Source organism: Garra rufa, chromosome 3, assembly GCF_049309525.1.
Source record: "Garra rufa chromosome 3, GarRuf1.0, whole genome shotgun sequence".
Taxonomy (NCBI): Eukaryota; Metazoa; Chordata; class Actinopteri; order Cypriniformes; family Cyprinidae; genus Garra; species Garra rufa.
Window position 1 is genome coordinate 49,564,545 of NC_133363.1, and position 72,089 is coordinate 49,636,633.

General features: G+C 38.2%; 2 protein-coding genes across 3 annotated transcripts; both read right to left on the reverse strand.

Moving 5' to 3' along the window:
* Positions 1-21,924: 21,924 nt before the first annotated feature.
* On the reverse strand, positions 21,925-35,298 carry tmem102 (transmembrane protein 102). Of its 2 annotated transcripts, none has more exons than XM_073837249.1 (3): positions 35,166-35,298; positions 34,392-34,566; positions 21,925-25,719 (listed from the first exon to the last, which is right to left on the reverse strand). In XM_073837249.1, the coding sequence occupies exons 2-3, from the start codon at positions 34,561-34,563 to the stop codon at positions 24,359-24,361; spliced, it is 1,533 nt and encodes a 510-aa protein (XP_073693350.1). In that variant the 5' UTR covers positions 34,564-34,566; positions 35,166-35,298; the 3' UTR covers positions 21,925-24,358. The 2 variants fall into 2 exon arrangements, with proteins under 2 accessions (XP_073693350.1, XP_073693349.1); XM_073837248.1 differs by having other exon boundaries at positions 34,355-34,566.
* Positions 35,299-38,556: 3,258 nt separating this feature from the next.
* tmem256 (transmembrane protein 256) lies at positions 38,557-42,700 on the reverse strand. The gene is made up of 4 exons (XM_073837546.1): positions 42,581-42,700; positions 42,345-42,382; positions 41,788-41,868; positions 38,557-39,106 (listed from the first exon to the last, which is right to left on the reverse strand). Exons 1-4 carry the CDS (start codon positions 42,660-42,662, stop codon positions 38,963-38,965), a joined length of 345 nt encoding a protein of 114 aa, XP_073693647.1. The 5' UTR covers positions 42,663-42,700; the 3' UTR covers positions 38,557-38,962.
* Positions 42,701-72,089: the final 29,389 nt, after the last annotated feature.

A 72,089-nucleotide genomic window follows, 5' to 3' on the forward strand; every position in this document is an offset into this window, starting at 1 on the left:
GTCAAACGTACAAAGGCAAAATTATATAAATAATACTAGGGATGCACCGATACGAATAGGCCGATAATGCTTGCGCGTTTTGTCAGTAAAGCCGGTTCTGTAATCAGCGGTAAATGCCATCAGGTGCGTGATTTCACATTGAGCCGTATATATACTACACACAGCCGTTGTTTACCGACGAGCTGCGCAAATCAATGTTCATTATCAGTGTGAAAGTGCGCAGCTCGTCAGTGAACAACGGCTGTGTGTAGTATATACGGCTCAACGTGAAATCACGCGCCTGATGGCATTTACCGCTGATTACAGAACCGGCTTTACTGACAAAACGCGCAAGTGATCGGCCGATATGGATTGGTGCATCCCTAAATAATACTGTTTGTCACAGAATGTAGTTTTAAGAGTTTTTAGGTGAGAATGTACTTGTTTAGACTTTAAATATGAGGGTGGTTAATAAAGATAATTGAAAGTCTGTTTAAAAATTTGCTTTAATGTTTTCTGACGTGAGCTCCAGGGCGTCAGCAGCTGTTCAGTGCTCATGAACCCACCAAGAGAAGCCTTACCTCGGTCAGTTCTTCTGGAATTTGCCGCTGACTCTGATGTCTTTATAATGGTTAAACATGAAATATAATTCATTTTGGGTAAATCTAACGGGCAGTCTTTGGTTTAATTAATCAATTATTTGTTCCAGAGCAAACAGTTTTGGCTGAAGGCAAAATCCCATCACGTTTTATAGTAATGTAATGCTGTATGTCAGAGCCCTGCCTTTGTACTTTTGATTGAATTGCTTAGCAACTTGACTGATGGCTGTTGTTGAAAAGTAGTATTTATTTATAACATTTAGTATTGGGAAGCAGTGTGAGTGTTCGTGATGGTGATTAGTTACATTGTTCCGCCATTATATGGCTACAAGAGACTGTTTATATGAGTGAGTTAAAGTATTTTATATTGAAATAGACTAAAACAGGGGGTTGTAAACAAGGAATTTATTTTTTACTTTCAACAACATCTTGTAAGACACAACCAACAAATGCTCTGACCAGTGCTGTAATCAAAAATGACCCTTAACATATGAAAGGATAGTATGACAAGATATCACTTTCCTTAGCGGACATTTCAAGTAATATTTAATTGTGAATATGAGATTGAGCTGAAGAATGAACGCTGTATCAGATGCAAGTAATCACACTTGCTCAGTCCATCTATCTCTCATAAAACTTAACTCATAAACAGCAATAAAGTGAGCTTTTAATACACGAATACAATAAGCTTTCAAAGACACAACTCAATGTTCCTTCATTAGTAGTTCTAAAGTGAAGTCTTTGAATTAGTAACAGAGGCCTGGGCTCAGCTGTTAAACAGTCATATTGATAAAAGAATTAGCTAAATGCAGTTTCTGTGTATTTTGTGTCTATTTGTCTTGGTTCTTTTTTCTAGAGTGTCTTTAAATTCCAGTAGGTGCTGCTCTACCACATCACTGCTCCAGCCAATTTCTCTGTCCATTCCTCCTTCCTTCCTTCTTTCTATCCCTCTCTTCTTGTCCTCTCTCCCCTGTTCAATGTCAGTGACGGCAGGGCCACCGGTGATGGCTCCGTCTTCCGTAACATGGCTCAGGGTTTGGCCGCCCCATTACAGAATCCATTTTCTACAGACAAGAATCTCATTTCAATTTCAGTGTGCACGTTTGTTTTCGTGTGCATGTGAGTGCGTATGGTGGTTTTTGTGCGCCCTAATGAACCACAGTGTGTGTGTTTTTGTGCACGACTGTGCGGCAAAAAAGAATGCATATCCATTTTGTGTGCATGTGTATGTATGCACATAAATTTAGTGCTATTTCATTTCTTCTCAATGACTTTCCCTCGGCAGAATCAATTCTTCTGGTGGGAGTGAGGTGGAAGGGAAAGCAATGCGATTGGTGGGCGGAGCTTGCTCATTCGCTCAGACAAGAGGGATTGGAAATAGGAAGGAGGGTTGAACAAAAATAAGTAATATCCCTCTCTCACTCTCTTTCTCTGGCTCTGAAACACAGCCCTATTATCCTAAGTGCAATAATAAATACAGCAATGATCCAGAATTAGTCATGTTCCTATCCAACCACACAGAGAGAGAACAAAGAGAGTGCAGAAAAAATTGAAGGACAGAATAAAAGAGGATGAGTGAAAGCACAAACAATGCCAGAGGAGTCCAAAAATAAAGAAAACTGCATGTTACATCAATAAAAAAGCATAGAAGTTGTTCTGAGAAAGTACCTTGCTCCTCTTTAACCAGTCTTTAAAAAAAAATATTTAAAACTTACTTCTCAATTATGCTTATTTCACATGTCATAAGAACATCAGTATAGTCAAGGATGGTGCTCTGGATTCAAAAGATGAAAATGACAAACCAAAGGCAAATTCATCAGTCTATATGGTGCAAATTGTCTGTTTGAGATGTCAAATTCTGTGTTATGATGCTATGTGTGATGATTTGAATATGCCTTGTAACAGACACAGAAGCAGCAACTAAATTGTAAAAAAGCTGGATTGGTGGGTTATTGATAACATTGTGGCTAGACATGAAGAGTACTAGACCTTCTAGCACAGAACTGCATCACCAGAGCGAAAGAAACAGAAAATTATTATTTTTTTTTAACAATGTTTTTTTTTCTTCACCATCATACATAGTACAGTTCAAACAGTTGCACATTCCAAAATAAAAACCTCCAATGTAACTTTAAGGCTTTTTGGGATTATGAATGCCTGTCAATCAAAATCTTAAATTGAGGCAATTTAAAGAAATTACTGTAAGTAATAAAAATACCTTTAAAGAGCAGGTCATGTGGTATTTTAAAGTGTCCTAATATTTAGTTAAAGTCCTCTACAACAGGTTTAAATGCATCTAAGGTCAGAAAACATTGTAATTTTCAGAGAATATACATTTAATATTACAACTAATTTGGCAATGATTTTGAATGATTCGTTCAAAGCAGTTCTGATCTTAAGGTCAGTAAACCCCTCATTCTATAAGCCTACTCTGCTCTGATTGGTCAGCTGGCCAAGTCTGTTGTGATTGGGCTTTCCATATACAATGCAAGCGAATCGTGCCCACAGCTAAAGTTTAGCTGCTCAACTGTAAATACTTCACAAAACAATAAAGGTGAATGTGTTAGCCGAGTGCTAACGTGACTAACTGAAACAATAAAGTTTGTAAACCAAAATATGTCTACATTTTGTATTATTAAACAAAGTAATTAGAACAACAACAGTCTACATTAATCAACACATTCTTAGGAAATAGTGGTTTCACAGCGAAACAGTAATATCGTGGATTACCTAGAAACCTAAAGCTGCACTAGGCATACATAACATATTACCACAAAAAAACTAGATATTTTGAGAACTCAATTGAAAATGTACACATAACGTATAAATCATACTTACAGGTTGTGGTTAGGAGACACTTGTTGGTCCAAACAAAGAAGGTATGGACTTATCTTTCATGGACAAGCATTTAGTGAATCCTACGTTGAACTTGCCAAGATTAGAGAAGCAGACCTCTGTAAAATGACGAGCACACAACAAAAGGTTTGAATCGAATTGCTGTTTTTTATTTTTATTTTAAACCACTGATTCTTCACATGATCATCTTTCCGCAATCAAAAAAAAAAAAAAAAAAAAAAAATTATTCAGAACGCAGCGTCTTCTTGACATGATGTTAACACACTAAGTAGCGGAAGTGTTTGTGGGCAGGTCAGAGTGTTTGTATTTCATGGGCAGGCGGTGGTTATGCTAATGTGTTGCCTAGAGACGTGTATCGGTTACTGGGAAAGGAGGTTCAAAAATATGATGACTCGTTAGGGCGATTCAGAGTCGACTCTTTCTTTTGAGAGACAATATATTTATTTATCATGCACTTTTTTATTAACAACTTATCAGACTGTTTACACTGAAGGATAGCTATATTACAAACTGCAAAAAATATATTTCTCGATACTTCAGATACTTAGCGTAAACATCACAAGAGGAACCCACTCAAGCCAATCAATGCCATAAGTACAAATACAGCTGACTCACCTCTATTCACCCGACGGTTCATCAGTATCCCTCCACCACCCCGACTCCGCACTCCGAGTTCTCGCTACTCCCATGGGGGGTTCTCTGGGCTTGGGACGCTCCCGAGCTCTGAGCCTTTTCTCCGGACAGCATGCCAATCACGCAATACCATACTCCGGCTAATTATATGTAAGACTCGTGAAATGACTTTGTCTTTAATAGCTGTATATAATAGCCAGCATCGGATGTTATAAATGTTCATCAACAAACTGGTTGATCCAACTGACTGGTAGGCCAAACAGCTGCTTCATGTATAATTGGGTATTCAAGTATTTTGAAAACCTCACTAACCCATTTCACATTTGAAAGATCTGAAGCTTGTAAAACTGCCTGTTAGCCTGCAGGCTAATCACTGCAATCAATAATGACAGCCATAATAATTACTCTGCACCAATAACTGTCAATAAACAGTTCCAGTTCCCCAGTTCCAGACCAGTTCACCAACAGATATCATGGGATATATAGTCATAAATTGATATACCATTATGTTATGAAAAGTGTTGAACTGTCTTCTATAAACAAACAACTGGTGCTTATCTGGTCTGATTAGAGTGTAGTGAAATTCACTAAAACATTGAGTCAAATGAATCAAAGTTTTAGCAACTGAAACTTTGAATTTAAATGAATATTAAGTGTAATTCATTTAGTTAGCCGTGTTTGTTTCTCTGCACAGTCAACCAACACGGTCTGAGGTCTCTAACAATCCGAGATTGAATGTTGGGAAAATGCAGCGCTGTGGTTTACCAGCTAATGCAGCATGAAGCTCTTATTTGTAAACACAGCAAGTGTATTTGATGCCCGTAGGGAGCTAGTGTGGTTAGCATTAACGTAAGCGTATTGATTGTAACATTATCACATTTAGTCCATTAGCCACTGCTGGTGCGGCTGGACTTGCCTGGTCTCACAGGGCATTAACCAGTGTGCACGAGTGCTCAAAAAGATTGGGCTGTAGAGGTAAATTCATCAGCACATGAGCATTTATACAGCATGCACAAACTCACATGGCCATAGCTAATGAAATGAATGGTGGGAACCATTCTATAGAAGCGCACAACAATTCCAGGCTTAATGGAGGATCCAATATAATTAATAGTAAGTATTCTATATCACAATAAAAAAAATTACCATAAATACCATGATTTATGTAATGCAAGTGGGCTATTAATTCTCCAAAAAAGAAAAAAAAAAAAAAAAAAGAGTTTGATCCTCTGCTCTGCTGCGCATTCTGAAACTGAACCGACAAGAGTTCACACGGAGAGCAAGTCATGTTGACAGGAAAGAAATGAAAATCTGCTCACCCTACAAAAAATGAAAGGAATGAGAAAGAGGCCAGAAACCGTGTAAGGGTTTATCAAACAAGTCATTTTAACAGTAACAGACAAGTTTTGTTCCCCCACAGGTCAGGAAAGACGGCGGGGTTTACTACTCTGCCAAATGCTTGTTCATTTCTCATGCCTTCATCTAAAAAAATGATGGAAAAAGACTTATGATTGACACTGGTAACACTTTACAATAGGCCGATTTGGAGTAGATGTCACAGTTACATCACTTGAAGCTGCGCGTGCATTGTGGTGGCAGAAAAACATTGGCAACAAGTAGAAGGAAAAGGGGAAAATCCATGGAATAAAATAAAAAATGTACCGTTGTGCCTTTGGATGTCAGAATCGGAATGCAAATAATTTTTATAGAATACTATTGTCAAAGACAGTATTTAAAGCCAAACACAGACGTTTAAACATATAGACTATAGATAAAACTACTATGATTGCTTTACTTTTATAAGCATAAATTTGATTTAAACAATCGGTCTACTTAATATTTACATATGCAATTCATAGGAGACATACTATTAAAAACCTATAACATTTTACATAACATTTACCTATTTCACAATTCTGACTATTTTTCTTGCAAATGCAAGTTTACATCTCCTAGTTCGGACTTTATAACTTGATTTAACTCAACAACACTCTTAAAAATAAAGGTTTCAAAAGGGTGTTTTTGCAGTGATGCCATAGAAGAACCATTTTTGGTTCCCCAAATAACCTTTCAGTGAACAGTTCTTAAAAGAACCATTTTGTCTGCATTTGAAAGGTTCCACAGATGTTCAAGGTTCTTCATGGAAGCATCAATGCCAATAAAGAACCTTTATTTTTAAGACTAAATAGCAAGTTTGTCAATTCTGTGAATAAAAAGTGTAGGATATAAACTAGTGATTCTGAGCTGAGGGGGAAAAGAGAATGACAAGTTCGTATTTCTTATCTGAATTATGAGATATAATCTAAGAATTGCGAAAACAAAAGTCAGAATTTTGAAATCTAAACTTTAACCTTTAATTCTTTAATTTTAATGGATTTTATAGACTGCTACTTGAAAACTGTAATTTTCTGCCCAAAAACGTCATTACTGTTTGCAAATATGAAATTTGTCTATAAGATTTCAATTTGTTAACATTAGTAAACCCATTTAGTATCATGAACTACAATGACCAGTATTTTTACAGCAGTTATTAATCTAGGTTAATTTTAATTTCTACATACAGATTTTTTTCAGTTCATGTTACAATTCAAAGTTTTTTTTTTTAAGGGGTCTTTATTTTATTTTGGGGGTGCACTAGAACATGCTCTCATGCTTGGTGTTTCGAAAAACATTATTGCAATAGCTTTCTCCCCAGGCTGGCACAAATGGCTCAATTAGTTCCGGGTTTGATGAAGGCCCACCTTCTGAAAAACTAAATGTGTTGTGATTGGTTAGCAGTCCCACTGCATTGTGATTGGCGAACAGCTTAGATGGCGTTTCAGTAATGCCACGCCCCTTCCCAAAGCAGCAAGTTCCGTGTACAACTGCACAAGATAGATTAAAGTGATTCTTACTTTTTAAATATGAATATTTTTCTTACAAAAACAAATCGGTTCGCTACAGTTACACGTAGGATGCATGGAGGGTGAGTAAATAATATGCTATATTGATATCATAATGGACCACGTTGTGACATCATTGCATGCGGAAAACAAACGCTGTAGTCCAAAGGAGCCGTTCGTTGTAGTTCTTGAAAAGGGATTTTTTAAAAACTAAATATCTCCCTTTGGAGTGGACTTTGAGATTTGTAACTTTGTAGATGTTTTTTATGCCCAAACATACACACCACACACTGGCTAAAGTTCAAAAAGTGAAAAAGCATAATAGGACCCCTTTAATGTTTTTTCCGCAGGGATGCATTAGCAATGTAAATAATTGTATACATTTTTAACTTCAGTTTCAGAATATGTCAACAGTGAAACATCATGATGGACGGTGAGGAAATTAGGATGGTGCCCGAAGCGTAAATCCATATTCGGATTGACACAGAAAACGAATAATGCATTCTGCGGAGCCACTAAATGGACATAGCCAGCTTCACTTTAATTTTCTGTTTTTAAAGTTGATAATAAGAAGTGTTTCTTGAGCAAGTTTTCTTGACACTGAAGATGGGAGAACATTTAAAATTGTATTAATTCACCCTATTACTGTATTTTTGTTACTGTATTATTTATTAAATAAATGCAGCCTCTAATGCTGATGATACACTGGGCAACTTTTTGAGCGATTTTATCGGACAACTTTTTTGGATTAATGTTGCTTGGGCAATTTCCCATTGAGAATGGGTAAAACATTTCTATCTGGATAATTTAGACCAGTTGTGGGCCCTGTATCACACCTGGCTGCCCGTTGACGGCAACTTTTGCCAAAGTTGCCAGGCAACATTGCTCAAAAAGTTGCCCAGTGTATCATCAGCATTAGAGCATAAGTGACTTGTTGTGGGGAAAAAAAACTTTATCATTGTTAGTACATGATACCTAATGCATTAACTACTTTGAACAGATTTACCAACATTTTAAATAGTTACTTTTAAATAGAACTTTCAACTCATCTACAAATTGGATGAACCTGAACATTTGATTAACCACAGCTATATGAACAAATCAGTGTATGTAATTATAAAAATAGATGTGAAACGATAAGCCAGTGAGAAATGAGATCTATTGTAAAAGAATATAAATGAAAGATTAAAGTAACACTGAAAAACAGAAATGATCAAGGTTATCAATGAACACACATACTGTCACCCGCATGAATGCCGCAGCTCAATCAGGCCAGAGCTCATAGACTACACAAGCAATTTTGCATTAGATCTTGTAGTCTCAGAATTAGTAATTAAAACTTCAACTTAATTAACACCAATAGAGACAAGTCGAGACCGTAATCACTGAAGTGTCTGTCAGATTATTCACTGGAGTTTCTCAGAACTTAATAAAAAGAAGAGGTGTGAATGTGTGTATGTGTTTAAGGTGGGGGAGAATAGTATTCCCTTGCCTTCATCTCGACAGCAGAAGGCAAATGGTGCGTGCGCGTGGTGCGTGAGTATTCTCTGCGGTATGTCTGCTGTGACTCAGGCGATGGGAGCAACAGAAGGCAGAGGCTGACGCTTCATGTCTCAGCACCCTCTCCTCGGGAGGATAATGAAGTTTTAAACTCACACTCAAGCAAGCAGGAACTAATGAGCAGTACAGACACACAGCCCTCCTCAGCCTCAAACTTTACATTCATACCGCACTACCCAAATCTCGCCTGAGCATCTGTAAATAAATGAGAAGATCCTCTGATGTCAAGCGGCCTTGGTTAAACTCGTTTTGTGCACAAAAATATCTTAATATAACCCTGCAATTCATTATAAGAGCATAATTTGTGTTATGATGAATAAAAACAGCTATGTTTCATTACATTATTCATTTATTTATTTTTTACATTTTCTGAATAAAATGTTACACATGCTTGCCCATCTCACTACGCTAGTTTGTTCTGCCTACAAAAATCAGTAAAAACAGCAATATTGTGGAAATATTATTACAGTTTAAAATAAATGTTTTCTATTTTAGAATATTTTTGATGTAATTTACTCCTGTGAGGCAAAGCTGAATTTTTGGCATAATTACTTCACTCTTCAGTGTCACATGATTCTTCACAAATCATTCTAATATGCTAAATTAAAGTTCAAGAAAAAAACTTTCTTTTTCAGAATTATTTGAGAAAGGGAAAGGTCAAATGAACAGGTCAAATTTAAAAAAAAAAAAAGTATATTTTTTTCTTTACAGTCACTTTTTACATCTTCGCTTAATAAAAGCACTAATTTTACTTAAAAAAAACTTGCTGAGTTCAAAATTGGAATGGAATTTGGAAATGTACAGTAATTACATTTTTTATTTTTGCCATCACCCTGATCTTTAGCTCCCACCACAGATTCTCAATTGGATTTAAGTCAGAACGTTAATGTTTTTGTCTGCTAACCATTTCTTCATCACTTTTGCTGTGTGTTTTGGGTGGTTGTTGTGCTGAAATGTCCACTGGTGCCCAAGGCCAAGTTTCTCTGCAGACTGCCTGATGTTGTTGTTAAGAATTTTGATGTATTGCTCCTTTTTTATGGTGCCATTTACTGTGATTAGGTTCCCTGGTCCACCGGCTGAAAACTCACCCAAAATATTAGGGTCCCACCACCATGTTTGACAGTGGGGATAGTGTTCTTGGGGTTGAAGGCTTCTCCTTTTTTACGCCAAATGAAGGCTACAGCACTGCGGCCAAACAATTCAATTTTTGTTTCATCTGACCATAAAACAGAAGATCAGAAGTCTTCTTCTTTGTCCAGATGAACATTTGCAAAGGCCAAGCAGGCTTTTGTGTGCCTTATCTGGAGAAGTGGTGTCCTCCTTGGTCTGCGTCTGTGGAACCCAGCGGTGACAGTGTCCGTTGGACTGTCTGCCTTGAGATGTTGCCACCAGCAGAGCCCAGATTCATCAGGATGGCCTTGGTGGTGATCCTTGGATTCTTTTTTACCTCTCTCACTATCCTCCTGGCCAGCACAGGTGTCACTTTTGGCTTCTGACCACGTCCTCTGAGATTTTTCACAGTGCGGAACATCTTGTATTATTTAATAATACTTTGCACTGTAGCCACTGGAACTTCAAAACATTTAGATATGGTCTTATAGCCCTTTCCTGACTTGTGAGCAGCCATAATGCGCAGCCGCAGGTCCTCAGTGAGCTCCTTTGTCTTAGCCATGACTGTCCACAAACCAACAGCAGAGAGGTTCTGTTTTTCACCTGTTGAGTTGATTAAAACAGCTGTTCCCAATGAATCAGGGTAATTAGGATGCTTTAGAACAGCTTGGACTATTTGGAATGGTATAGAACTTTGGATTTTCCCATAGACTGTAACAGTTTACAAAGGGTATGAATAATTTTGGACATGCCACTTTTTGTTCAAATGTAAATAAAAGCTAAGAAATATTTTTTTCCACAATGATGCCTCTTGTACATCGTCTTATTATCTTTTGGGAGAAGCCTGTGTCATTTCCGGTCCAATATGTGTGTGTATTTATAAATACATACTAAATATACACACTATACACACACATATAGCCTATTATGTAGACATAAATTTTAATTTTGGATGTGATTAATCACGATTAATCGTTTGACAGCACTAATAAGAATATATTTAAATCATGTAGAATTACGTGAGATTAAAACTGCAGTAATAGAGTAAATAAAAACTCAACATAAAGTACGTCACTTCATGGGGGATGAAAAATTGACCACGTGACCAGTGAAATACTACTCTACTACTTCATCTTGGTTACCCCCAAATCATCTGACACTTTCACTCCTTCAGTAAATTAATTATGGCTCACCATGAAAAATTGTGAATGATCCATTCGCACTGAATATTCTACAATGTTGCATCCGCACCACTTTGTTGGCAGTGTAAATCCAAGCCTAAAAACATAAACAAAAATGACTGAGTGCACATTTAATTGTTATATGGGTAGCCTAAATAAATGAAGCACTAAAGCTATATCAATGGTGACTCGCACATTGACTATAATGGAAAATCCTGGAGGAAATGCTGGGGAGTTGCATTAGTCAGTGCTGGCGAGATACAGATAAGACAAGGTATGAGTTTATCCAGCAACTGAGTAAATGAACTTAGTAACTACAGATGGGCTGACAGTGATAATGATCGAAATGGCCAGGCAGTAGAAAAACAGACGAAATGTAACTCAAATAAGTCCCATTTTGTCCCCTAGGAAAACAATGGGAAGAGATGAGACTGCCAAAAGCAAGCAATCACAGTGAGAGAAAGAGAGAGAGTGTGTGCGTGAGAGTAACCTACAGCAGCACATCCCAGGACAGCGAGAGACGGGCAACATCTCGATCAATAAACTTTAATTGCATTCAGGGGAAGAAATGATCCACGTCACTATGCTCATCACTAATGCCTTCCATCCTTTTCTTATCTTATCTCCATCACATGACCCCTGACCACCAATCAGGGCCCACGGCAGCTGGGTAAATGTAACTGGATAATACAAGATAGACAAGTGTTTTTCAGATTGTAAACAAACACAATTTTTAAGAATACATTTTCATAAATTACAATTTAATAACTGACTGACGTGAAACACTCAACATAGGATGCTACTCCATGCAACCTCACAAAAAACAATTACACTATTATAAGCATAAGTATACATAATATAGATTAATACTGAAGATGATCTGAGTCAATTTTGGTAAAAAATTGGAGAAACTCTCTAGGGCGAGCACAAAAAAAATAGATATTTCGGAAAATTCTACATTTCAAAAAATCGTGCTCATAGTAATTAAAATGTTCATATGCATTCAACCAAAGACTATAGAATACCCAAGACATGTCACTCGTATAGTTTTGAATGGGGGGAAATGCAACTCTCATTATGGCCGCGAAGCCCCGCCTTCTTAATGAAAGAGCCAATCGTTGATTAGTAAAGTCAGCACGTCACTGCAGCTGCTGTTAGAAGTCCCGGTTGCTATAGAAACAATCGGCGCTCTGAAGGTGCGTTCACACCGGACGCGACTTGCGCGGAAAAAACTCGCTATTTGCGCGTAGTTGAACGCTTGAACATTTGAGTTTACTCGCGTCATTCGCGCGTGACATTTTCTTCACAACAGACGCGAATTCGCGTCATGGGAGGGGCTTCTGCCACTCGTCAGCGGGAAAGTAGTTGTAAAATAGGTGAATGAGCTCAATTTGCCAGCTTTAGTTTGCTTGTAGTCTCAATATGTATGTATAGGTCAAATTGAGTAAAGAGCGTTTTTTAAAATTTACCAGATTGTCTGACCTATTCACTCACTTTCTTCCTAGCAAGATCCTTTTTATTCCTGTTTCTACAAAAGTCCAAAGATGTATCGTACAGCTCCGAGTAACCACAGACAGCAACGGTGATTTTGTCCTCCATTGTTGTTTTGGATTTCTGCCTCCGTCACTACTAGAGCAAGCTCCTGATTGGTTAACGCGGCACGGATTTTCGCCAAAGTTCAGATTTTTGAACTCGCGCGAATGGCGCGGCAATCGCTTGAAACGCTCAATGCGCGCCGCTTCATTCGCGCGTTTTGCGCCGCAGGATGGCTTTTCGCGTCTTTGCATTGACTTAACATGTAAATCACTCGCGCTTTCCACTTCATTCGCGTCCGGTGTGAACGCACCTTAAGACGTTCGCTCAGTACTGCGCATGCGCACTGGCTCATCTAGCCTGAAAAATAAGTGTTTTTTAACGTTATTGGAGCACAAGGAACCATATTTATAAGGCAGTTCTTGTCGGATTTGTTTGGTGATTTAAAATATGAAATTTAATCGTCAGCTTGGTGAACAGTTTTGGAGATTTTGATGTTTCCCCATTCAAAGAGATAGGAGCTGCACTTGCATGCCCGAGATTCGTTTCAAAGATGGCCGCCGAGTAACATGACTTGCCTTAAAGGGACTTTGATTCAACTCAGTATGAGCCAATGAATCAGAAGAAAAACGTTTTGCTGTTAGACCTTATGGTCCGAAACTACTGCCCTCGGGTCATGCTTGGTATAACATGTACCAAGTTTAGTCTGAATCCGCTAAAGTGTTGCAAAGATATAGCGTCATGTTCATTTTTGTGCAAATTTTGTCAAATTTGTTAACTTGCTTTAGAAAAACAGTTTGGTATATCAAAACGCTATTGATAACTTTTTGCCAGCATTCTCTAAGGATGATCTGAGACAATTCAGGTAAAAATCGGATAAACTGTCCAGGACGAGTTGGAAAAATTCAAAATTGTGAAAAATCTTGAACTGTATAAATAAAAAATTTGTTATGCATACGACTCATACGAGCCAAGGAATCAGAGGGAAAAAAATTGTGCCTATAGATGGCGCTAGAGAGTTTGAGTTAAAGACTTCAAATTTGCTATGGTTATTATTGAGACTGTCCTCTATCTGTGTGCCAAATTTCATAACTTTCCTGCAAGTGGTTCTATGGGCTGCCATAGACTCCCAGTCTGGAAGCAGAAGAAGAAAACCAACATTCAGTGCTTGGTCCCTAATTAAAACAAAAAACTGTTATTTTTGTAATAATATTCACAATACTACCATTTGTACTGTATTGTTGATCAAATAAAATGCAGCCTTAGTGAGTATGAGAATTGTTAAACACTCTGACTTTGCCAGTTTTTTCCAATCGAGCTCATCTCAATGCATTATGGGATTGTTCCTTCCATAAAGGATACATATGACACAGCCTTAGATTTTGGCAGGGTTTTAGAAGGCAGTATAATTGAGATGCCTACCTTCTGGAGCAGTGCCTACAATAGCTTAAATGTTCACTAGGTGTTTGAACAGAACAAATGTGTGACTATAAGAAATGTAAAGATATAGAAACAAGACACATGCATGCATAAATGTAATACCAGAACAGTATTTCTCAGGGGAGGCTGAAGGACAGTGATTAAAATCACCTACAACCTTCCTTGGAAGAAAAAGAAAACTTGGCTCAACCATCTATCCCAAAAAATGTAATGTCAAGTGTGGAATAATGATAACAAACTAAAGCAGAGAACGAGCGAGTACGAGAGGTGAGACAGGGCTAAATAAGGTTACAAGGGGAAAATAAGACAAGATTATAGTCAAAATTTAAGTCTTTGGAAGAAAGCCTCTCAGCCTGGTTGTGACTTCCTGTTTTCAAAGTAAACACATAGAGAGACTAAAAGAGAGCGATGAACGATCTTCTCTTCCCTCAGACCCTCACTATTAATACATGTGCATCTCTAATGGAGATAAATGTAGACCAGTAAAACTGAGAGAGAGACAGTGGGAAAAGAGACGGATGGAGGGGGCTGGGTGGAAATAGAGAAGGATGAAAGATGGATGGAAGGAATTAGTTGTTGAGGGAGTGAAAGAGAGAAACATTGCTGTGGAGGTGGAAAAACACAAGTATCTCCATCTAACATGATGAAAGAAAAATGACAAAACAGCATGTGAAATAGATGCGCTCTATATCAGACGCATCGCTTGACCTGTGCTGAATTGGCATAAGGGTATGGACAGTCAATTCACTTTGACTCTAGAGCTTATGGGTAATTAATAGAGTAGAGTAGCTATAATAAATGACAATGTTATTAAAATTAAATGTTGAAAAATGTGGAACTATAAATATATTACAGACTTTTTAAAAATTATATGCACTACCAGTCAAAAGTTTTTGAACAGTAAGATTTTTAATGTTTTTTAAAGTCTCATCTGCTCACAAAGCCTGCATTTATTTGATCCAACGTACAAAAAAAGCACAATTTTAAAATATATTTACTATTTAAAATAACTACGTTCTATTTGACTATATTTCAAAATTTAATTTATTTCTGTGATTTCAAGCAGAATTTTTAGCATCATTACTGCAGTTACATGATCCTTCAGAAATAATTCTAATACTCTGATTTGCTGCTCATAAAACATTTATTATTATTATGTTGAAAACAGCCGTTTTCTTTTTTAGGTTTCTTTGATGAATAGAAAGTTCAGAAGAACAGCATTTATCTAAAATAGTATTTTTTATCATTATAAATGTCTTTATCATCACTTTTGATCAATTTAAACCATGAATAAAAGTATTAAACTCTATAATTTCGTCCCCTTATAATTTAGCTTTGATCACAGGAATAAATTCAATTTTAAAAATATATTCAAAACACTTATTTTAAATAGTAAAAATGTTTTAAAATGCTACTGTTTTTGCTGTACTTTGGATCAAATAAATGCAGGCTTGGTAAGCAAAAGAGACTTCTTTAAAAAAACATTAAAAATCTTACTGTTCAAAAACTTTTGACTGGTAGTGTATTATTAATTATAAATTGAATAAATAATTCATAGAAATCATAATATAGCTACAGACAGTACAGCTCACAAATCATACAAATATGTGTCCTCTTCACTCCAAAACAACTTAAATCAATCTCAATATGAACCTGGAAACCTGTTCAAATAGGTTGAGTATATGGACACAGTAACTAAACAGTCCATCAGAAACTTACAGAAGCAGAAGGAAACAAATAGCTACAAAAAGAGCACACTAATATTGGCCAGGCAATTTGATCTCTGTGAGCTGAGTTAAAGTTACACAGTGGCCTAATTACTTAGAATGCCCAGGGCTCAGTTCTGGCCCAGTCCCCTTTACCTGGAACAGGTAACAAAGCTGGCACTCTGTGGCTAGACATAGAAAAAAACAAAACAAAACAAAAAAAACTGTGAGGGCTAATGGCCTGTTGTCAGCATAAAGAGCTAAGTCAGGCCTAGACAATGCACCTGTATTGCAAGAAGAGACTGGAAATTTGCTGCAGAGCAGTCCAAGAAAACTGTCCAGGATGAGGTTGGCAAGAAACTTGTGCACTGTGTTACAGGAAAACATCACTAACTGCAAGAAGTAATACCCTACTTGTTAGTAGCAGTGTTTAGCATGACACCAAACAAATGTTTAGTCACAAATAACCTTACTCACTATATGAAACTGTCAGTTAAATGCTAGACATCTCTTATAATGAATATCTGATTAAACTTTCCATAAAACTAAATAATAGAAGGTTTGCGTCATGATTTGGTCAGTTACCCCGATGAGCTGCCATAATGGTGATACACGGATGTAAAAATCACGTTCAGCGGGGTAAAATACACGTTTTATACATGTAAAAATTCACATTGAAGGGGAAAAATATCATGTTATCCACTTGTTAAGTCTGACGTCATGCGTCACCGATGCCACAAGAAAACAACAAATGGTGCTAATATACACACACACTGTGATATAATACTACAAAATAATAATTCTAACCTTTAATTCCATACTGAAATACCAGACTATGAAAATACTATACTATACTAAACTATAAATAAATAATTGTGAAAAAATAAAATGCCCCAGACTAAAGATTTTTCTGGTCGACTAGTAGTTGTTCATTTTAAGCATTAGTTTACTATTAGTCGCACGTGTATTACTAAACAATACAAATCATGATGAGCCTTTAATGGCCTACATAGCCTAATAAGTGCTTAAAAGTAAAAACAGCTTGCCACGGCGCACCGCCAGATATAATAGTTACCAATGTCAGGTGAAAACAGCAAGGACACTGCATTAACATTTTAATAATTTATTGATAAATTAGTGCTTTCTTTGTTTTCGGTTTAAGAGATGAAGTCGGCGACACTGACTCGTCTGTGCCTGCGTGTTTTTATAGGCATTACATAATCTGAGATTTTTTTTTTTCATTGGTTCATTTAAAAGTAGACATTTTACTTTCTATAGATAGCCTATATTTTTCTTGTCAGTAAGGCAAATACACAGAGTTTTGACGTTTCCCGCTCAAGCTTACAAAGACCAAGACGGCAGAAAGCTCATCCTGTTTGCTTTAATTATTTTACAAAAGCGCAACATTTTGTTGTTATTCTACGTGCACACAAATAATTGTAGTCTTTACAGATTCGAAAGATGTTATTACTTTTAACTGTATGACCTAAAATGTCGGAGTATTTTGAAAGCAAGTGACCGCACCGCCACCATCTGTCATGCAGTAGGCGTGCTACTATTCAGCTTCCACACGCTGCACAGACACTTCAATAGCGCACATTTTTTGAGCTGCAATGTAAAGTTGCTACTACATACATCTTTCGGATGAAAAGCAATATTTGAGATCAATGAATGATAGGTGAGTGTCCTGCCTGTATTCTCAAGTAAAAAGAAGTTGAGGCTTGGACCCGGAAACAGCATTCCTTACGTTACCACTTAACAAGCGGATTAGGGTCGCTTCAACCCACGGACATGAAAAGCAACCCGCGGCAACAGTGTTAAAGTAGCCCAATTCCGCGAGAAAACTGCCCCATCTCTAAGACCTAAATCTGAAGACCTGCATTTTTAATACTCTGATTGCAGTTCGCATTTATTCATTTAGCAGACGCTTTTTTCGAAAGTGACTTGCAAGTGAGGAATAATACAACAAAAACTATTCATCAAAAGGAAATAATAACATTAGCAGTACTGCAACACAAAACTGGCCAGAAGGCTACAAGCTAGTGCAGAGATCCAACTATAAAGATATTAAGAAAGAGTTGTTTCACAAAGGAGTACAGAAAACAAATGACTATGGATGGCTGCGAACTGAGTGCTTAAGGAAAAGTTGGTTTTTAAGGATTTGAGAGCTATTCGGGTTACGTTTGGAAGATCGTTTCACCAGTGAAAAACAACCCAGGGCTGTGTTTTCCAAAAATCCTAAGCAAGCCAAAGAAACCATTGGTCTCTACAATCTCACAAACGCAGCCCCGAACATTCATCACCACCGTTTTCATCATGCAAAAAAGTTAATATTTTTTGTCAGGTTCATATTTTTGCCATCGTCAGAATTAGAACCGATTTGGCCCCTGGGTCTTCAATTTCTGTTTAATGACTCCACTACATCAAGGGAAGGAGGAGAGAGAGAGAGATCACTGTCATTTATATTAATTCCATTAGGATCACTCTAGTAACACATCATGCCGAGAATACCGAAACAAATTACAATAGCAGGATGACAAAAACAGAGATGTCCCTCCTCTCAGTGACCCTGGAGGATCAAATCTCACATCTGTCCCCTGCTCAACCTTGAGGTGGATGAGTCAAGTTGGCGGCTGCACTGAAGAAACGTCCGGCAATAGCAATGTCACCATGGCAACGGCTGAATGATTGACAGACAGGCGTCAGACAGGATGTGAGTGTCCCATTCCAGGAAATCCCCTCGTGCCTGATGTGTAATCCTCTTTATGAAACAGGACAGACTGCTGAGGTATCAGCGAGACTGTGTGTGTGTGTGTGTCCAGTATGTAGGAAAATATGAGGCTGCAACTTCATCATCTTTCTCAGAAGTGTCTGAAGCTCTTCAGCATCGGCTTAACATCATTCATTCATCCATCCATCCATCCATCAACCACAGCCAAAGTGCCCTTCAGCCACTGCTGTGCTTACGAGCTACACAGCCTTAAATTATTAAAACACTAGACTGCATATATAAGTAATAGGAATAACAGACAATCAATTAATTTGTGCTAAATAACGTATCTCAGCATAATGACTGCAGTCAAGAACAGGAGTTACAGCTGAAATGAGAGAAAGTGTAAGGAGATTGTGATTATTCTGAACCACATTACTAAATGGGATACCTATCAACTTAATTCATTTAAAATGTTAAGCAAGATAGTTATGGTAAGGATCTGTCTGGTAATTATAAGTAACACTTACAGTGCCTTGCAAAAGTATTCATACCCCTTCACTTTTTTCACATTTTGCTTTGTTGCAGCATTATGTTAAACTACTTTAAATTACTTTTTTCCCCCACATCAATCTACATCTCATACACCATAATGACAAAGCACAAAACAGGTTTTTAACAACTTTATTAGAAATAAAAAACTGAAAAGATCCCGTTGCATAAGTATTCATACCTATTCTGGGACACTCGAAATTTAGCTCAGGAGCATTCATATTGCTTCTAGATGTTACTACACTTCGAGTGGAGTTAAACTATGGCAAATTCATTTGAATGAGTATGATTTAGAAAGGCACACACCTCTCAGAAAAGGTCTAACAGTAGAGCTCAGTGACAGACTTGCATTAAGGCAATGACCTATGGAAAAAATCTGAAAAAAAATCTGCTGCATTGATGGTTCACAGAAGCTTATTCCATGGAATGTCTGGATACTGGATTCTGATTGGCTGGCAGGTGTGCAGTAAAACCGTTTAATACACAGGTAGTTCCAAGTCAGTTTAATCACCGTTCTATATTAATGCGCTGCTTTAATTGATGCACGCAAAAGCACAGAGAGAGAGAGGTCGGAGATCGCATTGTGCTGCGCACATACATAAACTTCTTGTCAGCGTTTGCCTGCGATCCTTATTAAAATAGCATAGATACTAGATCGCTACATTATATTCCTCAGCAACGGGGTAGTAAAGCTGCTGTTTTTGAATGAATTGTTGTTTGTAGAGAGAGACGCACAGCATGCAGGCAGGTAACGTTACGCACACACACAACTGTCATCTCTCTTGCCTTCACACTCTCTCTTGCTCGATCGATAATCTACTGAAACAAATGCTATATTTCATTCAAATAAATGTGATTTTTACCGGACTATTTAATCTCTGAGTCTGATTTGAAGCGGGCAGAATGCTAGAGCTTCGTGTCATAACTAACTGAAAATAACCGTCTTTTTTATCAATTCAGTCAAATTTTGCGCTGCAAATATCAATCCTAGTTTCAATTTGTCTATAACCATGGAATAAGCGGGATAATCAACGGCTTGCCGTGCGTTAAAGGATTTAAAATGCACTCCGCTTCGCGTCGGGCGGTTATTAGCCTCCACGTCGTGCATTTAAAATCCTTTAACGCACGGCAAACCGTTGATTATCCCTTACATGTAGCCTCCATTATCCATAATGGAAGACGATTGGAAAAACTAGGACTCTAGAAAATGGCTGCCAGCCCCCATCCAAGCTGACAGAGCTTGAGAGGTGAAAAGGTGAGGCAAAGAATGGCAGATAATTGCCAAATGCAGATGTGCAAAGCTTGTCACATCTACCCAAAAAGACTTGAGGATGTAAAGGTGCTTCAACTATGTACTGAGTTAAGGGTATGCATACTTATGCAATGTACTTATTTCAGTGTTTTATTTTTGATAATTTTGTAAAATGTGCAAATCTGGTTTTAGCTTTGTCATTATTATGGTGTATGGAGTGTAAATTGATGTGGGGAAAAACTAATTTAAAGCAGTTTAACATTATGCTGCAACAAAACAAAATGTGAAAAAAATGAAGGGGTATGAATACTTTTGCAAGGCACTGTATATATGGATTCTTCTCTAATTTAATATAGCAAAAATCACAAATTTAACGAAACATTTTAATGTCTTGGTATGTTTCCCTTTGCTTAAAAGACGGCAGCACTCAAACTGGCATAGACTCCAGAAGTTTGTGCAAAGCCTGAAAATCCATGTTATCCCAGCTTTATTCCAGACTTAACATGGTAAACACCACAAACATCTGATTAGTGACGCGAAAATTGTGCAGAATCTTCTTTCTTTTGCATTTAATAACACATCTTGGTTTGAATTGAAAACTCTATTTTCAATCCTAAAACAGATCTTCAATATGGACGCTTTTGAAATCCAGTGTGTTCACATATATGTACAAATACATAATAACAGAATAATGTGTTGTGAAACTAAGAAGAGATGTAGAAGTTAGGCACATCTAGAATCACTACAAAAGAAATGGTTGAGGTTCAAGCTAATACATTGTAGTCAAACAGCATCCTCTGTTGGACCAACGTTGTATTGCACATAGAAAGAGCACTATGTAGGATTTTTCTGCCTTTTAATTCTAAATCTTATTTTGCTTGTTTTGTTCCAGTAATACAAATTATAAAACACAAATGCACTTGTCACTCGTTAAGGCTCCTAACACGTTTTAGTCCAAGTCTCTTTTGCTCACCAAGCCTGCATTTATTTAATCCAAAATACAACATAAGCAGTAATATTTTAGCCATTTAAACTAATTGCTTTCTATTTGAATATATATTTTAATATAATGTAATTTATTCTTGTGATCAAAGTTACATTTTCAGCATCATTACTCATAGTTTTCAGTGTCCATCAGAAATCATTCTAATATGCTGATTTGCTGTTTAAGGAACATTTTTATTATTATCAATATTTAAAACAGTTGAGTACATTTTTTTTTTCAGGATTCTTTGATAAATAGAAAGATCCAAAGAACAGCATTTATCTGAAATAAAAAAGCTTTGTAACATTATACACTATACCATTCAAAAGCTTAGAGTCAGTATAATTTTTTATTTTGGGGGGCAAGAAATTATAGAGATGTATACTTTTATTTAGCAAGGATGCTTTCAATTTTTGAAAAGTGATGATAAAGACATTTCTAATGTTACAAAAGATTTCTATTTTACATAAATGCTGTTCTTCTGAACTTTATATTCATCAAATAAACCTGAAAAAAAAAAATTCTACTCACCTGTTTTCAACATAATAAACGTTTAGAATATTAGAATGATTGCTGAAGGATCATGTGACTGGAGTAATGATGCTAATAATTCAGTTTTGAAATCACTAGAATGAATTACATTTTAAAACATATTCAAATAGAAAACACTTATTTTAAACAGTAAAAAATATTTCAAAATTGTATTGTTTTTGCTGTACTTTGGATCAAATAAATGCAGGCTGGGTGAGCAGAAGAGACTTCTTTAATAAAGAATCTTACTGATCAAAAACTTTTGACTGGTATAGTGTAGCAAGCATATAAATGATATAATATACCTGACTAAAATTGGTCTTTAGAGTATAAATAATGTCTTTGAGATTTGATCGAGCAATATTTACAAATGTCAAATATAAACAGTACAAATTCTCATAGATGTATTATTTTATTTCATGCTACGACCAGCATCATCACACATAATTACATAGAGGGCAACCACACCTCTCATTAAAAAAAAAAAAAAGCCTTCTGAGGCACATTAGAGAAATGATATGAAATATATAAATATTTGGTACAATTTAAATATGCATTGTTCCATTTCTATTCAGGGAATTTGATTTGATGACAAGAGGTAAAATATGTTGTTTACATTCGTATTTTCTTTTCTGCTTGAGGGCGAGAAAAAAACCTTTTATACACAACAGCATGACACAAGGGACTGTGCTGTCAGATAATGAAACACTGGGACCCATCATTAAAAAGCTGGGGAAGGAAAATTATGTGCTTTGGCTTCCTTTAGATATTTCACCTGAAATGCGTCCGGAACATTTCATCATGCCCTGAGGCAGGAACATTATTTTTTTTCCCAATGAAATCATTGTATAAAACGCTCTTGATAATGATCACAGGCATGGTACGCCTTGATATCTCATTCATAAGATGATTCTGAAATCTTGCATAGTACCACTGTTCATTTGATATCAGGCATTGTGCTAAACAACGGTCAATATATGCAGAAAAACACTTAAAATAGCATTACAAATAACGATTCAAGCATTTTACAATATTTAAACCCACTAAAGAGGCCATTTAAGGTATACAGTGTCAAACCCTGACAATATACAATAGAGATTTATCCATTTTCCTTCACGATATTTAATCTAAGCATCAGTCTTTAAACTCTCTTTGGTGTCTTTTCCTTGGCATACAGCAGACGTTATTGTACAGAAGCCTATCTGTACCATGTGCAACACAACATCTAAACTTTTTTTAGTAGCATGTCTCATATTAGAATAAGAAACCCACTAGAAACCACCATTTTGCTGTCATTCAAAGGCAACGCTGTTACTGATTGCTCTGTATATGTGCAGCAGCCATGTCAGCAGCACACACGAATGGTCTGCCAACTCCCACAGGGCGCTAATGCGATTTATGCTGAATACACATGTAATATTGTTCTTTAATCCTTGAGCATAGTCAAAGAGGTAGAGATGGATCAAGAACAGCCAGAGATGGAGGCCGATGAAGAGGGAAGGATTTAGGAAGGAGACAGAAAGCAAAAATGAGTGAGGAAGAGCAGATGTCTGCAGTCCCGAGAGTCCCATTGGTTCGGCCTAATCTATCCAGTGGACGTCGTGTTTGACTTTCTCCATCCATCTCTGCCTCCCACAGCTACCAATGCAAATCTGGAAGAGTGAGATACTGTAGGATCTTTTCACAAACACACACACAAAAAAAAAAAAAACACTGAGATGCATTCCTCTGTCTCTTTACACGTTCCTCTAAACCTTGCCCGCTCTAAATCTGTCTATTATTCCAGTTCACACAGTGCTGGCAAACCTTTATGACCATAAAATCCTACTTTCCAAAGCATCTTTCATATTCCGTTTTATCCAGACATATGCAACAATGATTAACAAAGAAAAGCCCTTAAAATAACACTAACACATACTGCTTAAGTGTAGATTAGAATGCAATCAGGAACCAAGAAGATATAAAATTTATAATAGCATCAATCAGTGTCATCAGTTCAACCCATCACTAGAATCCAAAATAGTTTCTGAAACTTCATACGCCATCCTAACGCAAGAATCTAAAAGAAGTAAACAAAGACAGCTTCGGACAGCATTTGTTTCAAAAAGATTGTTTCTACGGGCTGTACAACAGCTTCTTATGAGAAAGCGAGTTATTCCTTGTCTTTTTCGGCGTTTGTTGTTTTTGACTGTAGAACACTCACTAACAGTTAAAAGAAAAAAAGAAAAAGTACCTGAGAAAGGGAGCAAGCAGAGGTAACTGACAGACCAAAGAAAGAGAAGATTATGTGATCAATAGTCACAAACTTCTCCACACCTACACACACACAAAAAAATTACATTCGATTTCATCATAATGTACCTTGGCCTAGTTGGTTTTCCAGTTCTACTGCCCTCGGGATTCACTGTGGAATACAGCAGAAAATAGTAGTAGTTTCCATTCTCAGTAGTATTGAGTAGAAAGTAAAAAAAAAGCCTTGTCAAACTCTACAGAATAGCATCAAGTCCACTTGGCGTGCAGCCTGTCAATGGGAACTTCCTTGGGAGGCAATTGAAATTTGATTGAATTTCGTCGCACAGCTAAAATCTATCGTTCCCCCTGTTACTTTTGTTCTCCCTGACATTTGTGACACCTGTGAAACTCATACAATCCCTCACTGGAGTGTCAAGCAAGTGCTTCGATTGTAGTCAGCCTTGTTGAGCCAAACAGAGGGAAGAAACCCCGTCTGCGGTGACTCTGTTTTTTTATTTGGAGTAATACAGTAGCACAGTGACTTGACTATGTCCTCTATAAGTTCTGTCGTGTAGGGTTTCCATACCCTGGGCAGTGTGTAAACTAGCTCAGTCCACTCAGTAGAACTTGTCATCAATGCGGAAATGTGGACGTGTAACGTCATCTGGGTTGAGGAAGACTGAAATAGACTTGCCAGGGTTTTCTGTCACCAGCTGTTGCAGTCGTTGTGCTAGCCGGTCATCCTGTGGTGATCCTGCACCATATCCGTGGCTAGGTGATGATAACCCATTGCTCGCAGCTGCTACTGCGGCCTCACGTTTGAGCTGGCATGCCTGTTGTGCCTGCTCTAAAGCGGCTCTTAAATGCTCGGCGGGATCGGAACGTAAATGTGCAAGTTTTCGTGCCACCAACAGGGCGGCGCTGTCTGTGAGGTGCTCTAGCATGTTGCACTGGGGTAGGAAGTAATTAGGACAGTTTTTGCCTAGAATGCAATGAGCCAGATCATCAAGTAGACCAAGGAACAGCCTTGCAGGAGTCTCGTGATCTGAACAGCTAAGGTAGGTCGTAGGCAAGCGATCGCAAGCCCAAAACATCAAGGTACGTAGGTGGTAGAGGCTAAGGCCGGTGCGAGGGCGCGCTAATAGTCTTGAAAGTACAGCTTTAGCTGCTTGGAAGGCTTGTGCCATTGGGTAGGGCACGCATTTCTTTAGCTGAACCTCACTGCGGGAGAAGGCAAGTCTCCATTCGCGGTCAGGTCTGGTTGAGGGGCTGGCAGCTGGGGAACAGCAAGGAAGCAAGTAGAACCCGCTGATGGCCTCCTCCTCTGTTATCTTACCATCCCAAAAATGATTGGTCGTGAGCCAACCCTGTGCAACAGCCGGCCAACCACGAAATGACACCACCGGAAGCAAGTCGTAAAGAATACGGCTAGTTCCCGCAGTGAGAATCAACGTCGTTAGTGGGCCATTCCGCTCCACGCGATCAGGAACAGGAATCCCTCGTTGAGGATTTCGCCGCAACTCTTCCACCGCCGTTCCAACTACACTCCAGAACCAATCTGCAACCAGCAACGGAGAGAAGTAACATCCGTCTAATGTTTGAGGAGGCAGCAGGGATGGGATTGAGCCTCGTACTGCTTCGGTTTCTTCCTCCTCATCTTCCATATCTTTATTCTCTCTGTTTTTCTCGTCTTGACAGCAGATACTCCAACGCGTCAGCATTGCAGGGTCACAGAGGCGCAGGCTTAGCCATGAATGGCATGGTGGGGAATGACGCATGTCCAGTGTCACAGGCTGATTGCGGTCGTGGAGTTTAAGAGCGGGCACCAGGAGAGTGAAGTCCAAATCAAAGTCAACACCTTTGGCGTAGTCACCTAGGTCCTCTGGGTTAAGGTCGAGAACACCTTCCCTGGCGCCACCTGATAGCAGCAGGTATTCATTGGCAATGGGCAGTCGCTTGTCTACCTTCTGCACCAGGCCTGTGAAGAAGAAGAATATTAATGACAAAAAGAGATAACGTTATCCGTCTTTAAAAAGACAAATGAAGGGGTGGGTAGACAATGGGCCTCATTCATGAAACATGGACATGAAAGAATTTTTGTGTGAATTATTCGTAAAGCCGTTCTGACAAACTTTTCAATTCAGAAAAGAAATGTTTACCTGCTCCCTACCATGTGTAAATGGTGCGTAAAAAGTTGCCTTTTTTTTGCCAAACTGATGACAGAATTTTGATGCCTTGTCATAATAATTACAAGTTAATTTGTCCTTGACTTCTTTTTGATTTTTTTTTTTTTTGGTAGTTTGGTAGTTTTTTTGAGTTGGTAACTGTAAAATGCAGTGCTCGTCACTGACTATTTAGCCAGCCATAAATAAAGGAGGGGCAAGACAAAAACTAAATACAATGATTGTATTTTATATTTAGTAAAATTCTTAAAAATCAGATACTAATAATGCGTTGCTGCTGTGGATATTCCGAATCACAGCAACTAAAGCTTGTCAGCTGGAAAAACGTTGAGCCACCAAAGTGTTTTCAAGCAGCACCAGCTGGTCATTTTAAGAAGAGCTCCTAACATTTTTCAGGTGGCTAAAAACTCTTTGGTGGACACACGTTATCGAATTTTTATTGCTAAGCATATGGCCTATTAGTCTTTTTTGTATATATGCAATATACTGGAGCCAAACCTGAGAAAGTAGACCAGAATATTCCACTGCATTCCTAAACACCCAATTTGCGTAGCTATAATTAATAGGCAGGGATTATGCTAACAGTGTATTTATGCAAGTTTCAACAATAAGACCCACTGAATGGGAAGGACTGAGAGGAAAGAGTAATGTAATCATACCTCTAAACAAATAAAAGGGATAGTTCACTCAAAAATAAAAATTCTGTCATCATTTACTCACCAAAACTGTATGAGCTTCTTTCTTCTGTTGAGCACAAAATAAAATATTTTGAAGAACGCTGGTAACCAGTTACTAACAGCCACTGACTTTTGTTGACAGTTTTTCTATATTACGCAAGTCGATGGCTACCAACAACTGTTTGGTTACCACTTTTCCTCAAAACGTCTTTTTGTGTGTGTAACAGAAGAAAGAAACTCATACAGGTTTGGAACAAAATGAGGGTGAGTAAATGACAGAAACTCTCTTTAAGCCCAAAGTGCTGGACAATTCTTAAAACAAACAAAAAAAACAACAACATCAGGCCTGTGAAGACACATAATATTCATGAAAAAACAAAAACATAACTTCACCTGTCTTTAAAAAGTCTAATGAAGGGGTGGGTAGACATTGAATGGGAAAGACTGACAGGAGAAGGCAATGTTGTCATACTTGTAAACAAATAAAAAGGTATAGCAAACAAAAAAAGTAAATGTATTAATCATTAACCCAGATGTTGTTCCAAACCTACATGTGACCCTGGACCACAAAACCAGCCATAAGGGTCCATTTTTTTAAAATTGCGATTTATATATCCGAGACAACCGTTTAAAAATCTGAAATCTGAGGGTGCAAAAAAATCTAAATATTGAGAAAACTGCCTTTCAAGTTGTCTAGATGAAGTTCTTAGCAATGCATATTACTAATTTAAAAATATCTTCATGGAACATGATCTTCACTTAATATCCTAATGATTTTTGGCATAAAAGAAAAATTAATAATTTTGACCCATGCAACATATTTTGCTACAAATATACCAGTGCTGCTTATGACTTGTTTTGTGGTCCAGTGTCACATATGAGTTTCTTTCTTATGTTGAACACAAATAAAATATTTTGAAGAAAGCTGGTAACCAAACAGTTACTGGTAGCCATCAAATTTTTCAATACAACAGAAGTCGATGGCTACCAACAACTGCTTGGTCACCACCTTTCTTCAAATATATTTGTGTGTGTGTGTGTAACATAAGAAAGAATCTCTTACAAGTTTGGAACAAAATGAGGGTGAGTAAATAATGACAGAAATCAGAAAATTCTAAAAACATACAAACAAAAAAACAATCCATTTGATAATGGCTTATAATGTCTTCTTCTGTCAAAAATATGTGACGAAATTATACATTACATTATTGCTCCCAAGAAAAGTGCACCAAGAATAATCTTCACCTTACTAGTAATGAGGAAAAGCATCAACTGGCCAAACTTTCTGACATGTCTGTGTTTTGCTAAATGGCCAGAAGTGAGATGAAGGGCAAAAACATTTAAATGTGCAGCCCTATGGCACACAACTAATTAGGATGCAGGACTCAATTTAAAGAAAATTCCTGGTGTTTAGATAAATTTCTTACTTTTAAATCTCCAAAAATATAAGGCTTTTGAACAAACTTAGGAGATCATTTTCACACACACAAAAAAAAAAACACTTTAACGGCTTTTACAGGATGAACCATGACAAAGAGCAAGAAAGATCACTAATCAGGAGCACTGTCTTAAAGGTGCCATAGAATGCATTGAAACAATATTTTAAATTGTTCTCTGATATCTACATACAAGGTATATGGCATAGGAAAGGGCAAAAAATCTGCAGGAATGGTTTTACAGGTCCATTTACAACCCTAGGATTTGTCCCTAGAATGAAATATTCTGTTATTGCCTTATTTGGAAGGTTCCTGCATAATAATGAGGAGCTCTGCTCTGATTGGCTGTCTCACAGAGCTGCTCGCTCTCACACAGCTGTAAGGAAACACATGGAGGAAATATATATTTAATTACGGCCGCTTTATTTAATTCCAGCCGCTTTTAATATGCGGTTTGTTGAATCTGCGACATTTTTTTTTCTCTCACTACTGTGATCACATGTGCTCTGTGTAACGTTATACTGCAGCAAAGTAGTATAACATAAGAAGGACTTACCACACAAGTTTTGATGCTTTAGTGATGCTCAGGATCTGTAAATCATTGGCCATCATCAGTGCACTCATCTCTCTGTTTATGTGGCAAGTAAAATCTTATGTACAGGCTACCGCTAGCATTAAGCTAACCATGTCCCTTCGGTGGCTCGCCTTATTTTACTGATGTACTGATGTTACTGATGATTGGGTGATGCAAATGTTGGGGGCGTAACTATAACCGATCGGGACTATTGCATAACAGTCGGTGTTATGTTGGAATTGACCTATTTTTTGGTGGTCTTTTGCAAACACCAGATTTATATAAGGAGGAGGAAATGGTGGTGTTTGAGACTCATGGTATGTCATGTCCATGTACTGAACTGATATTATTCAACTATGCCAAGCTAAACACAGTTTTCCATTCTATGGCACCTTTAAATCATATTACCAGAAACACCTTTGAGAATACAAAACTGGTTTCTGAGTGTGGAATTGAAGCACATAAAAAGGAAGGAGGGAAACAGAGGAAGATGATGCTTTTCCTAAGAAGACAGAGATCCCTAAACCTCTTCTCAGTCCAACTCAGATAATTCCAGCTCATTCAAAGGGAAAGATATAAATTAATAGTCTCCCTCAAATCTGTTTAGCAATTCAAGCCGTTGCTCTTTTTCAGATGTGACCCAGCTCTTTAAATTCTTTAAAATTAACATTTTAAAATCTCCAGTGGAATCTTTTCAGTGAAAACGAACATCTAGCCTTTTAATATTTAATGAAGGCAGAAAATGGTCAACATGCATTTCTTTAGGAGTATTTACCACACACTCATCCCATTTCATTTCTAACCACTGTAATTAAAAGGATGCTTTGAGAGGAGGGCAATTACTAAATACTGTAAGTATAGCTGCCATATGGATGTGTTACTTAATAGTGCCTTAATGACCCATAATCTGAAGAAAATCATTCACTAGGGAAATAAGGAAAAGAATTGTTGTCTTGCTGGGGGTGTTAAAATCATGTTGTCCAAAACAAGCAGCAAAGACTTTACTAATTACCAGATTGTTTATGCAAATGAATTCATTATGTTCATTAGTCCCTGAGGCAGAAGCAAACAGCACCAGGTGCATTTCACTTCAACGTTCAACATGATTGACCACTTGAAAACAAAAACATAACACGAAACTTCACTCTCCATGACAGATGCCAAAGGGAAGCTGGTTAGCTTACACGCTTACTAGTCATATATCAGAGCCCAGCATGCACTGCTGTCAAAGCATGATAGGCCTACCTGAGTTTGAACTCAGTCACCTCTGCAGGACATTTGTGATGTTTCCAAGTTAAAGGGATAATTCACCCAAAAATGAAAATTTGATGTTTATCTGCTTACCCCCAGGGCATCCAAGATGTAGGTGACTTTGTTTCCTCAGCAGAACACAAACAGAGATTTTTAACGAAAACCGGTGTAGTCTGCCAGCCAAATAATATGAGTGGATGGGCACCAAACCTTTAAAAGTAAACAAAAACATGCACAGACAAATCCAATTTACACCCTGCGACTCGTGACAATGCATTGACAATGCATACTACGCCAGAGCGCGTTCACATGTCATGAGCCGGACGATAAGCTCGTGCTCATGACAGATGGACGTGGCTGTGTATCAAAGGTAAAAAATGATATAAATACTGTTCAGTTTCTCGCAAAAACAGATCGTTTCGTGTCTTAGGACATCAATGTATCGTCACGAGTTGCAGGGTGTAATTTGGATTTGTCTGTGCATGTTTTTGTTTACTTTTAAAGGTTTGGTGCACATCCACGTCCATTATTTGGCTGGCAGACTGCACTGGTTTTCGTTAAAAATCTTCGTTTGTGTTTTTCTGAGGAAACAAAGTCACCTACATCTTGGATGCCCTGGGGGTAAGCAGATAAACATCAAATTTTCATTTTTGGGTGAACTATCCCTTTAAATAACTACAGCACTAAGGATTTAAATGACCCAGGATGCACAGTTTTAATGATCCAACATAATTGTGTCTGTCCAAACCAAGCGTGCCGTAGGTGTCCTGAAAAGTGAAGCCAAAAGTTTTCGATCGCCCCCCCGGTGGCTGGCTGCAGTATAGGTCATAAACCCCGCCCTCTCCATGTAATCTAATGGGACGTGAGCCAAACTAAATAATCGAATTACACGACAAATAATTTTTTTCCAAAGGTGATTTCCATCATGTGAGGTAGTTCTTATAATGCTGATTCATGCTCAGGTGTTCGTTTTTCTAACAAGTTTGCTTTTAAGTAGTTATTTGATGCTATAAAAACGGGGTGTGGTGTCATGATTGTGATCGTGCGATTGGGTCTGCGGGAGTTTGGGCGGGACTTTGACACCGCGGCTCCGCCTCACGACACTACTGCGCATGCTCTGGCTCCAAACGAACCTCTGCGCATGCTCTGGCTCCAAATGACGTAACTTCCCCCAAGATGGTAGCGGCCATATTGAGCTGTTTTGGCTTCACTTTTCTATAGTTGAAAGAAGCGGAAACGCGTTGTCCATCTTTTTTACAGTCTATGGTCCAAACATACATGAGACAGACATATACATTATCAACTTCTGATTAACAAAGCTATAGTAGCATTATCTAGATCTGTTTAGTTAGACTAAAGTGTTTACATGACATCTCAAAAAGACTAATTATTATTTATGTTGTTTGAAATCGATGGTGCCTAGAGTTTGAACTTCCAAAATGCAGCTTCAAATGGCTCAAAGGGTCTTATCTAGCAAAACGATCGGTTCATTTCTTTAAAAAAAAAAAAAATTATATACTTTTTAACCTCAAATGCTTGTCATGTATAGCTCTGTGTGTACTCTATGTAGAGATTATAAAGTATATACATTTTAAATGTTTTTAGAAAATAACTGATCGTTTCGCTAGATAAGACCCTGGGATCATTTAGAGTCATTTGAAGCTGCATTTAAACTGCATTTTGGAAGTTCAAACTCGGGGGCACCATAGAAGTCCATTATATGGAGAGAAATACTGAAATGTTTTCCTCGATAAACATAATTTCTTTATGACTGAAGAAAGAAAGACATGAACATCTTGGATGACAAGGGGGTGAGTACATTATCTGTAATTTTTTGTTCTAAAACTGAACTACTCCTTTAAGACTGATTTTTTTCTTTCAGTTCCTTCATTTAATAAAATTTTTCGCACTAAACGATCAAATTCCCTGACATGACTTCACGAAAAGAACGATACACGTCTTTACAATTTGTTAACAGAGTTTGTTGCGGGGACCCAGTGACCTTCACTCCAGGACAACGAAGTTGAGTGTTTTTTGTTTTTCTACAACAACAATGATCCCTTTTGCCCTTTACATTTTTAACACAGTTCCGATTTAATTAGTTCCTCTGGGAGAAACAGGTTTGCAGGATTGTAGTGAGTCTAGAGGCTGGCATGCAGATGGTATGTTAATGTTTGCAGGTCATGGAGGTGTGAAAAGGGAAATCATGATGATTGCTAAAGGAAGCAAACATCAATGCTATTTTAAAATCAAGGCACTTGCTTAACATGAATCTATTCTGATCTTCTGAAGTGAATTAACATCTAAATCTTGATGGACAGGTAAGGGTCATCAAAAGCAGATCATCAGTTTTTGATTCGTACATAACGAGGCAAAATATTCAAAATGAATGCTAAGGAGCACCCTACCTAGCATAAAAATAAAAAGCTGTCTACCCATCACTCTCAGTAGGTGTGTGATGGATGTTGCTTTGAAAATGTCTGCATATTTTTAGAGAGCGAGACGGAAACAGCGAGCAAGACAAATAAGTAGGCTTTTGGCTGAACATCAAGGGGTTAAAGACGAGAGGAAAAGGGGAAATGAAAGCAACAGGAGGGAGACAAAAAGAAACATAAAAGTTACACTGGCAGAAAGGCAGAAAAAAAAACATCCAACCATGTCAGTAAACAATGGTCCAAAAGTATACCCAAGTACTGGAAGATGCACAAGTAACAATGCAACATGTGAAACAAAAACAGAAGACAGCTAGAGGCTGAAAGGTTTCCTATGGAGGAAAGAAAAGGCTATGGCAAAATAAAATAAAAAACAGCAGGTGAGGGAGGAAAAAACAGAATGAGAGAGAACAAGAGAAACTGTCACCTAATCCAGCATTTGACAGGATTATTTGAAGCTGCTTCAGTGATGTTTTTAGAGAACAATACAGATTTGCAAATCTGTCTCCCCCTCACAAAAAAGAATGACATTTAGTGTGTTTACACTGTGGTAGGGAAGAGAAAGTGATTAGAAAATGATGTTGGGGGAGATTTGGTGTGACTGAGGAAAAAAACAAAGGGGAACTAGAGACATCTGCTGGACAAACAGTTTCACTTGGGTCAAGTGTTGCTGGATAAATAAAGCTTTTCAGTGTAGATGTAAACATCCCTTGACACAATAAGATTTCTTAGAACTGCCCATAAATTTGTAGAAAATTCACACATGCTATGAACATCCTAACATTCTGAATGTAAAAAGGAATATTGAAGATATTTACATTTGCAATGTGTATGTACAGTTGAGGTCAAAAGTTGGCATACACCTTGCAGAATCTGCCAAATGTTAATTATTTTACCAAAATAGGAGGATCACACAAAGTGCATGTTATTTTTTATTTAGTGCTGACCTGAATAAGATATTTCACATAAAAGACATGTAGTCCACAGGAGAGCAAAAATAAAATGACCCCATTCAAAAGTTTGCATACACTTGATTCCTAATACTTTGTTGTTACCTGAATAATCCACAGCTATGTTTTTGTGTTTAGTGATAGCTGTTCATGAGTCCCTTGTTTGTCTTGAACAGTTAAACTGCCAGCTGTTCTTCTAAAAAATCCTTTAGGTTGCACAAATTCTATGGTTTTTCAGCTTTTCGGTGTATTTGAACCCTTTCCAGCAATGACTGTATGATTTTGAGATCCATCTTTTCACTCTGAGGACAACTGAGGGACTCATGCAAGTACTACATGAAGAAATAAGAAAAATAAGAAAAAATGTACACCATTCTGTTAAAAAGTTTACACTTAATGCATATTTTTTTTCTTCTGAAGCATCAGTGAGCTTTTGAACCTTCTGTAATAGTTGCATATGAGTCCCTCAGTTGTCCTCAGTGTGAAAAGATGGATCTCAAAACCATAGTCATTGATGGAAAGGGTTCAAATACACAATAATGCTCTGAAAACTTGTGGGACCTGAAGGATTTTTCTGAAGAACAGCAGTTAGGAAAAATGGAACTCATGAACAATGCTCACTAAACAAACAAAAACACAGCTGTGGATCATTCAGGTAACAACACAGTAGCTTGAATCAAGTATATGTAAACTTTTGAACATTTGAATAAATTCAACTATTATTGTCTCTTGTGGACTATGAAAATGTATTATATGTGTAATATCTTATTAAGGTCAGTACTAAATTAAAAAAAAAAAAACATGCATTTTCTAAAAGGTGTATGTAAACTTTTGACTTCAATTGTATTATAATACAATATTAACATTACATACAGATCGATAAATAGATAGTAATAATAATAAATATACAGACAGATACATAGATAGGACAGAGGATAGAAGTTGGCCATGCCTAAATGTACTGTATAACAAGGTGGTTTTATTTTGCTGACTTCACCCAAACAGCTATAGCAGTAATTCTGAGGACTGAATAAACAAAAAAAGTTCTACGAAATGTGGGTTTGACATTATGTGTAGCCTATATTTATGTGTTCACTATGATATTCTCACCCAGCATATTAAAGATAAAGTCTTTGGCCGTGTGCACCTCGAGCGCGGTCTGGTCTCCGAACTCCCCCTGTTCCAGCTGCACTAACTCCTGCACCTGAGCCGACAGCTGCTCCAGCGTCGTGCCCGAGCGGAAGTCCACCTCGGACACCCGCTTCACCGTCGCCGGTGCACGCGGGGCCACGGCACTCATAAGCGTCTCCATTGAGCATTACCTGAGAGAAATCATAAGAATATTCCCGTATTGTCACAAAATCATCACAATTATTAATATGCGCATAAACGACTTGTTATAAATGTATGCATTTTAATTACCACTTTTAATTATTTATTACTTGTATTAAACATTACTCATCTCCAACACACTAAACCGCTGATGCATAACAAAACTGTATTTACCCAGTACCGCTAATTAACCAGCTCAAACTCAGATTAATTTTTAATACCAGTTAAATAGTTAAACGCAGGTTAGTTATTCATAGCGGCTAAAGCGGAATGTGGGTCAATGGGCAGATTAACCAGCTAATTAGCCAGCTAATGTCTCTCTAGCGAAGCAACTGATTCACTTGACAGATCATTATTATAAACATAGCGACACCTTTGAAATATGTAATCTAAAGAAGAATTCCCCATGACATGTGCTGTTTGAGAGGGAATAGATTGTTTTCATGTGATAAACGAGCATAAGAGGCATTAAAATCAAGCAGCCTAAATGAGCCGACTAGCAGGTGTGGATCGAGCTAACGTGCTAACCAGCTAAACACCTCCAAGATTCAGCGATGACATTCGTTGTTTATAGTTTACACACACACACCCTGTTTTCCCGCTGGCTCGGTGCACTCTGCCTTAGACCCCGGGTTGTTTGTTGTGATTTCTTTTCTGAGACAGGATTTCAGCTCGCGTCATTTCCAACAGGTCCCCCTGCGCGCACCTTCCCACTGGCAAAACTATTCCCGGAAATCATGGACCTACACCGAGAATCTTGGGATTAGTAGTACTTTTTAACGGGACGCAAATGTATCCAGGCCATCAGCTTATTATACAGAATTATACAGAAAAGTAAACTATGTGCAGTGCACTGATTTTTGTCTCACAACAATCAGTCGGCGTTGCTGTTAAATTATATTCTGTTAAACGCTATTTAAATTATGCATTTTCTCTTCTATTAATTATCACTCTATTATTATATTATATTATCTTATATTAAATTATCACACTAAAAGTGGAAACACTCATAAAAAGCAGCTATATACTGTATGACCCAGGACCACAAAACCAGTCATAAGAGCCATTTAAAAAAAAAAAAATTGAGATTTATGCATTATCTGAAGTTGAATAAATATGCTTTCCATTAATGTATGGTTTGTTAGGTTAGGACAATATTTGGCCAAGAAACAACTATTTGGATAGATACAACCAATCTGGAATCTGAGGGTGCAAAATATTGAGAAAATCACCTTCAAGGTTGTCCAAATGAAGTACTTAGCCATGTGCATTACCAATCAAAAATTAAGTTTTGATATATTTACTGTAGAAAATTTACAAAACATCTATCTATCTATCTATCTATATATCTATATATATATATATATATATATATATATATATATATATAATTATTATTATTATGTTATTTGAAAGTTCTGAGAAAAATGATAATTTTTTTGAAAGAAATGTATATTATAAAGGATTTCAATTAATTGTTCTTTTGAACTTAATGCATCACATTAAACAACGGTTTAATATTGCTAATAATAATTAAAAGTTTAAGCATTAATATAGTATAAAGAATAAAGTTTGCATTGTTATCTTATAAATAAATTACACTTTAAAATACATTGAAACAGAAACAGCTATTTTAAAGTGTAAAAATATTGCAATATATATTACTGTTTGTTACAGTATTTTTGAAATTGTGTATTTAAAAAAAAAAAAAACTTTTACCAACAACAACAACAACAATAATAACAAAAAACATTACTGAGAATACTGTCTTACAATCACCATAGGAAAAGGTGACAGTTGTGAGGAGAAAGTTATTTTTTTAGGAAACATTTTCCAAAACATAATTTTTTTTAACTGATTTTAGACTGGTTAGGAACCATGGTATTAAATGTAACTATCTGATTGAAGGTTATAAACTATAACTTCTGAACTTATGTGATTGTTTTGAGGTAACTAAATGTTTTTTCCTAGATTTTGATTTTTAGATGGTCCGCATTTTTTGTTTTAGTGCTCTGGTCTTCATCCTGAAAAAGTTTGAGAACCACAACTCTGCCCTTTAGAGTGAAGGAACAAGCTTTCAGAAGACAGACACCATGGACTCCAGTCAAATGCTCCCCTGACAGCTTTTAAACTCCTCCTCTCCTCGGCTCTAATACTTTTTTTCCAGGAGGTGAAGAGTGATCAAAAGATTTTCAAAACCCTTGCTAGCTTTCCCCATCCCATTCAGACCCCCTCTGCTGTGGTGTCACCTTGAAATACCTCCCGTTTGAAGCAGCATCTGAGAGGCTGACAGTGCAGATAATTGATGCCATAGAAGAAACGGAGGAGGCCTAAGACAGCGAGGTGCTTTTAATTCTTCACTTCTGCAGCATCACTCTCTCCCTGCACCATCCCCAACAGCTCTACACCTTCTAATTAAAGACTGAACCCTATAATCTAATGCGCATATAATTATATCTTCATTTATAATACAAAACTCTTCCATATTCAGTTCTTTAATCAAACTTTTGTACTAACACAATCCACTTGCCTCTCAGACAAAACCGGTCATATTGATGGCACAAAAAGGCTGGACGCCAGTTTCAAATGAGATTTTAATACTGAAGAATGTTTAGTGACAGCTTTTGAAGCAGCACATCAGAAAGAGTTATGATCTTTTCAGTGCAGGGGTTGAAAGGAGACTGACACGTTGAAATTGTATTAGTAATCTTCCGCGGGATGTGCCGTTATGATTGACGCCTCAAAAAAGAGAGAGTTTTTGGGTAATCATATCAGTGTGTGTGGGCACTTCATTCAAAGTGAAAAAATCCTAACCTCCCACACCTTCAGCCGACGTCGCTTTCGACAACCGGGGTCGCACTAAATCAGACTGGGAAATGAATTGGCGCTGCCCACACAGGCGAGGGTAAATGCGAAATGTCAGTTGGTGTTCAGGGGAGGAAGTTAAGCCACATGAATACCGACAAAGAGAGACTTCAACTCCCATGAGTCGCAATTAACACTACCTACCTCGCTGCCACTGACCGCTTCTTACCCAATTGAAGCGAAACCAAGTTAAAAGTTGCTTGCCCACAGTGCTGCCCCTTAGACGCTGGTTCAAACACAGAAAGATCATTCAAGCGCGATGAGAATTTAACGACCGAATGACCACAGGGCCACTGCAATGTATTGGTTGCTTTAAACATTGATTTTTACTCGCTGCATCTATCCAGACAGAGCCATGGAGGAGACACTTAACACGGCCTCGTGAAGCAGAGAGCGATACGCCTTTATGGATTTTAACGAGGAGACCCTGATCTGACTTCAGTAATGAGCGACTGGTGGAATTCCCAGCGCTATTGAAATGTCAGGGAGGAGGAAACAAGGAAGAAACTTTTCTAAAACAGGCTTCAGTTTGGAGACGCCAAACCAGACTTAATTATACATACAGAAAACTGAAAATGCCTTTATATTGTTCGGTCCTTCAAGTGTAAGAATGAATGTCTTTCTGTTTTACAAGTACAGAGAAATTTCTTATTCTCCCATCAGCATAGTGAAGAGGAGACTAAAGTGGTTTGATTGCCTTGCCCTGATTTGCACAGCTCTCCTAATAGCCCGAATTAATGAGGGTTTTACGAGTGGTGTGATCACTTTATTGGGACGTGCGGCATCAGTAGAAGCCTCTCGCCTCAATAGAGTTGGCTTATGAGGCTGCCCTTGCAAATTGACCTGAGGATTTATAAAGCAATTTTCAAAGGTCCCCAACCCAAGCCATGTGCCGACAGTAACAGGCCCTGGAATTAGAACCTCATTGGATTTCACTTTTCATTTGAATAAAGATAAGTTTGGACACTAGAAGTGTTAATAGTGAGGTCGCCGATAATGAACTGCTTTGTACTGTCATACTTACAGGATCAAAGCCCAAAGGCTATTGAGATCGTTGACCTGGGAGAGACGTTCAGAGAGACATTTCCTCCGATATCAGAAGGTCAAACTGGCAATCAACTCTGCAGACAGCTTTATTTTTTCAGACAAAGGAAAAGTATGTACATACACTTTCAAGACATGAACAAACCCAGAGCGTGACTCATTCGCTCTCAGTAATAAGCCACAAAGGAAAGCTTCTCAAGTTTTTCTTTTCCATGCTGACAAAATAAAGATGCCTGTGACAGTGTGGAGAGAGAGAGAGAGAGAGAGAGAGAGAGAAGAAAAAAGTATTATGTTTGATCCCGAGGCCTTATCATCACTTTCCAGACGTGACTGAAAAGGGGTTAGATAAGATGTGAAATTCTCCACCTCTTTCTTCATCACCCACACTATAGCTCCTCATTTCTTGTTCAAATGACAAAACAGAACATAATCTCTGAGAATGGTAAAATCACAGGGTCAAGGTCTAGCAAATGGAGTTTAAAGAGCCATCGCAGCCCAGCCAACGATCAGCAATGAGCCTCCAATCGGCGCCAGCTTGCTGAAACTGGGGTCATTTGTTAAGGCCTGGTGGTAGAGGGGACCACAAAAGCAGCCCATGCCAGCAAAGAGGATTGCACCCGCCTTAAAAAAAAAAAAAAAAAGAAGTGAGTGTTACATTTTTGTGTATCAAAGTCATTCAGTTCGCAATATAACCTCTACTTGAGCTTTGGTGCTTTAAGAGGTGATTCAAGCGTTGGTATTCAGTTCACTCCGAACCAACAGACATTCTGGTCTTATGGAGGTCATCAAGTAAAGCACTGCATAATGAGTATCATTCTACTACTTGATTCAGCCTGAGAATGATCAAAAAGTGAATTTGTGTCTTAATTTAAACATGAAATTAATGTAATTATTAGAAAAGACTGATAATACATGCAGACATGGCAACAAATCAAACAGGGTGCCAGGTGTCAGGTTTGATATCAGTAATGTTCAGATACTCATGAATCAGTGACTTTTGATGATGTTACTGACGTTCAACATAAGGAGTTCAAAGAGTGGCAGATTAACATGGACTGTGTCTGAAATCGCATACTTCAATATATAGTAGGCAACTAACAGTTTGTGAAGAGAGTATTTCCTTACTAGTAGTCTGGTAAGATTCTGAAATGTGCATCTTATTGGACACTTTACTATCCTATGAGGCCATGGGAGACCATTTTTGAATGGCAGTGATTCAATTGATACTGGCAGGTCACATGAAAAAGACAACAGCACATACAGTGCGTTCTGATTGTTGCATTCAAGGAATAGTTCACCCAAAAATTTTAATTCTGTCATTAATTACTCACCCTCATGTCGTTCCAAACCCATAAGACCTTTGTTCATCTTCGAAACACAAATTAAAATATTTTGATGAAATCTGAGAGCTCTTTGACCCTCCATAGACAGCAACAATGTTCCCAGGTTCAGAAACGTAACAAGGACATCGGTAAAATAGTCCATGTGACATCAGGTGTTCAACTATAATTTTACGAAGCTACAAGAATACTTTTTGTGCGCAAAGAAAACTAAAATAACCACTTTATTCAACAATTCTTCTCCTCCTCATCCCGTCTACGCCACAGCAGATGGGATGAGGAGGAGAAGAATTGCTGAATAAATGAGGTTGAATAATGAGGACTATTTTACCGATGTCCTTGCTATGTTTCTGGACCTGGGAACATTTCAGTTGTGTTGCTGTCTAGGGAGGGTCAGAGAGCTCTCGGATTTTATCAAAAACATATTAATTTGTGTTCTGAAAACGGGTTTGGAACAACATGAGGGTGTGTAATTGTTAACAGAATTTTTGGGGTGAACTAACCCTTTTACACTACACACATTCATACCATATCGAAAAAAATTTTTTTTTGCAGTTGTGGGGTAATTACTTGTTTAAAAGAAGTACCTACTCAGAGAACATGCAATTTCAGAAGGTAGATGCTGTAACTATACCATTATAGGGGTTAAAGCATATTTCTTTACTGATGGCCATTTTAATGTATCCAGGCTTTCTAATAAAATTTTTTTTTTTTTTTTTTTACAGAAAAAGTAACAGCATACAGGTTTGCAATGACATTATCACAATGACATTATTGTTTTTATATATTATCACAGATAGATCACAGTTTAACAATGCACAAAGTGCAGAGTACTTGTATCACCCTGTCACTAAAGGGATTTATTTTATAATAATGAGCGGCTAACTGTGCATTATCCTGCTTTTTACAAAGCTACTTAGGAAATAAATGAATAAACAGACATGATATATTGATTTGAGCTATCTACCATTTAATAATGTGAGAAACAAGAGACCACATAGGGATAGAAAACAGAGAGACATTAAACACTGCTATTAGGAAATCGGCTGCCTGGGACAACTGCTAATTTATATGTTTTAGAATAATTAGACAATATTACCATACATCACAGAATACTGCCACTGATCAATCACAATAAATATCCCAAACAGCCATATACAGCTGAAGTCAAATGTTTACATAGACCTTGCAGAATCTGCTAAATGTTAATTATTTTACCAAAATAAGAGGGATAATAGGTTAGTTTTTATTTAGTACTGACCTGAATAAGATATTTCACATAAAAGATGTTTACATATAGTCCACAAGAGAAAATAATAGAATGATCCACAGCTGTTTTTTTGTTTGTTTGTTTAGTGATAGCTGTTCATGAGTTCCTTGTTTATCCTGAACAGTTAAAACCAAAACCGCCTGCTGTTCTTCAGAAAAATCCTTCGGGTCCCACAAATTCTTTTTTTTTGTTTCAGCATTTGTGTGTATTTGAACCCTTTTTCAACAATGACTGTATTATTTTGAGATTTATCTTTTCACACTGAGGACAACTATGGGACTCATATGCAAATATTACAGAAGGTTTAAATGCTCATTGATGCTTCCGAAGGAAAAACAATGCATTAGGAGCATTAAGACATCTTATTCAGGTCAGTACTAAATAAAAATGAACATGCATTTTGTATGATCCATCTTATTTTAGTAAAATAATTAACATTAAGCAAATTCTGCAAGGTGTATATAAACTTTTTATTTGAACTGTATTTAATAGGTATAGTAGGCATAAAAGCTATGAAGTTAAAAATATATAGATACATTTGGGACATTCTGAGACAGTTAAGTGACTGAATTTCCTGAAAATAGCCTATGTTTTAATGCTGTCAGTAATTACGGTAGTTATCATAACTCTGATTTCAGTTTAGAGCTTAAAATGTTTGTGTTAATGAAAGAATGATGATGAGAGGTGTTTACCAGAGCAGGTTTTCTACAGCGAGCGGCTCCTAACAATGCCAGACTGTGGTAAATGTGATATTTATTTGCTGTATCATACAACTGAGGAGACAAAAAGAACAGAAAAATGCATGACATTCATAAGGTTTCCTCTTTTTCAAATGTCAGTAATGTAGGTTACATAGTGGAAAGAAAATGGTCTATTACTCCCAGTCCCATACTATGGAAGCCTATTTCTGTCACACAACTAAAAGGCTTGGCAAATCATAATTACATAAAAAGCTGACATTATGATCATAAGGCATAACAGTGACACCAAAAGTCAAAATGATTACATAAATGTCAACAATAGGATACTTTGTCATAATTGAGATAAAGGGTCAAAATTATGATTAAGTCTTAATTATGACAGTAAAAATGGTTTTCCTTTCATGTCATTATTATTTCGTTCTACTTTAAATTGACTTCCATACCTAAGTCCTCTGTGTGTACAAAACAAACCATTTGTTAGATAATAATTTCGTCAAGATGAACAGAGTGACAAAGCAACAGAACATAAATAGCCAAAATGCACTCACCTCTCTCTGGTAATCACTCGCTTCACTGCGTCGGAATCCTGCCCAAGAGAGAAAGACACCAAAGAGTTTTATAAAAGCTTTATAAAACTTTCTGAAAATGCTCACTGGCGTGCGCTCGGTCACGTTCGACCTGTCTAGTGCCCAGTAGTACAATATTTTGAGCAGTCTAAACGCAGCAATCGCCTGACGAAATCCATCAGCCAAATAAAAGACAATCGATCAGAAAGGAGACCTACCGTGAGCTCCATATGCACCTGCTGCGACAGCAAGCGCCCCAGAAATCCCTGCTAACCTCTGGACCAGCGAAGAAGCGTTCATGACTTCTCAAGTAACCAGGGAGCTACTGAAAGCACATACAGGAAACTGATGTCATTACGGATCTAACAGGAAGAATGATGCTATCTATTCGCAATTACGAGCGCTGAGCCAAGATGGCGTCTAAAGGCACAGTTTCACATCACGTGAGCGTTCCGATAAAGCTCCTCTGTGAGGTGACAGTGAACTAGTTAAGATCAAAGTAATTATACAATATGGTAAGTACAACCATTAAAATACAATTATAATGAGTTATTTGTTTAAAATAGTACACTTTGCGAAAAAGGTGTGCTTTTTCATTCAAGGTTACAGAAACACTTAGGCCTTAATAAACAATATTTGTATAAGTTTCCCTTTTAGATACGCAACCCTATATTCTTTTGAAACCCCGACATGCGACTACCGTGACCCCCATTCAGTGTTTCATCAAACAAGCTCTCTACCTTGGCCACTGAAAGCCACCGCCTCGCATAATGTGGTGCGTATGAATTATTAATAATCCGCCATTTCACTTCCAAAAAGTTATTAAATCTAATTCTTGTGGTTTATAGATTCCTGCATATCTCTATATTCTACTAAAACGCAGACTGGTAATGCAAATTCTAATTCTAACAAATTCTATACAACTAAATGTAATTATATCTAGTAGGAATATGTACAGGCCTTTTAGAATACGTACGGTTTTAATTTCTCTGTTAACCTTTTTGGGGAATAAAGCCATTTTGGAGTTTATTTACGATTTCTCTCCGTCTGCAGAAGCAAACACGGTCTTTTAGTGTCCAGTGAGGGGCGCTGTTTTACTTTGACTGTTGCTAAAACAGTCTTTCAAAACTCTGTAAAACTTATGTGGGTGTAAGAAATAAGCCCTTAATATCTAGAAAATTACATTTTTTTTAAATCCTGTCCTTAAGTAAAAGCAAGGTCCAAATTTGTAATAAACACAAAATAATTAACCTTTTAAAAACAACCCACCGAACAAAACAAAAGTTTTAGGCCCTGCATTTGCATTTGTGCAAGTGAGATTAAGTAGGAAGTAAATATTCTAACTGCGGTCAATTAAAACATTTCTATGATTTCTGTACTTTCTAAACTATGTATAGGCCTACACAAGTGATTAGATTTAGTTTAGAAAATGTATAGCATAGGCCTAATACACTATATATGGCATTTTTCTTGTTAACACTCACACAAACCATTTTCTATTTTTTTACAGTATGTTTTGCAAGTCGTTTTCCATGTCAGGGCTGTTGGCTGGTTCCTGTGATGTAGGTAAGTTCATATTTTACTGTCCTAGTGGGGAGATTTGGTTCCCAAAATGTAGGCAAAGCCTGACCCACTTGTAGATAAACATTTTTGGCAGTACTGTTGTATAAGATGAGGTTTGTGTGCTTGCGGCTGCATTATCTGTGTGCTAGTTTGCATACTCTTGTTTATCAAATTCACTACTGTCAAGTACAGTTCTCTTAATAGGCTGCATAATGTTCTTTGTGTGCGTGTGGGAGCGAGGCAGTCAGGCAGATGCAGAGAGTTGTACAGTATGTGTTTCAAAGTACATTAAGAGACTACACCTGACAGACTGTTCCAGTGAAATGGCTTTGTTTTCTCACCAGCGCTATTTAGCCACTAACAGTAGACAAAATGACAAGCAGAACAGCACAACCATGAAACATTATAGTATTAAAACCACATGCACTTGATGCACTGTGGCTGTCTCTGTCAAGGCTTTCTAACCCAAACACTAGTTTTCATTGAAGCAATTTCTCCTGCAGCCTGTCTGTGTTTTTGTTAGGTTTCATGAGAATCCTCATCTCACAAGGTCATTTCTGTTTGTTAAAAAGTCAGAGGTTATTTGTATGCTCACAAAAAAGACCAATGGGTCATTCCGTGTCAAATCAACTAAATTTGAAAAACCTCCCTGGCTCAAATTTTTAATTTTGCTAACATTTATTCTGAGGAAACATTTTTGATAGAGGGAAAATAAATTCTAATTTAGACATTGTTCTGATAAAATAAGTATCAGCTGTATCAAAGTGACTAACATTTAGATTTCGACCACTGATAATAGGTAACATTCAACAATCAGGACAATAAACCTCATTGAGATCTTCATATCTCAGGGACTGAATGATGTAGGGCCTTGAAAATCTAAAATCATATTGAAATATCTTTAATACTTCTTGAGTTATAGGCATGCAAACTTTGGTCAAATGATATTTATGGCACTCAGACTGGTATGTTCAATGCAGTTGTCTTGACAGAAAGAAACAAGATACATCTCCAGTTTTAACATTATTTGTTCTTCAGACATTCCTCTTTAAAATAAAAGAAGTATCACATTTTTTTTTAAACTGACCCACAATTGGTTTTTGACCATTGAAAATGTGTACATTTTAACAATTTACTCCTGGAGCCATATTGAAGTTCCAGTATCTCTGAAACCGAATCTCACAGGGCATTAAAAATAAAGATGCCAAAAGGAAATTTTGTTAAGACCCAATATCTAAAAGGGCATTAAAATATATTTAATACTTACTTAGAGGCATGCAAACTTTAGAGAAAAACTTGAAAAGTGCTGTTTCCCCATTTTGAATGGCCGCCATTGGCACATAATGCAACAAAGATAGCTAAAGTCAACATATTTTACTAATATAACTACCAATCTCTGTGCAGAAATAAGATAATGATGCTGCCATCTTTCTGAAGTCATTTTTAACCCCCTGTAACTTGACTCTGAAACTAAGCTGAAAATTGCCATTTTGACCTCCCTCTACAAAATAGTGGATTACTCAGTAATTATTCATCCATGACATTTAATATGTTGGCTTTCACCACTATACATGTCTGTCTTTCTTCAGAATAAATATTAGTAAAATTGAGCCAGGGACCACTGGTTGATTTGACACGGAATGACCCCAATGCAATAGCAAACTTAGACCTCCAGAATCATTGATCAAGCGGCAAGACGTCTAGTATTCCAAATCAGCTTTTTCAAGTTCTGTAAATCATCTTTCTTCTAATCTCTGTTAAAGCGATAATTCAACCAAAAAAAACCCCAAAAAAAACATCCGTTCAAGAACAAATAAAGCATTCTATTCTATTGTATTCTGTTGTATTCTATTCTATTCTATTCTGCTACTTTGATTCCATGACCACATTCATGTATTCCGTTTTAGCAAGTGGTAACTGTATTGTGCAACATGTATTCATCCTTTGAAAGACATCCTTGGCATTGTGAATTCCACGATGCATGCATAAATCTTCATCCTTCAACACAGACAGCTTTCTCAAATACAGAGCCTCAATAATAGATCAAAAATGAGGTTCTCTTGCTCTGTCTCTCTTTGTGTGCGAGTGCGGCAGGTGTGTGGATGCAGCCCCCTGTATGCCGTTAAATTATAAAGAGCCCTCGCAGAGTTCAGGAGACAGCCCTGACCTCCGGTAACAGCAGGTTTGAGAGAGCGCGCCACATGAGCTCTGCAGCAGAAACAACATGGTGCCAATAGCTGATTCCGAATCAGCGGATTGTTTTAGCACATGGTGTGTGATTGGTGTTGCTTTGGTCTGAGATCAGCTTTCTTGGTTTACTCATATATGTGGAAATTGCGGGCTTGAGGATGCACTGTAAGTTTCTCTAACTCTTACTTTTGCCAAGTCAGGGAGTGCCAGAGCAAGAGAAGATACTGGTTATCAGCAGGGATCAAGCTGTTGATAGATACTTGGCTGTCTTTCTGACTCTGGGCTTTGAGCTTAATACCACACAAGCGTCTGTCTCTTGAATGTTCAGTGGTGGGAAACAAAGCTGATGAATCCATAGCAGCCTTTCGGCTGTAAATAGTGGTATAATGTCATCTTGCTCAGCGATAACATTTGCACTTTTAACTTTTACACTAAAATTAATTTTTTGGTCATAATTTTCCCTCATGTTGTTTCAACTGTGCATTACTTACTTCTTAGGTGCACAGAATAAGATATTTCGATAAATATATTATTTTGTCTATACAATAAAAATTATGGAAGCACATTTCCACCAGTGAATAAAAAATTTAAAAAGGTAATTGTGACTTTTTATCTCAAAATTGCGTTATACAAACTCGCAATTCAGACTATTTTTCTCAGAATTGTTAGATGTAAACTCACAATTGTAAATTATAAAATCAGAATTGCGAGATATAAACTCACAATTCTGACTTTGTAACATGCAATTGCAAGTTCATATCATTCAATTCTTAGAAAAAAGTCAGAATTGCAAAAAAAGTCTGAACTGTAAGAAAAAAGATCCGAATTGCAAAATGCAAACTTGCATTTGCGAGAAAAAAGTCAGAAATGCGCGTTTTTATCTCGCAATTCTTTCTCGCAATTGTGAGTTTATATCCCACTACTCTGACTTTATAACTCACAATTGTGAGTTTATTTCACACAATTCTAAGAAAAAAAGAAAGTTTATATTTTAAAATTCCAACTTCATTTCTCAGAATTGAGTTTATATCTCGCAATTCTGACTTTATCGCAATTGAAAATTTATATCTCACAATTCTGACTTTATTACTCGCACTGCGACTTTATAACTCGCAAATGTGAGTTTATTTCATGCAATTCTGAGAAATAAACTCACATTTGCGAGTTATAAAGTCGCAATCCGAAAAAAGTAAGAATTGTGAGATATAAACTCAATTCTGAGAAATGAAGTCAGAATGTTGAGATATAAACTTTCTTTTGTTTCTCAGAATTGCGTGAAATAAACTCACAATTGTGAGTTATAAAGTCAGAATAGTGGGATATACTCACAGTTGCGAGAAATAAAGTCAGAATTACGAGATCTAAACTCAGAAATAAAGTCAGAATTGTGAAATAAAATTTTATTTTTTATTCCGTGGGGTGAAACAGGCTTCCATAGAAAATAGTACTTAAAAGGTCTTAAATTTCTTTTTATACAGAAAATAAATAGGGTCCAAAATAACAACAAATGATGTATATTGTTGGCTCTGTGATGAATTGCTTTTGTTCCTCTATTGTAAGTCACTTTGGCATAAATGTATAAATATAAATGTGCAGTATTTCTTCTTTTGTGTTCCACAGAAGAAAGAATGTGACAGTTTTCATTTTTGGGTGACCCTTTAAGTAACCCTTTAAGGTGAAATGAACAGCTTGACTGAGAGGCGATCTGACCAATCATAACACAAAATCCACTGTTTTGTCCAACAGACAAATCAGAGAGCAATACAGGAGAGCAGATTAACTTTGGTGGACTTAAATGTAAAAAATTTGCGTATTGCCGTTTTTCTGTGGTCAAAATAAAATATGTTCTGATGTTCGTTTGTGAGATGATTGGTTTGCTTGTCGATTGATCTAATAAGGGAATATAGTGATCTGTCATGACACATTAAAGAGCCACAAAATGCTTGAATTGGTATTTATTGTTTGAATTTTTTACAAAAATGATAACATTTTAAAGCTGAGACCTTGTTTCATACCAGAAGTAACATGCTCTGTCTTGTATGTCGGCGTGTTATAAGTTTCCTCTTGGTTCTGCGATGTATTTTTCACTACTGTAGTCTGAGAGCGGCATTGTTTATTGGACATAACAACAGTAACTAAGGAGGGTGGGTTTTTGCAAACAGTCAATTGCTGTCATCTGTGCCATGCTGTCAGTTTCCACCAGGAACATCCCTGGAGACAGTTTTCCATTGGCATTCTCATTCGTCTCAATAGCAGTTTCTCAGATGGTGCAGGAATTGATCTACGTACCATCTTTGCTCATGGGAACCACAGAAGTTTTTAAGCCAATCCCTCCCAGTAATAAATGCCATGTGACTAATCAGTCTGGAGCTTATTGATTTAACGACCATGCAACTGTTTTGGACAGTATCAGGATCTTTTGTGATGACTTAAGCAATTATAAGGGACAACACTGTGAACTTACCTTAGTATATTCCTCTCTAGTATTTCTGTGTTGATCTGTTGTGTGTCAATCAATCATAAAGCTAAAGGTGTGCTGACCTAAAATTCACAGCTGCCAGTGTGGTGTGTTTATTGCCACAAAATAAAAACATTATTGCTGGTTTTCAGTGATCATTGCAAGTTTGTATAACACATTTACACTCTTAAAAGTAAAGGTTCCAAAAGGGTGTTTTTGCAGTGATACCATAGAAGAACCATTTTTGGTTTCCCAAAGAACCTTTCAGTGAACAGTTCCTAAAAGAACCATTTTAAAGAACATTTAAAAAATCTAAAGAACCTCTTTCGACTATAAATAACCTTTTTTTTTTTGCATTTGAAAGGTTCTTCATAGAACCATTGATGCCAATAAAGAACTTTTATTTTTAAGAGTATACAAAGAAATCAGGATCAGTATTTATGCTAACATTGCAAAAAAATGTACTACTTTTTAAAGGCTGTCAATGGAGAAAGAGGCTTTCAGGTTTAGATTGTAGCTAAATTGTCAACCAGTATGGAATAAATTGTGCACCAGCCAAACCTTGACCCCTTGATTACCACAGGAAATAATTTTGACTCGTCCTTCATCTTGTAGAAACAAAAGAAAATCATGTTTAAAGTAATGCAATTATGCAATCCTTATAAACTAGAGACCTTATGGATGAGAGCAACCTTAACCTTTGCTTTGTACAAAGATAGCTTATGAAGATTTAGACAGTTTATGGAAATTTGTTTTTAAAATTTAAATCTTCAGAACCTTCTCTGTAAAATTTGGCCTTCACAAGCATTTAAATTATGCTGGAGATTAAGGAGCGTTCACTGAGTGCATTGGAGATTCCAGTAATGTACTCTGATCTAAGCACTGAAATGCATCGTTTGCACAAAGTGCCTATATGCTAGCAGTAGTCAAAAGTGTGAAATAGGACGATGTTAGAAACAGCGAGAAAAAGATAGGGACAGTGATCAGCACAGTAATTAGCAAAGCTCATTAAGCTCATCTCCATCCTGCTTCAAAGGCAACTCATGCAAATTGACAGGATTTATCCACCAGCTTCATTTTGGAAAGTTCAGTGGTGAACAGACCTGTAGCGCTTACCTGCTTAGAAATGCCATAGGAATGTTTGTAATTAAAGATTTTACTGGTTGATCCAAAATGTTCTCTTTTTTTTTTCAAACTAGTTGATTGAAAGAATTCTCTTATATTTACTAAGGCTGGATTTATGTTATCAAAAGGGATAATTTGCCCACAAATTAAAATCTGTCATTAATTCACCCTCATGTCATTCCAAACCTGTAAGTCCTTCATTTATCTTCGGAAAACAAATTAAGATGTTTTAGATTAAAGGTGCCATAAAATGGAATCTGTATTTACCTTGGCATAGTTTAATAATAACAGTTCTGTACATGGACATGACATACCGTGAGTCTCAAACACCATAGCTTCCTCCTTCTTATATAAATCTGGTGTTTGCAAAAGACCACTGAAAAATAGGCTAATCCTAACATAACAGTGACTATTACGTAAGAGTCGCAATCATTAATAGTTACGCCCCCAACATTTGCATCGCCCAATCATCAGAAGTTCTGCAGCTAGGCTATTGTGAAAAAAACAAAACAAAAAAAAACAAAAAAACAAAGCGAGGACAATAGTGAAAATGGCAGATCACGGGAATAAATGTTATGTTCTAGTTTGTGCAGGAGATGTTAAGTGCAGGGAAAGGCAAGGAAAACAAATAAGGCGATCTAATAAAATAAGGCGAGCCACTGAAGGGACATGGTTAGCTTAATGCTAGCGGTAGCCTCTTATATTGCAGTACATAAGATTTCACTTACCACATAAACGGAGAGCTAATGATTTACATATCCTGAGCATCACTAACAAGCATTTAAACTTATGTGGTAAGTACTGCCGCTGTAGTATAATGTTACACAGAGGACATGCGATCACAAAAGTGACAGTAAAATGATTGTGCATTCAAAATGGCAGTTTCAATGAACCGGATATTAATAGCGGCTCAAGCTCCGTGATTAAATATATATTTTCCTCCATGTGTGAGCTACTGAATGAGCCACTCTGTGAAACAGCCAATCAGAGCAGAGCTCATCATTATTATTCATGAACCTTCCAAATAAGGTAATAACAGACCATTTCATTTTAGGGACAAATCCTAGGGTTGTAAATGGGCCTGTAAAACCGTTTCTGCAGAATTTTTTGCCCTTTCCTATGCCATATACCTTATATGTAGATATCAGAGAACAGTTTAAAATATTGTATCAATGCATTCTATGGCACCTTTAAATCCGAGAGCTTTCTGACCCTACATAGACGGTGACATAACTGACACGTTCAAGGCCTAGAAAGTTAGCAAGGACATTGTTAAAATAGTCCATGTGACATCAGTGGTTCAACCTTAATTTTATGAAACTACAAGAATACTTTGTGTGTTGGTGATACAGCAGTCAGCCAGCTGTTGTCTCTGTAGTGACAATTTCATATTGCTATGCAACCTGTCTTGTGGATCTAAGGATATTTGGATGATTGCCAGGTGATGCTCTCCTCATACTGAGTGACATATCTCAGGGCTGGGCTTAGAAAAACAGACTGATTCATCTTATTTTTTAAGAGGCTGTTTGCAGGAGGCCATCATTTACATCATCTGACCAACCTCAGCCTATGCTGCACACAGAAATAATGACGTCCCTGTTGAGTTCTCACCATCTCTAAGATAAATTCCAGCAGAATCTTAATGGATTTTTCAGAGATGATTGATGGGCTATGAGGGTCTAAAGAGAACCTCTTGAAGCTCAGACGCAGCCTCTTAAGCAAGACGTTATCATCGTTTGGACAAAATAATAAAAATGAGAGGAGACTCTCAGTCTCTTTCATCCAAATAGTGACTTTCATTAACAAGGTTAATTAAAAGAGGAGAGAGAGGCTGTTTTGTTTCCTGGGGCAGCGGGCAGATTTCGGTCATGTGGGTATAGCTAACATCGTCCGTGAGACTTCCGCATCCATACATGCATATAAACACTTAAACACCAACCCTAATACACACAAACACCCAGAGAGAGGCAGTCACGGATGTGGAGAAACAAACGTCAGCAGCACTGCTGGGCAACAATCAACACCTTGTTTATTCTGATAAAAAGACGAAAAAAGGAGAGAAGAACAAGTTCCGTTGATTTTCACTGAGCCCCCTTCAGGGCAGATTCCCACTGCTGTTCTTCCTTGCCTTGTTAAGCCGGTTCCATGAGTGCACCACAGAACTCAAACAGAACTTTTGCTTTTGTAAAAACATCCATATGATGCATAGATTCACTTCCTGTAAAGTGATACTTGAGACTGTATTTGGCACCGCTGATGCTTGTTTTGTTGCACTGCATCCTGCTGCTAGACTCTATCTGCTTTATTTATACAGCTCAGTAGAGTCACACTCTTCACCTACAGCATTGCACCCTGGAGGTGTGCAGGTGCATTGTACAATGTATTGCATATCATATAATGTATTGTTGTGCATTCTGAGTTTATATTCTATATTTTGTGTGTTGTTAAACCATCCATTTGCTATGGCAGGTTTACTGTGCTCTTTAGAGCAAACCCTCTAGTCAAATCCCTTGTAAGTGCGACATTATTTGGCTAATAAACTAGAATCATGATTCCAACATCCCGGTTTCACAGAAAAACATAACTATTTGACAAGGTGGCAATGTATGAATTCACAAAATGTGATATGTACAAAAACCACCAATTCACCAAAACATAAAATAGATACAAACTGGCATGAGACTGTGTTGGATTCTGATTTATTTACAAAGGTTTTTAACACTAGCACCTCTAAATTATTCTTATTTTACTTTAAACAGTTCACCCAAAAATGAAAATTCTGTCATTGATTACTCACAGTGGCGCAACTACCACGTTCAAGGTCCAGAAAGGTATTAATGGACCATTTTAACGATAGCTATGTTTCCATCACCCTGTTATCATGAGCTTTTTAAGCATCTCATCAGAAACGATTGATGGAAACACCACATTTTGAATAAAAATCCCTTACTTTGCAAAAAGTATTTATACTTGCTTGAGGTGGTTTTTTAACTTGTACGGAAAAGGGTTAATGCGAATAATGGGAGATGGAAACACATTTGCTGAATAAATTCCTCAATACGCATCAAAAAAGTCATGCACTTTGTGCTATGGGGTGGCTATGGCCACCTACACTGCAACTAAATTTGGTTGTCAGTTCACGAGTTCACCTTGGTTTTCAGACCAAGGCTGTAAACATGTTTTTCTGCTGTAAAGTTGGGCATTTTAAAATGGGAAGTCTATGAGATTGACTCCCTTTTGGAGCCAGTCTCTAGCGGCCAGTCGATGAATTGCAGTTTAAGTCACTTCCGTGTTAGTTTCAATAGAGAGAGCCATTTGCCAGATGCCACATTTACCACATCTGCCAGATGCCACATTTGCCAGATCTTAATAGAAAAAACCCAACAAACAAGGACAAGTGCAAAAAAAAAAAAAAAAACAGTAAAACACCCAAATGCTTTGTTTTATAACACCAAAAAAAATCTCAGACCACTTTATTAACTCCATAAAGTGGCTAGCTTTATGAGCTAGGACCAAACAACATGCCTAAAAGCATAAATACGAGGACATGGCAACACTGCAAGACAGTGCTCTCTAAAGCAGCCTCCCGAAAATAAACAAAACACAGCATGTCTATCAGCGGTAGTTTAGTTAAAATTGCCAGACAAAAATAGTCTTTAACCAAAACATGGAAGATAGCAAAGGGCTAAATTCTTATTCACTCTCCCAAGACGGCAAAATGTTTCTATGGTTACAAATGTGGGAGTCACTGCTTTTCCGTACACACATAGAACGATAATTTATGGGACTCACTCCCGCATTTAAATGTGGTTGTCAGTCCTGAAACTTCCAATGTGTACGTTAGGGATGTGCGGTATACCGGTACTGTGAAAATACCGGTATTTATTGTTTTTTAAACGGTACAATATCAAAAGTTTGCTCAGTTCGGTATTTCATCCGCTGTTCCGATTTTCACCACTATGCGGCAGTGTTCCGCAAACTGGCGTAAAACCGGCAAGCGTGATAACAGACAAACGGCAATGGATCACACAGATGAAACGCGCTCTGCAGCTATCAAAGGAGCTAGCAAAAAAATAAAGACTGAAAAGATATATATATATGTGAACCCATTTTATTCAGTCCCAAAATCACAATCCAACCTGTATCCTCTACTCTGTAGGGTTTTGTTGTTGTTGTTGTTGTTGTTGTTGTTGCATTCTGGTTGCATTCACATTTTCTTTGTGATAAAGACTGAAAATATATTAAGAAATTACTTAATTTTAATTAGATCTCTTCAGTTTTGTTTCTTCTAAAATCAAAATTGTAGTTTTTATTATTATTTTGTAACAATTTCTTTGCAAAGTTGTTCATAGAGTTTCAAGCACTGTGTTTAATAAAACTGTTTTCAATTCACCTATTTTTGCCTGTTTTCCTTTTTTTTTTACCTATGGTATCGATTTGGTATCGATACCAAGGTATTAGATCCTAGTATCGTACCGAAGTCAAAATTGTGGTATCGAGCCATCCCTAGTGTACGTGGCCTATGGTACTATTTAGACCAATTTTGTTCCACAGAATCTGAAATGTTATAATGGTCATTCTGGAGAGCAAATCTGTCAGTACAGTATTTCTGTATAATTGCCTCCCAAAACAACTACGCGACTTACATTACTACGTTCCCAAACAGTAGGCATCCACCTTTGAAAGCAATGCATTTATTGTTTTTCATCTGCTCGCTTTCAGGTGCAGATTTTTTATTATATTAAAAAAAATATTATATTCAGTGGCTTCTCCTACTTTTCTTAGTTTCTTAGCCAGTATATCAGGAAGTGATGATTCTCTTTGACTATCCCTTTAAACATCATTGTATAACTATCACTGTAAAAAAATATTTTTCAAAGATGTAAACAGATTACTGAAGTACATTTTACAGGAATACAATTTCAGTCTTTCTGCTTCCAAATTTCACATTAGATTCAATGTGTTATTTGCTGTTTCAATGTAATTATTTGTGAAATGTACTAGCAATTTCTAAGTGAAAATTGTTTGCAACCCAATTTACACCAAAGTGTACAAAAAATGTAAAATGATTCTTGATCTATGAATCATAATCACAAATCTTGTTTATTAATCAAATAAATCATCTGATTCTTTTATTGACAAATAAATGCTGCCATAATGAAAATAAAATGTACACAGCATCTCTTATAAAGAAATTCCATTGGCGTTATGCAAGCACTAATAACGTTAATTGTGCCAGACAAATATAGCGCTGACTTTTGTTAATGAGAGTCTTTGTTAATTAATCTATAATGAACCTAATTTACATAGAAACGATATGAGCTCAAAAGAATGACAATGGCTCATTTGAAATATGCTTGCTGCAGCACAGATAACACCTATTAGACTGAATTATTGGTGGTTAGCGAAAAAGAGCATAAAACTGTTTAGTGAATCCAACATACACTTGGCTAAAACAGTGTTGTGAGTTTGGGTGGTGAAACTAGTGTTTGGACAGTCACTGTTATCACACTATTTACTGCTACTAGACACATGCATTACACGCTTCAGCTTTAAATCAAAGTTTAAAGTTTATATCTTTAAATAACATTACATATTGCAATGTGTGATAACATTATCCTGTCATGCAACATGCTGGTCATCCTATTTGGCATTCACAGCAGAGTACATTTGGAGATAACTGTAATATCGCTAGATAAATAGCCTATCTGAAACTGCTGGGCAAAGTCAGAGGGATTGGGGCTGTGGCTAAAGAAATATTGACATCTTAGAGGACACAGAGATAAGTGTGATGACAAAGCGTTCTCTGAGTGCTTATGGGAGATTATTGTTTATTGTGCCCAATGATATCTCCGTTTGAACTAATCTTACCTCATCTGTCTTTTAGTTTGTCGTGTATATTTTTATCTCCCATTCCCTTAGATCATCTGCATTTCCTTTCATCCCTCCACGCAAGGATCCCTTTGCATTTTTTGTCTATTTAAATGAACGAAATCATCGTTGAGTTTGTCAGGATTTATTTTAGGTCGTTGCTTCATTATTTAGCCTACTCTGAATTCTCATTTGCCTCTTTACTATTCTGCGAATGCATCTGACTTACAAATGCACTGGATGAAATAGCAAACTATATAAACAAATAAATAAATGATTATGGTTAATTACGGGAATCAGCACTATGTAAAGAGCAGGATGAGCTGACTTAATAACCTGTGAAATTGTGCTCTATTTAAAGAGGAGCTGTGTGAACAAGCGCACACACCGAAAGATAGAAACGCTAAAACAATGTACAGCATCCGTTTACTCTGTCATAAATTGGAACGAAAGCAGGAGACGACCAGTCACGATGATTAGCATCAATCAGTTTGTTAGAACATCACGGTGGCCTACATTCAAACTGCTGGTGTGTTCGAACTCTTGCTTGCTGTTTCTTCAGAGAACTGGTATGGAGAGAATTCCCTTCATGGAAATATCAAACAACCATATTTCCTCCTGCCTTGATTTTTTTTCTTTAACAAGATATGTGTGATGAATAATTCATTGACTCAGGGATTCTTCCCCAGAAGGCGAATGTACTCATGAGGGTGTGAACATGCGCTAACATAGGTGCACATACACACATAGACACACATAGTCATAACACACTGCAATAAATCTGATTCCTTCTTTATTAGTATCCTTTTGTTTTGTTTTTAGGAAACATCTAACCAACAGCAAAACAAGAAGTAGAAAAAAGAAAAGCAACAAAATTGAAAAAAAAAAACAAATAAAGAGTTTGTTTGCAAAAACAGATGACTACATTTTTCAAAAAATCATGTTTTTTCATTGTGCATTCCAGTTAACCCCAATCAAACTGCAGTTGGGTTATTTTGATTAAGTAAAAATAACAAATAAAACAGCTAACTAACTTGCAACTTTATATCTTAAAGTTATGTGCTTATATGTAAGAACTCTACATGTGTATATATCACAATTGAAACAATATATCTTCTAAATGGTCCTTAAAGGGATAGTTCACCCAAAACTGAAAATTTGATGTTTATCTGCTTACCCCCAGGGCATCCAAGATGTAGATGACTTTGTTTCTTCAGCAGAACATAAATGAAGATTTTTAACAAAAACCAGTGCAGTCTGCCAGCCAAATAACAGAGGTGGATGGGCACCAAACCTTTAAAAGTAAACAAAAACATGCACAGACAAATCCAAATTACACCCTGCGGCTCGTGACGATACACTGATGTCCTAAGACATGAAACGATAATTTTTTGTGAGAAACTGAACAGTATTTATATCATTTTTTACCTTTGATACACAGCCACGTCCATCTGTCCTGAGCACGAGCTTTGCATCCAGCTCGTGACATGTGTACGCGTTCTGGCGTAGTATACGCAAACGCCGTAAGGGGAAATCGGTTAAAAGTCCCGGATGAGTTTGCGCAAGCAAATGTAATCTTTTAGCTTTAAATCAGTTTGAACAATCAGGATAAGCACAAGTAATTACCATTTTGAATAGCCGCTATACCCACAGTCTGTGTGCACTGTGTAAACAATGAGTGTCGTATACACGCGACAGATAGCTTCCGGCGTTTGCGTATACTACGTCAGAGAGCGTTCACATGTAACAAGCCGAAAGCTAAACTCGTGCTCAGGAGAGATGGACGTGGCTGTGTATCAAAGGTAAAAAATGATATAAATACTGTTCAGTTTCTCACAAAAACCGATCGTTTCGTGTCTAAGGACATCAGTGTATCGTCACGAGCCGCAGGGTGTAATTTGGATTTGTCTGTGTATGTTTTTCTTTCCTCTAAAGATTTGGTAACCATTGACTGCCATTATTTGACTGACAGACTGCACCGTTTTTTGTTAAAAATCTTCGTTTGTGTTCTGCTGAGGAAACAAAGTCACCTACATCTTGGATGCCCTGGGGGTAAGCAAATAAATATCAAATTATCATTTTTGGGTGAACTATCCCTTTAAAGAATTGGTCCACTTCCAAAATAAAGCGAAAGATCTGATAATTTACTCACCACATATCATATAGTGGACTTCATTGGGGATTAATGGGTTGAAGGTCCAAATTGCTCAAGAATGGCTCAGTCCCTGCTTAAGAACATTGAATATCTGACTGATTCAGAGGAGAACTGGGTGAAAGTGTTATGGTCAAATTAGACCAATATCGAGCTCTTTGGCATCAAATCAACTTGCCGTGTTTGGAGGAGGTGGAATGCTGCCTATAACCCCAAGACCACCATCCCCACCCTCAAACATAGAGGTGGAAACATTATGCTTTGGGGGTGTTTTTCTGCTAAGGGGAGGACAGGGCAACTGCACCGGATCATAGGGCCGAATGACGGGGCCGTGTACCGTCAAATCTTGGGTAAGAACCTCCTTCCCTCAGCCAGGGCATTGAAAATGACCAAGAGCATGACAATGACCCAAAACACATGGCCAAGGCAACAAAAGAGTGGCTCAAGAAGAAGCACATTAAGGTGCTGTAGTGGCCTAGGCAGTCTCCAGACCTTAATCGCATAGAAAATGACTGCTGAAATAGTCAATCCCATAGAAAATCTGTGGAAAATCGAAAGTTTGAGTTTCCAAACATCAGCCTCGAAACCTTAATGACTTGGAGAGGATCTGCAAAGAGGAGTGGGACAAAATCCCTCCTGAGATGTGTGCAAACGTAGTGGCCAACTACAAGAAACATCTGACCTCTGTGATTGCCAACAAGGGTTTTGGCACCAAATACTAAGTGATGTTTTGCGAAGATGTCTACTTATTTCACTCATTAAAATGCAAATCAATTTATAACTTTTTTTTAAATGCATTTTTCTGGATTTTTGTTGTTAATCTGTCTCTCACTGTTCAAATAAACTTACCATTACAATTATAGATTGATCATTTCTTTGTCAGTGGGCAAACGTACAAAATTAGCAGGAGATCAAATTATTTTTCCCCTCACTGTAACTATTTGGTGCCGATCAGCTGGAAAATCATTCTGAAAGTGATTCCAACAATATAGTTGTGATGTGGACTCCACTATTCTCATAAAATTAGAATGATTCTTAAAAAATTAATATACATTGTTATCATTATAGTTATTGCCCTTGGTGCAAATGGGCCTTTATTCTTGACACTGGACTGCACACTGGTAGAATGTAAATGATAAGTGTGTTTCTAAGCAGAGATAAAAACTTGCAATAAAAAGTTTGCAGTAGCCTCCAAGGCAGTTTGATGGGTTTCTCTACAAGATCCTGGATGAAACGGCACTGGTGCTTTTATCTTGCTGGAAATACATAACGTTCATTACTTTCGAGGCCAATTGGATTGACAAAACCATATAGTAGAGACACTTTATTGTGCAGTCTTAAGGGTGTCTGTTCTTAATGTGATTCTACCAAGTAGGACACATTCCTAGATCAACATTTGCGTCAAGCAATCGGATTTTAGGGATCGGTGTAGGATAGGTGTTTTAAGGGGTAACACTGAGTTAGTTTCTTTGCTGAAATGTTTTTTTTTTCTAGACAAACAAAATGTCCACGAACAGAGTGTACTTGGCAACACTACAATCTTCAATCTCTCGCCGGGTGGGCACATGTCTCCTTTCTGTCCTTCTTAAATCTAAGTTACATTTCTCTGAGTTCTGCCAGTCTAAGACCAGTTCCACTAGCTCAGAACAAGCAGCCATCAGGTGTCTATGAGTCAGAACCACCTGGCAAGGTCACAGGGCAGTCACCACAGGCAAGAAAACTGGCATCCCACTGTCCCCTCCTTTCTCCTGCCATTCTGTCTTTGTTCCTCTTTCTCAGCTTGCATGACAAGAAACAGATTAATACAGCAGCTCTTACAGGACAAGGTGGGACACGCTTTTACAGCACGTGTGTGTGCGTCTCGCACTTTCCTGGCATCTGTTCATAATTGAAGCACATATGAGATCTGGCATGAGGAAAATAGAAAGAGTTAGAAGGAGAGAAATAGATACCAAATACATCCACCTGCCCTCAATATATACTCACAGGGAAAAAAAAGAGAAAAGGATGAGAGAAGGGGATACAGAGAAAATGGAGAAGTGTAGAGAGGCACAAAAGAGAGATGGGATAAATAAGGAGAAAGACAGGAAAGGAAGAGAGGAAATACAAATAGAAGAAAATCCTTTTTCATGGTCATTTTTCATACCGAATATGCATTTAAGTGAGACTGCGGGGTGTACGGCAGTAGTGACTCGTGTATGCATTCTACATGCAATATGAGCAATGTTTTGGTTTTTCTGAACAAATGGCTTTAAATGAGACTTAAAATAAGTCTCTTAATTATGGTAGCTGTTTCCACCTCAAAGTAATTGTAGGTAATTGTGAGATTAAAAAGAAAGAAAGAAAGTCACATTAACAGCGTTTTCAGATCTGAAGATTGTTGTTACAATGTTGCATTTTCTCCTTGGTATTGTTCACTTTCACCAGGCAAAATTAAAAAAAAAAGATTTGATTTCAGTATTATTCAAACTATTATTTTGGTGCGGATCCGGGCTTGATTTTCGTGTTCATATATTCTGAAACAAATCAATTACTGCAAGTTAGAAAACGTGGCAGGTTCCAATACAAATGTCTGAAAACAACCTGACATTTACAATTACAAGAAAATAAAAATGCAATTGAGGCACAAAGTCAATTGTTGTCACAGTCAGGCTGGTTGAGGAGTGGAGATGGAGGAGGAGAACCGGAGTAAATGAATTTATTAAAGTTTATTAAATGAAACACTGAATAAACAAACAAACAAACCAAAACCAGGAGCATAAACAGAGAACATGTAACGTTAACAACAGACCGCAGGGAGTGATAAGACACAGACTTAAATACACAAAAGACAGGGCGTGGTTACAAACGAGATAACAGGATGACGAGGGGGAAATACAAATATGGGCAAGACTAAACCAAAAGGACTAAACCAAAAGGGGGAGAACAAGGATTAAACCATTTAAACTAGAAACAGAGGGGGAAAACACTGGGAAAACAGAACAGAGACAGAAACAGACTACAAAACCTGACATTACCCCCCCACCCTCCCCGAAGGCGGGTCTCGCGCCTAATAACATCCATAGGGGAGGGAGGGTGGGCGCCCTGGAGACCGCTAGGCAGGGATACAGGGGACACAGGATACAGGGGTGGTCTCCAGGGCGGATCAGGGAGTTCAGGTGGCCATGGCGGGTCAGGAAGCTCAGGGGGCCATGGCCAAATAAACAGTCCAGGAGGCCATGGCGGATCTGGGGGCTCAGGGGGCCATGGCCGGATAAACAGTCCAGGAGGCCATGGCGGATCTGGGGGCTCAGGAGGCCATGGCCGAGTAAACAGTCCAGGAGGCCATGGCGGATCTGGGGGCTCAGGAAGCCATGGCCGAGTAAACAGTCCAGGTGGCCATGGCAGATCTGGGGGCTCAGGAGGCCATGGCCGAGTAAACAGTCCAGGAGGCCATGGCGGATCTGGGGGCTCAGGGGGCCATGGCCGGATAAACAGTCCAGGAGGCCATGGCGGATCTGGGGGCTCAGGAAGCCATGGCCGAGTAAACAGTCCAGGTGGCCATGGCAGATCTGGGGGCTCAGGAGGCCATGGCCGAGTAAACAGTCCAGGAGGCCATGGCCGGGTAAACAGTCCAGGAGGCCATGGCTGATCAGGGGAGTAGCCCCCCCCAAAAAAAATTTTCTTGGGGGAACCTAAGGCATTGTCCACCCAGGAGAGCACGGAAGGGCGTGCTGGAGAAAGCGCCGGCTCTGGAGGGGGCGCTGGAGGCGACACCGGCTCTGGAGGGCGTGCCGGGGAGAGCTCCGGCTCTGGAGGGTGCGCTGGAGAGAGCTCCGGCTCTGGAGGGCGCGCCGGAGAGAGCTCCGGGTCTGGAGGGCGCGCTGGCTCTGGAAGGCGAGCAGGAGGGCGCGCTGGAGGCGTCGGCTCTGGACGGCGCTCTTGAGGAGCATGCTCTGGACGGCGCTCTAGAGGAGCAGGCTCTGGACGGCGCTCGGGGCGACCGGACTCTGGAGGGCTGGACGACCCCAGCGGATACTCTGGAGGGATGGGCGTCCCCAGCGGAGACTCTGGAGGGCTGGGCGTCTCCAGCGGAGACTTAGGGAGAGTAGGCTCTGAGCGAGCGGTCACTGGAGGGCGCTATGGCGACGTGGTCACTGGAAGGCTGGGCGGAACCAGCGGAGACTCAGGGAGGCTGGGCAGAACCAGCGGAGACTCTGACTTGGCGGTAGCCATCTTGGGTGCAAATTCAGGCTTGGCGGCCATCTTGGCCGGGGACTCAGGCTTGGCGGCCATCTTGGTCAGGAACTTAGGAACGGCGACCATCTTGGCCAGGGACCCAGGAACAATGGCCATCTTGGCCAGGGATTCAGGCTTGGCGGCCATCTTGGTCAGGAACTTAGGAACGGCGACCATCTTGGCCAGGGATTCAGGCTTGGCGGCCTTCTTGGCCGGGAACTCAGGAATGTCGGCCCTCTTGGCCGGGGACTCAGGCTTGGTGGCCATCTTGGCCGGCAACTCAGGAACGGCGGCCATCTTGGCCGGGAACTCAGGAACGGCGGCCATCTTGGCCGGGAACTCAGGAATGGAGGCCATCTTGGCCGGGAACTCAGGAACGGAGGCCATCTTGGCCGGGAACTCAGGCTTGGCGGCCATCTTGGCCTTGGATTCAGTCTTGGCGGCCATCTTGGCCGGCAACTCAGGAACGGCAGCCATCTTGGCTGGGAACTCAGGAACGGAGGCCATCTTGCGTGCAGACTCTGGCGTGGCAGCCATCTTGAGGGCAGATAGTAACATGGTGGCCATCTTGTGAACAGACTCTGGCGTGGCAGCCATCTTGCAAACAGACTCTGTCATGGTAGCCATCTTGCTTGCAGACTCTGGCATGGCAGCCATCTTGCTTGCAGACTCTGACGTGGCAGCCATCTTGCGTGAAGCCGTGGCGGCCATCTTGTGAGCTGATGCTGGCTTGGCGGCTGACGGGCTTGAACGTGGAGAGGAAGCCTGAGGTACTGGGCTGAGGGTGGCGGCCGGCGGATTAGAGCGCGGGGATGAGGCCGGCCGCATCGGGCTGAGGACAGCGGCGGCGCTTTGGAGGATGACTGGGGATTTGGGACTGGGCTGGGGGCTCGAGCCGTTGACACTGTATGTGGAGTTTCTTGGCTTAGGACAGGCTGGCGCGTTGCGCTGTGTGTGGGAGGGGGCTGAAAGATGAGACCTAATCGGACTCTGAACTTCTTCTATTTCAAAATCAGATCCATTTAAATAGAGAATAAGATTGATAAGCTCGATCAAGGGGAAACTACAAGCAGGAAGATCATAGCATATCGTCTCATCATCCAGCCCCAAAACAAACAGCGCAGAGAGAAGCTTCGTGCCAGCCTACCTGGTGGGAGAGCTCAATGAATTCCTCCACATACCACTCCAACTCACGACCGCCTTGCCGCAGTCCCCTCAGAGCTGCCTCAGCCCGACTCATCTTTTGTTGTTGGGTCCGTCGATCTGTCACAGTCAGGCTGGTTGAGGAGTGGAGATGGAGGAGGAGAACCGGAGTAAATGAATATATTAAAGTTTATTAAATGAAACACTGAATAAACAAACAAACAAACCAAAACCAGGAGCATAAACAGAGAACATGTAACGTTAACAACGGACCGCAGGGAGTGATAAGACACAGACTTAGATACACAAAAGACAGGGCGTGGTAACAAACGAGATAACAGGATGACGAGGGGGAAATACAAATATGGGAAAGACTAAACCAAAAGGACTAAACCAAAAGGGGGAGAACAAGGATTAAACCATTTAAACAAGAAACAGAGGGGGAAAAACACTGGGAAAACAGAACAGAGACAGAAACAGACTACAAAACCTGACAATTGTGTAATATAAATTCAAAATAAATTCATTAATAAATTTAATTATGTTACAACCTTATTCCAAAATGGTTTCAATTGATTATTTTCCTCCAGATTCTACAAACAATACCCCATAATGACAATGTGAACGAAAGTTGTTTGAAATCTTTGCAGATTTATTTAAAGTGTTCACAGCCTTTGCCATGTCACTCAAAATTGAGCTCAGGTACATCCTGTTTCCACTGATCATCTTTGAGATGTTTCTACAACTTCATTGGAGTCCATCTGTGGTAAATTCAGTTGATTGGACATGATTTGGAAAGGCACATACCTGCCTATATAAGGTCCCACAGGTAACAATTCATGTCAGAGCACAAACCAAGCCATGAAGTCCAAGGAATTGTCTGTAGACCTGCAAGAAATGATTGCATCGAGGCACAGATCTGGGGAAGCGTACTGAAAAATTTCTGCAGCATTGAAGTTCTTAATGAGCACAGTGCCCTCCATCATCCATAAATGGAAGAAGTTTGGAACCAGCAGGTCTCTTCCTAGAGTTGGCCTCCTGGCCAAACTGAGCAATTGATTGAGAAGGGTCTTAGAGTGGTGACCAAGAACCTTATTGTCACTCTAGTTGGGCTCCATAATTATATGTGGAGATAGGAGAAACCTGCGTACAGTGGATATAAAAAGTCTACACACCCCTGTTAAAATGAAAGGTTTCTGTGTTGTAAAAAAATCAAACCACAATAAATAATTTCAGAACTTTTTCCACCTTTAATGAAAACTATAACCTGTACAATTTCATAAAAAAAAACAAACTCATATACTTTAGGTGTGGGAAACTAAAAATAAAAAACTAAAATAATATGGTTGCATAAGTGTGCACCCCCTCTTATAACTGGGAATATGGCTGTGTTCAAATTAAGCAATCACATTGAAACTCATTTTAAATAGGAGTCAGTACACACCTGTCATTATTTAAAGCACCTTTGAGTAACCCAGAATAAAGTTCAGCTGTTCTAGTAGGCTTTTTCCGGCATGTTCTTAGTTGCAGCTTACAGCAAAAGCCATGGTCCGCAGAGAGCTTCCAAAGTATCAGAGGGATCTCATTGTTAGAAGGTATCAGTCAGGAGAAGGGTACAAAAGAATTTCCAAGGCATTGGATATATCATGGAACACAGTGAAGACCGTCAACATCAAGTGGAAAAAATATGGCGCAACTGTGACATTACCAAGAACTGGAATTTTACCAAGAACTGCAATTCCAAAATTGATGAAAAGACAAAAAGAAAACTGGTCAGAGAGGCTTCCAAGAGGCCTACAGCAACATTAAAAGAGCTGCAGGAATTTCTGGCAAGTACTGGCTGTGTAGTGCATGTGACAACAATCTCCTGTATTCTTCATATGTCTGGGCTATGGGGTAGGGTGGCAAGACGGAAGCCTTTTCTTACAAAACGCATTTGAAATCTCCCAAGAGCATGTTGGAAAAGGTGTTATGGTCTGGAACACTTACGCCACCACATTATTTTAGTTTTTTTTATTTTTAGTTCCCCAGTTCCCCAGTTTGTTTTTTATGAAATTGTACAGGTTATAGTTTTCATTAAAGATGGAAAAAAGTTCTGAAATGATTTATTGTGGTTTGATTTTTTTATAACACAGAAACCTTGCATTTTAAAGGTGCGGTCACACTGCACTTTTCGTTCCATTGACTTCCATTCATACACATGCGAATGCGTTAGACCGGAAACGCAAGCCCATGCGAAATATTTTCGCATTTCGCTGTGTTTGAAAGTTCAAGCTTGGTGAACTCTGAGCAACGAATTCGCATCACATGACTCTGTGTGACCAACAGGAGATCGATATGTCACAGCATGACCTCTAGCTGAATGAAAAGAACCTTAAATTTAAACATTTAAAACTGCAGCACTGCGGTAAAATGTAGTAGATTGTATGTTTTTACATTTTAAATGTATTACTAGTTGTCCTGCTGAATTTAAGTTTTTAAAAAGACGCTGCAGAGCATGATGTCATATCACAACCGTTGCAGGAGCATCCGAGGGAATTTCGCATGCTCAAAGTCTAGTGTGACCGCGGCTTAACGGGTGTGTGTAGACTTTTTATATCCACTGTATATTGGAAAAAACAGCATTCGCTGGTTAGGTAGGTTTTGATGCTGGTATGCTGGTCCTTTGCTGGTTTACGTTGGTCTTTGACCAGCAACATGACCAGCTAAGGACCAGCAAAGGACCAGCATAAACCAGCATCCCAGCATTAAAACCTACCTAACCAGCATATGCTGGTTTTTTCAACAGGAACAGAAGGACAAACATCACTGCAACACTCTACTGATCTGGTCTTTATGGCGGTGTGACCATACTCAATCCTCTCCTCAGTGAAGACACATGAAAACATTCTTAGAATTTGCAAAGAAACAGCTAAAGGACCCTTTGTGAGAACTGTGAGAAACAAGATTCTCTGGTCAGATGAACGTCAATTCCAAGCATCAGTTTTGACGGAAAGCAAGCACTGCTCATCACCTGCAGAGTACCATCCCAAAAATAAAGTGTGGTGGTAGCAGTCTCATGCTGTGGGGCTGTTTTTCATCGGCAGAGACTGAAGGACTCGTCAGAGTAGAAGAAAAGCTAAATGTACCAAAATATAGAGATAGCCTTAATGAAAACCCAGTCCAGAACATTCAGAACCTCAGACTGGGCAGAAGGTTCACCTTCCAACAGGACAATGACCCTAAGCACACAGCAAGAGTGGGTAAAAGACAACTCTGTGAATGTCCTTGAGTGGCCCAGCCACAGCCTGGGCTTTAACACAATCTAAAATTTCTGGAGAAACCTGAAAATGTGCACCTGCCCCCATTAAACCTAACAGAGCTTGAGAGGTGAAGAGGTGAGGCGAAGAATGTCAGATAATTGCCAAGTGCAATGTGTGTGAAGCTTGTCACATCATACCCAAAAAGACTCGAGGCTGTAAAGATGCTTTGGTTAAGTACTGAGTTAAGGGTATGAATACTTATGCACTGTACTTGTTTCAGTTTTTTTTTTTTTTTGATAAATATATGAAGTTGTTACAATTCTGTTTTTGTTTTGTCATTATGGTGTATGGAGTGCCGACTGATGTGGAGAACTAGTAATTTAAGGCAGTTTAATATATGCATAAGGCTGCAACCAAACAAAATATGAAAAAATGAATACTTTTGCAAGGCACTGTAACACTCAAGCATTGCTGTAATGAGCTTTTCACAGGCAAGCACCATTTAAAATCTAGCTCAGGTAATACAAACATACATGTGATGTAATTAGTACACCCCGCAATTAAATCATAAGCAGATTACGGTTACAGATACAATTAAACATTGACAAAGGCGCCACATTTGTTTAACATTCTGGCTAATTATAGCATTTCATCACACATGGTCTTACTCTCAGTATGAATCCAGTCTTCATTAACTTGTGTCTCAAATGCTCTGACATAAGCTACCGTATTTATGTCATATTACCGCCATGCCATCTTCCTAATTTTATCAGCCGCCGGACACTTTACATTCATTAAACACGCAATTCCATTGAGTACGTCACACGCAGCCCAGAATGCTTCTTGACAGATGCTGCTATACTCTGAGTTTTGACAGGTGTCACCCCACTGTTCAAATACTGTGTAAGAAGAGATCTGTCAGATTGTCTGTCTAAAATAAATTTGCCATCAGCAAGGTAATAAAGCCTCATGAAGTTAATGTTTAAAGATAGATTACATTTTCCACTGCCACCTTTCTGTGATGCGTCACCACCATCGGGGTGTAAAGAAGACTTTAGTCCCACGTGTTGATGGCAAAGTGTGATGCTCACACATTCGAACACATGCAGGTCTGGGTGTGTGATCTTTATACGCTTATTCATGTTCTCTTGCCAGTGTGTGTGTGTGTGTGTGTGTGTGTTAACGTGTGATACGGCAGCACCTCTTTGCATACGCTTTGACTCAATCGCATTTGTGAGGCATTTGAAGCGTGACTGGTGAACATAGACACGGGGGTGAGAGAAAGAAAAACAATTCCCCCGTGTGTAGGAGAACTGACTGCTTTCACAGGATCTCACTGCTTCAACAGTAGGCATTTTGTTTTTGGTAAACATGTCGGATGGCAGATAATGCGGAAGGCGGTGACTGAGTGGTTAGGAAACTGGTCCCAGACCCCCGGATGGGCCTAGTATTTAATCTGTCTTAAACCCTGAACTCATCCTGCAATTGATGCCTCTTGACCTCATCTCCAGGGGTCATTGAACTGTAGCTGACCCTGTGCTCAGTCCCCCAGCAGCGTGATAATTACATCAGTGATTTCATTACCAATACTCTGTTGAGAACATTATCCGGTCTGAATATAAATGGTATTTTATTCTAGAATATAGAAATAAGTCTGTATATGCTTTGGGTGAATTTCATTTCATCTCATTTTATTTCCCCCCCAAATTAAACACTTTGCATTCAGCCTGTTTTTTGCTTTATTTATTTAGTTAATTATTTCATATTATTTAACAAAGTGCATTTACCTTTTATTATTCCAAATTTTGCATTATTTTGTGTAATATTTTTGCTAAACATTTTATACCATTACTAATAATATTACTACTAATTTACATTATTTTCATTTCATTTAGGTGCATTTCTCAATACTGTAATGCATCCAGATGCATTTACATTTATCAGAATTTTTTTTCCCACAATTTTATTTTTTATATAATAATTCCATTTCATAATTAATTCTATATGCATTATTATTATTGCTGTTGTTGTTATTAAACATTATTTTAATTTCAATTAAGTGTATTTATCTGTACTTCAATGCATCCAGACACATTTACATTTACTGTAAATACATTTCATTACATAAAAATGAATCTGTATACAATATGGGTAAATTTCACACAAAAAAAAAAAAACATTTAATATTTTACCACAAAATTAAAATGTAAACACTTTGCATAAAGAAAGTTAAGCCTGTTTTTAATTTCTTTTTTTTTTGTATTTTATTGATTGATTGATTTAATATTATTATAATTTCAATTAAGTGCATTTATTTTAATGTATCCAGACGCATTTACTTTGACCAAAATTACCGGAGTTATATTTTTAGTATACAAAATTTCAATTTCATAATTAAATAAAATTTTAGAAATTTAAATTTTATACTATACTACTGTCACGAATTGAGTTGTCCTGTCATCATAAACTCTTGCACTACACATCATGGACTTCATTCCCCACAAGCCACTGCACTAATCACTGCATTCACCTGCTCCTTGTTTCTCACTGCACTGATTACCGCTCACACCTGCACCTCATTTCTAGGACTGCATTTAAGCCACTCTCACACTCAGCTTCTTCGCGAAGTCTTGTATTGTCCCGGCTGCATTTCTGAGCGTTTCTTCCCGTGTTTTGATTCCTGGACTCCCACTCGTGTTTGATTCTCGCTGCCCGCCCCGACCATTCTGCCTGTGTTTGACTTCGATTTCTGCCTGCCCCTGTATGTTTGTCTGTACTAATAAAATGCTGCAAATGGATCCGCTCGTCTCCGACCGTCCTTGTGACAACAACTACTACTAGTATTAATATTACTAATAATAATTTATATTATTTTTATTTTCTCTATAATTGAATGCATCCAGATGCATTTACATTTACCAGAATATTGTTCCCACAGTTATATTATTTAATATAATATTTCCATTTCATAATTAAATTGCGTTACCTTAATAATAATAATGTTAGCATTTATTAGCAGTCATTATTATATATATATATATATAATTTTATTATTATATATATTTTTTGCATTACATTGTATTTGCACTGCAGGGAGATAATGCCAAAAAAGCAACAACAGCATGAGGATCTTAATGGTACACATTCTTTTTGGTTTTGGGATAAAATATGACGTTTTCACAGGCAATATACAGGCAATACTTTGTATTGTGAAGATTTCCTCTATATGGTAAACAATACATTAGACATTTGGCAATCAGAAAGTTTGGTAACTGCCTCTGTGGGTTGCAAATTATATTTGTCAAAAAACAGATGGAAGATGACTTAAATCTAAAGACCCTGCCCCTTTGAGTCTATAAATTCAAATTAGCTTATTACATTACCATTGTATATGAGCAATGATGATTGTATACAAAAAAATGCTATTTAGATTACAATGTGAGCATGAGGGTGAGCTTGAATGAATTGTTGAGGGTTTGCAATCTGTGAGAATGTGTGCATGCATGTTTGAAGCATCTTTGTGAACACAAAGCCCCCTCAGCCTCTGGGGGGCTGACAGCAGGAGAGGATCTTATAAGACACTTCAAAGATTCTTCTCACTGGTCACTTACTGAGAATGAGACAGATCAAACGTCCTTCAGTAGAAATGACAGCGAGGGAGAGAGCATTGCAGAATATTTCTTTATAGAATGCGCAACTCCCCAGGGGTTTCCTGTCCTGTTCTAGATGACCCCCAATGGGCAAACGCTGTATATGTTTGTGCGACGTTTGTGTGTTGCGAATATCAAAGAGGTTGTGTGGCTACATCAACTCTAGCTCTGCGCATATGTCAGTCTTCTCTGGTGTGGACCATTACCTTTGATGGCTGATTTTTATCCACTGTGTCCTCAGCTTTGAATTCTCAGGCTTTGGCTCAGTGCAGTGGACATGTGAAATAAAGGTAATATGTCTCAGGGACATCAGGCAGCTTTGTTTCTGTCTCGGACAGTATCTTGCTTGTCACCATCTTGAGCAGTGTCGTCAATCATAGTTCACCTCCCCCTCCCCAACCTAATTGCTCTTTTCTGTTCACCCCCTTACATCCATCTAACACCATCCTCTCTTTTTCTCATCCCTTGTCTTCCATGCTTTTCTTTGTCTTCATCACTGATAATCTGCCAGCATGACTGTTAAAAGATACTTTGGCCAAATGTCATATCAGTCATTACAGAAATGTGACAAAAAAGGACTGCATGAGACAGATGTTTTTAGCACTGTTAAAATGCCATTCCTCTAACAAATTAAGCTTCTGCAAAACATGATTTCTCCAAATATAGCTATTTTTGGATGAAAGAGCTTTGGAAGTTAATCTTTGTTTCCTTTAAAAAAAAAACGAGGCTGAAGATTGAGGTACATTTACAATAAAGGTAAAAAGGAATGATTTTGAGGATTTAAATGGTTAGTTTAACCAAAAATGAAAATTATCCCATGATTTACTCACCCTGAAGCCATCTCAGGTGTATATGACTTTCTTCTTTCAGACAAATCCAATCGTAGTTATATAAAAAAAAATGTCCTGGCTCTGCTAAGCTTTATAATGGCAGTGGGTGGGTGTATTCGTTCAACACTCCAAAAGAAGTCCAATAAAGCTCATCCATCCATAATAAAAAGTGCCTCTTATGGCTACAGGGGGTGAATAAAGGCCTCCTGTAATGGAACGATACGTTTTTTTAGAAAAATATCCATATTTAAAACGTTTTCTCTAGCTTGTGCTGTCATACGCGGAAGCCATTCTGGTTGGATGGCGTAGGACGTAGCCATAGAGCATGGGCCAGTGAGAATATGCTAAAAGAAGCAAAGGAAGCAAAGTTTCATCACTTTAGCAAAGGAAAAAGGAAACTTGGATATAGTTTAGAGTAGTCAATGTGCAGCTTGTATAGCAGTATAAATTTACTGTTCCCTTAAAAATTATTCAACGTACAGCCATTATTGTCAAAATAGCTGGCAAAAAAAGTGAATACACCCTAAGTGATAACAGCAGTATGATGTTTAACCAAGTCCTATTCATCATGTTTATGTTTTTGCCTGCTTGACAGGACCATACAAAGTTGTGTATCTTGTATTAGAGCAGTTCAAATTAGGTGCTTTAGGTACAATTCTCTCATACTGACCACTGGATGTTCAACATGGCATTTCATGGCAAAGAACTCTCTGAGGATTTAAGGATCTCTCCAAGGCTTTTAGAGGTTCAGTAACACTCTGAGTTACTACAGTGGTCAGGGCCATACAGAGGTTTTCCAAGATGGGTTCAATTCGGAACAGGCCTTGCCATCAGGTGCAGAACCTGGCTTCAAAAACAGATGCATGAGTGCTGCCAGCATTGCTTTAAAGGTTGCAGAAGTAGAAGGTCAGCTTGTCAGTGCTCAGACCATACGCCACACACTGCAACAAGTCAGTTTGCATAGGCGTCGTCCAGAAAAAAAGCCTCATCTGAAGCTGGCTCACAAGAAAGCCCGCAAACAGTTTGCTGAAGACAACCTGTCCAAGAGCATGAATAACTGGAACCATGTCCTGAATAAAGTCATATACACCTAGGATGCCTTGAGGGTGAGTAAATCATTGGCAATTTTTCATTTTTGGGTGAACTAACCCTTTAAACGCAGAAATGTAGAGCTTGTGATTTTTTTGAAAGATATTTATTTCTTTATTTAAATGTATACTGTTTGAGCTGTAAAGCTGTTTAATTCATGTTTACAGCTGTTTTAGGGTAAAGTTTAGGGTAAAGA

Bases quoted from the DNA above. Each gene is read 5' to 3' on its own strand.
- tmem256 (XM_073837546.1), bottom strand. From the start codon at position 42,662: ATGAACGCTTCTTCGCTGGTCCAGAGGTTAGCAGGGATTTCTGGGGCG. The intron at 41,869-42,344 runs GTGAGTGCATTT...TTGTCTCCTCAG, and splicing joins CGAGTGATTACCAGAGAGAG to TTGTATGATACAGCAAATAA. The intron at 39,107-41,787 runs GTAAACACCTCT...TTTTTTTTTAAG, and splicing joins GCTGTAGAAAACCTGCTCTG to GCGGGTGCAATCCTCTTTGC.
- tmem102 (XM_073837248.1), bottom strand. From the start codon at position 34,556: ATGGAGACGCTTATGAGTGCCGTGGCCCCGCGTGCACCGGCGACGGTG. The intron at 25,720-34,354 runs GTGAGAATATCA...TCTTCTTCACAG, and splicing joins CTTTATCTTTAATATGCTGG to GCCTGGTGCAGAAGGTAGAC.